This window comes from Gymnoscopelus microlampas (genome assembly GCF_963454915.1).
Source record: "Gymnoscopelus microlampas genome assembly, chromosome: 18".
Lineage (NCBI taxonomy): Eukaryota > Metazoa > Chordata > Actinopteri > Myctophiformes > Myctophidae > Gymnoscopelus > Gymnoscopelus microlampas.
Window position 1 is genome coordinate 44,093,514 of NC_139955.1, and position 72,089 is coordinate 44,165,602.

The 72,089-nt window shown below is 42.2% G+C and overlaps 5 protein-coding genes across 5 annotated transcripts; 3 read left to right on the forward strand and 2 right to left on the reverse strand.

Moving 5' to 3' along the window:
• Window positions 1-16,677: 16,677 nt before the first annotated feature.
• Window positions 16,678-18,099, reverse strand: LOC311034084 (citrate synthase, mitochondrial-like; the record flags this gene model as incomplete). Its single annotated transcript, XM_084041827.1, has 1 exon — window positions 16,678-18,099. One exon carries the CDS (start codon window positions 18,097-18,099, stop codon window positions 16,678-16,680), a length of 1,422 nt encoding a protein of 473 aa, XP_083897953.1.
• A 534-nt stretch (window positions 18,100-18,633) lies between these two features.
• Window positions 18,634-20,319, forward strand: LOC311034085 (nuclear pore complex protein Nup50-like; the record flags this gene model as incomplete). Its single annotated transcript, XM_084041828.1, has 1 exon — window positions 18,634-20,319. One exon carries the CDS (start codon window positions 18,634-18,636, stop codon window positions 20,317-20,319), a length of 1,686 nt encoding a protein of 561 aa, XP_083897954.1.
• A 3,231-nt stretch (window positions 20,320-23,550) lies between these two features.
• On the reverse strand, window positions 23,551-24,489 carry LOC311033508 (anamorsin-B-like; the record flags this gene model as incomplete). Its single annotated transcript, XM_084041028.1, has 1 exon — window positions 23,551-24,489. The coding sequence occupies one exon, from the start codon at window positions 24,487-24,489 to the stop codon at window positions 23,551-23,553; it is 939 nt and encodes a 312-aa protein (XP_083897154.1).
• A 526-nt stretch (window positions 24,490-25,015) lies between these two features.
• LOC311033505 (vesicle transport protein GOT1B-like) lies at window positions 25,016-25,432 on the forward strand (the record flags this gene model as incomplete). Its single annotated transcript, XM_084041023.1, has 1 exon — window positions 25,016-25,432. One exon carries the CDS (start codon window positions 25,016-25,018, stop codon window positions 25,430-25,432), a length of 417 nt encoding a protein of 138 aa, XP_083897149.1.
• A 9,795-nt stretch (window positions 25,433-35,227) lies between these two features.
• Window positions 35,228-40,927, forward strand: LOC311034086 (beta-1,3-galactosyltransferase 5-like; the record flags this gene model as incomplete). Its single annotated transcript, XM_084041829.1, has 2 exons — window positions 35,228-36,318; window positions 40,912-40,927. 2 exons carry the CDS (start codon window positions 35,228-35,230, stop codon window positions 40,925-40,927), a joined length of 1,107 nt encoding a protein of 368 aa, XP_083897955.1.
• Between the last annotated feature and the right edge of the window lie 31,162 nt (window positions 40,928-72,089).

Below are 72,089 nucleotides of genomic sequence, written 5' to 3' on the forward strand. Positions count from 1 at the left end.
ATGAGGGGTGTATTTGACCGCGGACCCCCATATCAAAATATGTTGTTCCAGGGACCCCCCCCCCCCCCCAGAAGCACAGATCGAAGTTAAAAATGTTCGTCTTAACACATATATTCAAAGATTTCCACAAACTTTCCACGATTAGAATAAAAATCACACCCTGTGTGAAGAGAGTGGTGCCTTTGATGAGCCCCGTATTGATGTTGTCATCAATGTTTGTTTATTGGACATACATACACCCGGACACACAGACAAAGTCAGATATAGGAGTGGTTGGCACCACTCAAAAATAGCAGATCTACGAGCTTGTATATCTGCTATTTTTTAATAGCCAAAGAAATCTAAAAATGACACACAGATGCGTTCCCGGTCTTAATGGGTTAAGACCTGCTGAGGCCAATTCAAAACTGAAAAAACTTGGCTGTTATCTGCTATTTTTGAATGGCCAAAGTAGCCTATACAATATGATTTTACCTGTAATAGCGAACATGTAAAATGACACAGATGCTTTTTCCGGTTTGAATGGCGTTTAAACATTTAATTGTAGTTTCCAATCTGTCCTAGCTTCACTTTAAAACGTCTTCGAGCTCGGAAACATCTGCGAGCTCAAAACGCGTCGCGTTTCGAGCTTGCAGAGCTGCTACTTTTGGTGCTTTTTGTTGTGACGCTGTAGTATGATCAAGTAGGGGCAGCAGATAAGAGGTTTCTGCCCATATAGCCAACGATTTACTCAATTCAAACGCATAATGCTGTGATACATACCGTCCGGCACCACATTGTTACAGCCGTCGTGCGTATCGCAGCAGTGGCCCGCTATGATTCCATTTCCTTGCCCCATGTTTGTGTGGAGATTCGTAAAGACCCTGTTGACTCCATTGTTTCCACACCGGGCCGGATTTATGCACACCTTTCGGACGATCCTGGGACCCACATTTGCTATACAGGAAAAAGAATAACAGCAACAATGTAATGATGTTAGGGGTGTGCCGAAATATATATATATATATCGTCCAGCGATATATCGATTTTGTCACGATACTTATCGGTTGAGGGTTTTTTTTCTTTCTTTTTTTGCAATAATAATAATAATGCAAAGACAGAAGCATTTGTTTGCATTTGCTTTTCTTCACCCCCATATATTTTCTTAAACTTTTTTCCCCCGCATACATTTTCATGATAACAAAGTGCCATATATCATATCGATAACGTGAGCCCAATATGGTGTATCGCGTGTCACAGGGGTCTTCAACAGGGGGTCCGGGACCCCTAGGGGGTCCTCAGAGTTACTACAGGGAGTCGGCCAAAATCTTTGTGTGATTTGATTCATGTATTTTTTACCTTAAAGGACGACTTCACCCATTTTCAACCTATCTTCATATAATAGGTCCTCACTAATGCTCATGATAAAATGATACAATTTTTTTCTACTTGGTCTGTGTCTCATAGGAGGGCTCTGGACAGTCCAGAAACCCGTCTACCAGTGACATCATCGTTAGGCAGGATTTCTTTTTTCCAAAAAAGATTTTCTTTTTTGTATTTATATTTTTATTAAGGCGAGAACAATGGGATCTATTATTGCATTGCAACTTTCCAGGAATACAAAGCCTGCAGTTTCTATTAGCTTGGATTCCCCGTCGATGATGTCACTAGTAGACAGGTTTCGGAACTATCTACAGCCCTCCTCTGAGACACAGACTGATTAGAAAAAAATGGTACCATTATAACATGAGCATTAGTGAGGACCCATTATATGAAGATAGGTTGAAAATGGGTGAAGTCGTCCTTTAACCACTTGAACCCTAGCATCCCTTTTCTGAGAACTTTAGCCATACTTTAGCCATAAATAGCCGATCTACAAGCTCACAACGCCTCGCGCTGCGAGGCGTTGTGAGCTTGTAGATCCACTATATATGGCAAAGAGGTATAGGTGTAGAGGGGGAAAAAAAGCAGATAAAGTAAACAAAAAAAGTTGAATCTAAAACACAATTTTATACAATATAGAGGGGGGGTCCCTGCTTCATCTCTCTCTCAGCTAGGGGGTCCTTGGCCTGAAAAAGTTGAAGACCACTGGTGTATCGTATCGTATCGTGAAATGAGTGTATCGGCACACCCCTAAATGATGTGGAAGGAAAAACAAACGGAACAAAAAACTCGTAGTGAGTGTGTATTGTGCACAGAAATGTTATTGTGAGCAAAATGATCAGAAATAGTAGAATATTTACACTCTAGACGAGCCACCAGGCAGACTTGACCTTCTTCGGTGCAGTTTTGCAGGGTCGAGACGGAGCACTGGACGTCGCTGTTATCGACACACGTCATACACGCGAGGGCGTCCGCTGTGTTAAGGGAAACATGAAGACATTCAGTAGATTTACTGACAGTGGTGTAAAGTAAGTACATTTACTCAAGTGCTGTACTTAACCCATTAAGACCTGGAACTGTGTCATTTTCAGATTTGAGCTAAAAAGCATTATTTTACACTTTGGGCTATTCAAAAATAGCAGATATACAAGCTCATAGCGCGGCACCGAGTGCTGCGCTATGAGCTTGTAGATCTGCTATTTTTTAAACTTTGCGAAAATGTGTGCAAAACTTTGAATATATATATTTTTAAAACGAACATTTTTAACTCAAATCTTTGCCTCTGGGGGGGTCCCTGGAACAAAATATTTTGATGGGGTCGGCGGCCAAATACATATCATTTTGGGGGTCCTTGACATGAAAAAGATTGAACACCACTGATACAGAAACATACGTTTTTCAGAAAACTGTTGAGATTTAGGAGACATGTAGAACCGGCTTCAGGTCTCAATGGGTTAAGTACATTTTGAGGTACTTTTACTTTACTGGAGTATTTCCAATTGTCTATACTTGTACTTCTACTCCACTACATGTCAAAGGCAAATATTGTACTTGTACTCCGCTGCAGTTGTTCGAAGATTTGAGTTACTAGTTACTTTGCAGATACACATTATTACATTATAAAACATAGCCTACATTAACCACTTTAGCCCTATCTTATACCTACTGTAGGCTATTTGAAAATAGCCGATGTACAACCTACTAGCCACAACGCATCGCAAAGCCACGCGTTGTGAGCTTGTAGGTTGGCTATTTTAAAACATTTGAGCACTTTTTCTTTTGGTACTTTACGTACTAGTAGTAGTATTTTGGTACCAATACTTTTGTACTTTTAGCTAAATCAATGTTGAATTCCGGACTTTCACTTGTAACAGAGTACTTCTACATTGCAGTATTGATACTTTTACTTAAAGGTAGAGTAAGTGATATTTTTTTGGTATTTTTGTGTTGTTAAAAAGTACTATATTCTGATAGTAATCATTGCTACAGAGCGTTTGTTCGGTCACATGGGTCTCTCCAGCTCTTTAGTAAACAGAATATAGTACATTTTCAGGTAGGTGACAATATTTAAGCCAATCAGGAGAGAGCACTGAAAATGCATTTTTCTGTTTAATAAAGCACAACTTCTCACACACAAACACTCGATAGCAATGAGTACTATCAGAATATAGAGCTATTTAACACTTATTCTAACCAAAGTAAATCACTTACCCTGATACCTGGAACGCATCTGTGTCACTTTAGATGTCTTTGGCTATTCAAAAATAGCAGATATACAAGCTCATAGCGCGGCACCGAGTGCCGCGCTACGAGCTTGTATATCTGCTATTTTTGAAAAATTGTGAAAAAATATTTTTTATATTTTTTTCATAAAACTGTTAGGATTTAGATTTTTTTTAAGAATCGCCTCAGGTCTTAATGGGTTAAGTAAAACAATTGAGTACTCTTTCCACAACTGTTTACAGACATGACATCCGACCTCTTCACAAACTTTGATCTTTCCCTTTCTCCGTGACAATCCACCGATGTTCCACTAGTAGGGATGTTCGATATTATCGGCCTCCCGATATTATCGGCCGATATTAGCATAAAAATCGATATCAAACAATATCGTTTTTTGGAGAAAAAAAAAATAAACGTTTTTTTTTTTTTTTAAATAAGTTCCAGGAGTTCTTACTGTATGGTGTGTGTGTGTGTGATATGAAATTTGAGCTTACCCTAATCACAGTAATCCCCGCACATATCGGCATCGGTTGATATCGGTATCGATAATTAAGAGTTGGACAATATCGGTACATCGGTTATCGGTAAAAAAGCCAATATCGGACAACCCTATCCACTGGTGTTGATTTTGTCGACTAAAACTATGACGAAAAATGTTGGTCGACTACCTTTTTTCACTGACGAAAACAAAATAAAAACAAAATGAAAACTAAGCTATGATGACTAAAACTATAAGACTAAATATATTGACATTTTGGTCAACAAATAAAAACTTGACTAAAATGTTAGTGAGGGATCTAGTGGAGAAGAGATCCAGTAGAACTAAAAGACAAGTCATTTTATGCTTGGTTGCGCTCGGGTGTTGTGCTCTGAAAATAGCAGATGTACAAGTGTCGCGCTGCGACACGTTGTGAGCTTGTAGATCGGCTATTTTCAGCATGCAACCAAGTGTAAAATCAGCCATTACGACGCCATCAAGGCACCGCCAACATACATTTTAGTCGGCTAAATCAACTGTTCATTTAGTCGACTAAAATCTTATGATATTTAGTCGTCTAAAACTAGACTACTTTTAATTTTAGAGTAGCCAAAAATGTTTCACCCCATTTTTATCCCCAATTTAGTTGTCATGCCAATTGATTCCTCCCCACATGCATGTATTTTTTTTTATATTGAAAATAGCTGAGCTTCAAAGAGGCAAAATTAAACAAATAAAAAACACACTTCTCGATGATTCAATTGATGATTCAAAAAAAAAGTTTTGATAAATGAATCGCCCTAGTTGAATTACCTGCACAAAAGAGGCTCCATGCCACACAGAAAGTCGCTATCAGCTTCATTGTGTTGAATAAATGCAAGGGTGTGTTGTGTGCAATGTCCTTATATAATGGGCCTGTTTTGAGGAAATGCTAACATGTTACGCAGTAGGGGAAAAAAGACTATTGATGTTTTCCAAAGACAACTACAGATGCACACAAATTGTCATTGAGGAACTGGAACATTTTTTATATACACAGGGCTTGAGTTCCTTGGCCTATTGTCTGTGGAGTCTCTCCAAAATCAACTTTAAAGGAATGCCCCTTCACAGCATTCTCCTGTTTTGTTGTTGTTTGAGCTCAGTAGTTCTTCCTTGCCTATTATAATATGTTTTGTTACACGTTCGTAGAAGGCTATGTTGCTCACAAATTCTCACAAAATGTTTCAAACTTTATTTATCCAGCGGAAAGCTCCCAGTCACAGTTACTCATTGTTATTGTCGGGTGACTACCTTTTTTCACTGAAGAAAAAATAAATAAAACCTAACAAAATGCCTCAAATCATGAACACAGCATGCGATTTCCGTGAAATTTTGCTCACACATTTCTTTCTCACTAGGCAGAGGAAAAAATGCCACTTAAAAACGTTCAAAGCAGCCTCATGGTGGTGCTATAACAGGCCGATTTTTTTACATAACTGCACCGATCTTTGTAAAACTTTGTATGCACACTCCCTAGAGGCCAAGGAAAAACCTTTGCCCTGCATTTTTCACATTTACCTTTTATAGCGCCACCAGGAGGCTGACTTATGTAAAACACATTTTTGGATATTACTCCTTCAGATTTTATCCAAATTTCACGCAAATCGGTACACATGATCTCTATAGTCATGTGATCAAGACAGATGTGATTGATTTTTCATATTCCATCCTTACAAGCTATCTTGATAGGTTATATTGATCTAAAGTTTGCAGGAGTCACCCGTTTTGAACAAAATTCTGCTAATCCTGAACGCAACGTCCGATTGCGGTGAAACCTTGTACGCACATTTGCACTACGTTGGAGAACAAATGCCACCCTTTCAACATTGCCCTATTATAGCGCCACCAGGAGGCCGATTTGTGCAATATTTTTTTTATTATTATTACTCCTACAACAAATGTTGTCCAAACATCACGCAAATCGGTATATTATCTCTTCAGTCAAGTGACCAAGACGGATCTGTCCGATTTTTCATATTCCATCCTGATTGGTGAATTCCGAACACCAATTGCTGGCCATCCTATAACCTACCTGACATGGCGGAGACCTGTGCTCCGAGGGGCACTGTTTTTAGTTTCATGCTTGGCTGTGTGCAGATGTCACACTCCGAAAATAGCCGATCTACAAGCTTGTAGATCGGCTATTTTCGACACACAGCTAATTATAAATTTGGCATTATGATGCCATCAAGGCCCGGCAAAAAAGGTTTTAGTCGACTAAATCAACTATAGACTGTAGTTGACTAAAATCTTATGATATTTATTTATCTAAAACTAGACTAAAACAAAAACATTTCAGATGACTAAAACTAAAACTAAAAACTAAAACTGTCAAAAATAACACTATGTATCTTCATATTTCACCTTATATATTTTATAAATGAATGCCCTATTTTACTTCATCATACAAGTATAGCCCAAAAATAGTGAAAATAGCCGTTCTACAAGCTTGTCGCGTGCTTGTAGAACGTGCTAAATGCTTGTAGAACATGCTAAATCTGCGGGGGATCCCCTGGAACCCCCTCAAGGACCCCTGGGGTTCCCGGGACAACCCCACTTTGAGAAACACTGCCGTAATAGACTTCGTAATAGATTTAGGGTAATAGATTTTAGGGAGGTAACGTGTCGTTACCTCCCTAAAATAATGACATAAGTCAATTCTTTCTTTCTTTTTTTTTGTCTAAATCATCTCGTCATGATACTGGCCTCCAAATTGCCAATATCCTTGTTGAAAAGAACACGTCGTTCCCACGATAATGGCCTATGTCAAGAGTGTGACGTAGGCCATTTTATTTTTGCTTAAGTCACAAGACAATGTGTATGTGACTTAGGCAAAATAAAATAATTGCCTATGTCAAGTTTACCGAAGTCAAAACCAAAACAAAGTCATCTAACCCTCTTATGTCACATAATTGACAGAGCATTATACTTGTATGTCAATAGTCATATACTGTATAGTCAATAGTTCATATACCCTAAGGCAGTGGTGGAAAGTAACTAAGTACATTTACTTAAGTACAAGTTTGAGGTCTACTCCACTACATCTCGGATCCAAATATTGTACTTTTACTGCACTACATGTATTTGAACATTTTAGTTACTATAGTTACTTTGTAGATTTTGATTATTATTACAAAACATACATTAACCACTTCAGCCCTATATACATTTCGGCCATTTGAAAATAGCCGATCTAAAAGCTCACAATGTGTCGCGATGCGACACATTGTGAGCTTGTAGATCTGCTATTTTCAAAATATTTGTATACATTTGAAAACTTGAAATGGGACATTCTGCATAATGAATACTTTTACTTTTGGTACTTTAAGTACATTTTGATGCCAACACTTTTGTACTTTTACTCAAGTAAATGTTGAATTCCGGACTTTTACTTGTAACAGAATATTTCTACTTTGCAGTATTGATACTTTAACTTAAGTAAAGCAATTGAGTACTTTTTGCACCACTGCCCTGGGGAAGACATACTCTGTTGAAACGTTGGTGTCTTAAATATTTAAAAAAAAGGAATTGGCTGTGCAACCTCCTTTCTTTGAAATAGTCATGTATTGTTATACACGTACTGTATTGGGTGAAATGTGATCATATAGTCTGTATTTGGTTCAGTTTTTTTTTTTTCTCACGGTGTGAGAGCTAATGGAATGTAAACTCTAACTTCAATTGTCAAAGCTGTGCAGAGAACACTGACTTCAGTGTGACCTGGCATAAAGACATCCCTTCATAGATGTCACATTAAACATTTGATTAATCACACCAGCATAAATAACACCGGCAACAGGATGCATGAGCTGTTAGAAAAAGATCTTTCCTCATTGATCTTCCGCCAAAAGCTTGACAGTCATGCTTTCTTTTCCTTTCCCCGATGAATGTCACGACCACTCTCTCACGCTCAAAAACCTTGCATTCACAGTTCCAAGCGTGAGCACTCCTAGCCAATCGGATTCTTCCGATTTGCAGTCAGCCAATCAGGCAACATGTCAGAAACACGAACAAATGAAACGTAACCTAAATTAACCCATTAAGACCTGGGACGCATCTGTGTCATTCTTTTTTATTTGAGCTAAAAAAGCATTATTTTACACTTTGGCTATTCAAAAAATAACAGATATACAAGCTCATAGCGCGGCACTGAGTGCCGCGCTACGAGCTTGTACATCTGTTATTTTTGAAAAATTGAGAAAATGTGTGCACATCAATATATTTATTAATTTAATAAATATATATATATATATATATATATTTTTTTTTTTTACTCAAACCTTTGTTCCTGGGGGGTCCCTGGAACAACATATTTTGAGATGGGGGTCGGCGGCCATGAAAAGGTTTGAGCACCACTGATATAGAAACATACGTTTTTCTTAAAACTGTTAAGGATTTAGAAGACATTTGTAGAATCGGCTTCAGGTCTTAAATGAGTTAACCACATGGACCCTATACTGTCCCTACTCTGGGCTTATGATAATAGGCTAACGTGATACACACACGCACGCACGCACGCACAGTTGCACGCATTGTGTTCTTCCTTGGCTTATGCCACTGCTGGGAAAAGCTCCCATGAAAGCGGATGAATTATAATAATAGGGTCCTCACAATGTTTCCAACCTTTCTTTATGTATCCAAGGGAAAGGTGACTGAACATAATAGATTCTTGTTCAACACCGCCAGAAACTAAATTCTATTAATTCTATTGCAATAACCGGTAATGTGTGGATCATAGCTATAGGCTAAAGGCCCTATATGGTAGCTTATTGGCACCCAGTAGCTTGTGACTGTTGTTTGCTGTGTGTGTGTGTGTGTGTGTGTGTGTGTGTGTGTGTGTGTGTGTGTGTGTGTGTGTGTGTGTGTGTGTGTGTGTGTGTGTGTGTGTGTGTGTGTGTGTGTGAGTCGTTTACAAGTCATTTTTGCACAAAGATATTCACAAACATGAAACGTGTAATCCTGAGGGGGGGGGGGAGGGGGGGGGGGGGCGCCATCGTCCAACCCGGTCCTGAACGGCCCTCCTCACTGGCCATGTCGCAAGCAGATCCTCACAGATCACAATCACACTTCATGTCATTAGGGTTTTTCGCAGGGGTGTAAAGTAACTACGTACATTTACTCAAGTACTGTACTTAAGTACAATGTTGAGGTATTTTTGAGTGGTGCCAACCACTCCTATATCTGACTTTGTCTGTGTGTCCGTCCGTCCGTCTGTCCGTCCGTCCGTCCTTGACCAATCAGCACGGCTGATTGTCTCCAATATTTTGAGATGGGGGTCCGTGGTCAAATACATCTCATTTTGGGTGGTCCTTGACATGAAAAAGTTTGAGAACCACTGATATTATGGCAACATAAGTTTTTTTTTTAAACTGACAATTGTAGAATCCCCCCATAATCAAAGATTTGAGTTACAAATGTTCGCTTTAAAAAAAAAATATATATATATATTTAAAGATTTGCACACATTTTCATGATTTTTCAAAGATAGCAGATCTACAAGCTCATAGCGCGGCACTCTTATCCTGAGTGAATGTTATCCTGGCTCAGAGAGAGAGAGAGAGTCTCAAAGTGGATAAATCGATGCTGAAGATGCCACTGCGTGAATGACAGGGAACGGGGAGGTATTCAATCATTTCTGCTCCGCCTGCCTCTATATAACGTCCTTGAAATTGAAATGCGTCATAGGAAAACAAACATGCAATTACAGTACCGTCTGAAGCACAGTATGACTCATTTCTACACGCATTTAACCCCTTCAGACCGGGAACGCATCTGTGTCATTTTTAGATTTCTTTGGCTATTAAAAAAGAAAAAAAGCAGATCTACAAGCTCATAGCGCAGCACCGAGTGCCGTGCTATGAGCTTGTAGATCTGCTATTTTTGAGGGGGAAAAAAATGTAAATGTTTGCAAATCTTTGAATATATATATTTTCATAGCGAACATTTGTAACTCAAATCTTTGCTTTTGGGAGGATTGTACAAATGTGTTTGAAATCCTAACAGTTTTCTGAAAAAAACCTTATGTTTCTATGTCTGTGCTCCTCAAACCTTTTCATTTCAAGGACCCCCAAAATGACATGTATTTGGCCGCGGACCCCCATCTCAAAATATTTTGTTCCAGGGACCCCCCCAGAAGCAAAGATTTGAGTTAAAAATTGTATATATTCAAAGATTTGCCCCAATTTTCACAAAAAAAAAAATAGCAGATCTACAAGCTTGTATATGTTATTTTTTAATAGCCAAAGAAAAAAAAATGACAGAGATGCGTTCCCCGGCTTTAATGGGTTAATTTACATACTATCGACCCGCTCATCTCTGCAGTGCAGTATATCGTTGCTATCAGGAAAGAAACCTCTTATCTCCTTATTCTATTTTTTTATGTTTTTTTCAATACAATTTAACACCCTACTTGATCATACTACAGCGTCACACAAAAGCATCAAACAGTAGCTCGAGACACGGCGCAAAGCGACGCATTTTGAGCTTTGAGATTTTAGAAAAATAGTGAAAATGTGCGAAAATCTTTCAATATCCTACTATAATTCTAGTAACCTCTGTCTGTTTGTCTCTCTGTAGTGGTAGGTGAAGCTACCCTGTTCTCCTCACTGGCTGGACCAATTGCTCTGATTTTGCACACAGCCATTGACCATTACCATCTGAACACAACTGTGAAGCCCGTTTTTCAATTTCATCAAATCTCAGCTTCTTATTAGCGTTTTTCTGTCAAACACTGTCGCCATGGTTACGGGGCTGCCCAGCTATGGGACGAACTGCCTCCCGGGTTGCCAGATCATGTGCGCATATCCCCCCCCGGCTGCGCTGTGCCGACCGGGTATGGTCTAGTATATATTAAAGCGAACATTTGTAAAATGTTTTGTTCCAGGGACATCCAGAAGCAAAGATTTGAGTTACAAATGTTCGCTTAAAAAAAAAAATATATATATATATATATATATATATATATATATATATATATATATATATATATATATATATATATATATATATAAACTGCTCAAAAAAAGTTCGGAAACTTAACTTCGGTCAATTATATCTCCACTTTAATAATACCAATTGGTATTGTGTTTTATATCATTTTTATCGTTGATTGGTCACCTTTACAACGAGGTACAGCTTGTAAGGATCGGGCATTCGTGGAATGAGCAACACAGCTAAACGTGTGGGTAGCGCCTCCAAAACATTTGCCAAAATCACCCAATATGCTTCTCTTGGTAATCGCTCTTGTTTTGAGCAACCTGCCAGCACACACCTGCTAAGTGGTGTGTGCCAGTAGTCACAGGTGTGTGACTGCCTCACAGGTGAGTGACTGGCACCTGAACATGGGTTCTGCAACTTTGTTGAGTTGGAGTGTGTATGCTCCAAGCAGCAACACTGCCCCCATGGAAAGATGCCATGTTTGTCCCTTCAGGATGAGGCCTGTGCAATAGGGCAAGTGAAGCTGGTGTTCGGTTATGCAGAGTGACAGCATTATTTGGTGTCAGCCCAGGTACCATTTGTAAACTTAGAACCAAATTTTGTGAGACTGGTGAAGTCAACAAGGAAGACAACAACCCAAGACCCCTTGCTTCACTGAGGAACCATAGATTTACAGGCCAGATTTGCACAACGGAACCGAAGACAGATGTCAAAGTTGCAGGGCCCATGCTCAGGTGCCAGTCACACCTGTGACGGCACACACCTCCCTGCAAATGGTACCAGGGCTGACATCAAATAATGCGTAATCTGTGTAACGGAACACCAACTTCACTTGCCCTATTGCACAGGCCTTATCCTGAAGGGACAAACGTGGCATCTTTCCATGGGGGCAGTGTTGCTGCTTGGAGCATACACACTCCAACTCAACAAAGTTGCAGAACCCATGTTCAGGTGCCAGTCACTCACCTGTGAGGGAGTCACACACCTGTGACTACTGGCACACACCTTTCAGCAGGTGTGTGCTGGCAGGTTGCTCGAAACAAGAGCGATTACCAACAGAAGCATATTGGGTGATTTTGGCAAATATTTTGGAGGCGCTACCCACACATTTAGCTGTGTTGCTCATTCTACGAATACCCGATCCTTACAAGCTGTACCTCGTTGGAAAGGTGACTAATCAACGATAAAAATGATATAAAACACAATACCAATTGGTATTATTAAAGTGGAGATATAATTGACCGAAGTTAAGTTTCCGAACTTTTTTTGAGCAGTTTATATATATATATATATAAAGATTTGCACAAATGTTCAAGATTTTATCAAAAATAGCAGATCTACAAGCTCGTAGCTCGGCACTCGGTGCCGCACTACGAGCTTGTAGATCTGCTATTTTTGAATAGCCCAAGTAAATCAAAAGAAATGACACAGATGCGTTCCCGGTCTTAATGGGTTAGTTAATGTAGCAGACAAAAGTGCCATGTTCCACCACATTGTGTGCACTATGTGTCTTTGAGATGAGTAGTGGAATCAGGAGGGAAAAAAACGAAGTTCTTACGCAAACACCAGACGTATAGAGGATGAAATCAAATAACCAGCACACCCCGTCTACAGTGACACAATAGGAACAACTTTTATTAACGTTTACCTGCAGGCATCTGGAGAGATGTCTGAAGACGTTTTTATTGACCGAAACGTTTGCCTCGAAGCCTTGATAAAAGTTGTTCTTATTGTACAAGTGTAGACGAAATGTAGTGGAGTGAAATGCTCAGGTAAAGTACAGATACTAAAATAATATGCTTAAAGGCATTGTAGGGAACATTAAGCCTAAATTTAAAAAATATTTATATATATATTTTTTGCCTTTTTTCCCCTCTATCAGCCACTATATAATGATGCTGGGGTGTTTTCCTGCATTGAAACACAGTACTCTTTCTGAAAACTGTATCTTCCCTGCATTGTTTATGTTTGTGCAGTTCGTTTCCCGGCCACCAGGGGGTGATGCCTCCATAGACTTCCATAGACTTCCTTACGTCCCGGACAAACATAACAACAACAACAACAATAGGGAAAATAGGGTTTTCAGAAAGAGGCCTGTGTTTCAATGCAGGAAAACACCCCAGCATCATTATATAGTGGCTGATAGAGGGGGAAAAATGCAAAAAATATATATATAAATATTTTTTTAAATTTAGGCTTAATGTCCCCTACAATGCCTTTAAAGGTAGGGTACGTGTTAAATAGAAAACAGACAGATGCAATTGAAAACATCTTATTCGTCATCTCTTGTCAGCCACGTCTTGTCATCTCTGAACAAAACACAACCTTCTCGGTTAAAATGTGATTCCTTCACATGAGAAAAGCAACAATTCAACTGCTCTGAGATAAGACTGATGGATTGTCCTTTCCGGTCTGATTACAGACAGATGCTCAACTGATTATCACTGCTAGCTTTTTTTTTTTTGTTAAAAGGTTAAAGCTCTATATTGTGATAGTACTCATTGCGAGTGCCGCGCTATGAGCTTGTATATCTGCTATTTTTTGAATAGCCCAAAGAAATCTAAAAAATTACACAGAGATGCGTTCCCGGTCTTAATGGGTTAAGTTAAGTTAATGAATTTTTTCATAACAACTTACCGTGGGTGCCAGCATTCTCCCCATTGACTGCGCTTTGCTGTTTAAAGTTTCCGCGTGCGTTACAAGCAAATCCACGCAAAAAAAAGCATCGATTCATGTTCTGCCATGAGCCTGGCTACAGCCTGAAACCATAACATTCCCCTCGCGGGTTACAACGGGGGGGGGGGGGGGGGATCGTGCATCGCGCATGACCGGTTTTCCCCACAGGAAACAGATTCGGAGATATAGGCGTTTCAAAGTAGGAAATAGACAGGAAGCGGATTGGGGGAAAGGAATTGTTTCCGGTGAGCGATCTGGCACTTCCTTCGCAGGATTGGGTGCTCCCAGAGCTGCTCTAGCCCCGCCCGCGCGGAGAAAAGCGAAAAAAACAAAAACACTGAAATCACGGTTCAGACCGTGTTCGGCACCGAAGCTTCGGAACCGCCACTATGTAAACACACGGTTCAGACCGTGTTTGCAAACACACATCGCATGGCACCCGATGTGTCAAGTGAAACATCAGTGAATTGTGCAAGCATTGCCACGAACAAAGGGGGGGATTTTTAAGTGTGAAATGGTGCCAGGTGTGAATTTGCCTCTTTTCACACGGGCCAAATCAGGCACAACAAAGGCTTTTCAGAAAAAGTGAAGATAAGTGTGACTAGGTCAGATGTCATGTTAGGTTTATGTGTGCATATGTAGGCTAGTTTTAGTTAGAAATATAGGCCTACTGTCTTTTGTTCAGTTTGTATTTAAAGTTTTAGTCTTGGGTAACTTTGTTCAAGGAATGCCTTGATTTATTGAGGCTAAGAAAGAAAGGTTGGATAGAATAGAATGCACGTCGACAGACAGGAAAAACAAAAACATGCAGTTCTTGTCTTAGTTTTTTTGGCATTATTCATTTGTCTGTGTCATCGCGACGCTGATCATGGCTTCTGAAGCGTGTTTGATCTTTCACTCAAAAAAACGGTTGTGAAACTAACTTTTCAGCAGTATTCTGTCATTGCAGCTGTCTATGTTCAGTTGTAATTATTCCCATGAATCCGACTAAAAGTCAGATTCTTGTCGTTTTTCCTAACAGCGAATAACAAAGTGTTTAAATTGTGGTGATTTACAAACGTAATTTGGTTTAATTTCATCCACGGTCCTTTTCCATTGCAGGAAGGGACATTGAGGGGAAAATGTAAAAGTTGAATCAATAGTAAATAGCCTAAAATGTATTGTATTGTATGTGCATTTGAGGTGACGGAGCACCTTCTACATTTCCCGGAGCACAGCAGGCAGGTGGAGAATTAGGCTATGGGGCATGACTCCATATGGTGGAGGCATGGTGGATAAATTAAATATATTTAACAAACACATTTTAACATTAACAGGCCCCTTTTTTCATGAATTGACTTCAAAAGCGTACTTGTATCTTTGGGTTTGGGAAGGACTCATGTGATGTCTGCTTGTGATACGTATTCCTTATCTCTAACCCCAGGGTTGGGCAACTCTGATGATATTGAGGGCCACTGTATTTCCTCACTCACTCCAGAGGGCCACACTGCATATTGCTGTTGTCGGGCAGAAACCTCTTATCTCCGTATTTTAACTTTTTTCATAAATGAATGTTGTACTTCTGTCATTCTGTCACACAAAAGTAGCAAAAAATAGCAGATCTACAAGCTCAAAACGCGCCGCAGCGCAACATGTTTTGAGCTTGTAGATCTGCTATTTTTGCTACTTTTGTGTGTGTTTATGTGTGTTTCTATAGCAAAATAGCAGATCTACAAGCACAAAACGCGTCGCAGCGTGACACATTTTGAGGTTGTAGATCTGCTATTTTTGCTACTTTTGAAATGGCGTCCTAAAAATTACGATTTTTAGTTCATTTCAAATGCATTTATATACTTCTGTTAACTTTATGAACTTAAATACAAATACATTGGACATAAAAAAAGACAATAGCATTTTAATACTAGTCATTAAGCTACTAATAGCTAATAATAATTGCATGTTTGGAATTGTAACAGCTGAAATCAATGATGTATCAGTATTCCGATATTAACCTGCAGGCCGCATTAAGTGAAGGTGGGGGGCCGCATGTGGCCCCCGGGCCGCTAGTTGCCCATAAATGCTCTAATCCAGTGGTTTTCAACCAGTGGTCCGGGGACCACCAGTGGTCCTTGAGGGGGTTCCAGTGGGTCCCTAGTCTCGCGTAGCCAGACCCAACTGAAAATGAAAAACAGCGACCTCTGCTGTTTGTTATGTCTTTTGGGTCTGGCAGGAAGCAAACGTAACACCAGTGCGCAAGGAAACCGGGGTTTGTGTCTGCCTTCAGCGCATCACTTCCGGTTGGTGCGACTATGTTTTCATTCCCACTAACAATATTTATACACGGAACACTAACACCACTTCTCCCAGAGAACATGGAGGGTTTTGGTTATAAGCCCTCTTGTTTCTATGATGAAAGAGTAAGTTAAAATGTGAATATATTTCCGTGGTTTTGTCTGCTCCGAGGACGCTATTGTTAAATTAGTTTCGGCTAGTTTCCAGGGGGGAAGGGTGGACGGACACGTGAATCCCGCCCACTACATTTGATTGGGTAAAGCACGGCCTGCTTCCTGATCTGAAGGCACACCCACTTGAAACCAATGCGCACGGGTTGTCAACACGGCTACCGACAGATTCCAACGCAGAGCAGGATCTGTTCTTGAGAGATTAGGGGGTCCCCAGCCAAATTAATAATTAAGAACCAAATGGACCCTTATGTGTCTGTAACTCTGAGAGTGTACAAATGGAACCAAATGGACCCTAACGGGTCCATTTGGTTCTATTTGTACACTCTCAGAGTTAAATGAACAATGATGATGATGATACAGTGTAGATTGGGACCCCCAAGAAATCAAAATGGTTGAGTCCCTGGCATATATTTTCAAATGGGGGGTCCCTGGGCTAATATGTGTCAATTTGGGGGTCCTTGACACGAAAAAGGTTGAAAACCACTGCTCTAACCCCACACACACCCCTAGCTGCCTGTTCCTTCAGCTTGACTTGGCGCCCACCAGGGACATCAGTCCGTCGGTGCTCATGGACTTAGGCCGCTCCAAGGGGAATCCCAGGGCTCGGCTCCACACCAACTGGGCGAGCACGCCCAGGGCTCGGGAGACGCCAAACAGCACGGTGTAGTAACTCATCTCCGTCATGCCGTAGTACCGCAGCAGCACTCCACTGTGGGCGTCCACGTTGGGCCAAGGGTTCTTGGCCTTGCCTTGCTCCAGCAGGACGTCCGGGGCAATCTTATACAGCTGAGCCACCAGCTTGAACATGGGGTCGTCGGGCAGGTGCTTCAGCGCAAACTCCCGCTGGCACGCGTAGCGCGGGTCCGTCCTCCTCAGGACGGCGTGGCCGTAGCCCGGCACGACCCGGCCGGACTTCAGCGTGTTCCAGATGTATTCCCGCATCCTCTCGTCGGACACCTCTCCGCCGAGCTCCTTCTGCAGGGCCTCCAGCCACACCAGCACCTCCTGATTGGCCAGGCCGTGCAGCGGGCCGGCCAGGCCGTTCAGGGCCGCGCTGAAGCACAGGTAGGGATCGGAGAGGGCGCTTCCCACCAGGTGGCTGGTGTGGGCGCTGACGTTGCCTCCCTCGTGGTCACAGTGGAGAGTGAGGTAGAGCCTCATGAGCTCGGTGAACTGGGCGTCCGCGTAGCCCAGCATGTTGGTGAAGTTGTGGGACCAGTCCAGGTTGGAGTCGATGGTTCCGATGCAGCCGCCATCGCGGTACAGGTTGCGGTAGATCTTGGCCGCGACGCAGGGCAACTTTGCGATCAAGTCCATGGAGTCCTCGTAGACAAACTCCCAGTACTTTGCCTTGCTGACGCCCTCGGAGTAGGCCCGGGCGAAGCTGCTCTCGCTGTTCAGAGCCGTGACGGCGGCGCTGAACTGAGACATGGGGTGCAGGTTCGTGGGGAAGTTATCCAGCATGGTGACGACGTGAGAGGGGAGCGCCGCTCGATTGGCCCATTCGTTGGACACCCACTTCACCTGCTCCTTGGTGGGCACCTGCCCCGTGACGAGCAACCAGAAGAGGCCCTCGGGCAGCGGCTCCTGACCCCCGGGCGCCTTGGGCAGCAACTCCTGGCATTCCGGAATGCTGTAGCCCCGGAAACGGATGCCCTCGTCGGGGTCCAGGACCGAGGTCTCGTACACCAGACCCGTCATTCCCCTCATCCCGCCGTAGACCATGTCGACGGTGATCTGTCCGATGACCTTCTTCCCGTGCTGCTGTTTGAAGTTCTTGATCCTGTTCTGTTCCTTTGGGATGAGGTCCGCCAGAACCTCCTTAAGATTTGTACTCGTCGTTGTTGACGCGCTGGCGTGTCTGGCAACCGCAATGACATCAGTGGCCTTCTTTGACTTGAGGAGTTTACTCGCTCGTCTGCTAAAATTGGACAGAATGGACATTGCATTAATGTCAAAGTACAATTACCAAGAAAGCGGCTCCACAGCCTTTTATACACTCTTGTTGTGATGTACAGTAGATGATGCATATTTGAATCGGAGGGCGTATAGAGAGCTCTGGTCTGATGTCATACACAACACAAACTGTTGCCATGACCATATGTTGACATGACAAGAGCCCAAGGTGTACAAAGTACTCAACACTAGTACTTGAGTCAAAGGATATATAGGCGTGTCTGGTGAAATATTAACTCAACTACAAGTGAACGTTTAGTAAAAGTACTGGAGTACTTTCTCTTAAAAAATACTTAAGTATTCAAAAGTGCATGCATTTTATTTGTATTGCTACATTAACATTTTCTAAATTTTCAAAAAATACATCAATAATTAGATATCATTTCGGTCATCTATGACATATCTATGATGTATGACTCTAAATGGGCAAGCTTTCAGCCCAATCAGTGCCCCAGTGACTTCCAGACGCGGACACGGACACAGATATAGCAACAGACCCTCTTCCAGACCACTACAGTCCTGATGGCAAAGAGGATCGCTGACAAAAACCTGACTGACAAGAACTGGAACCAGGAGGATGAGGTAGAGGAGGCAGGGGCTTACCCCATTGCCAGCGAGTCTGTGTTGAAAAGCCGCGCAATTAAGAAGGCCGTACGTCGAAATGCCGGAGGAGAGGGTGAGAGTCCCAGAGGTTTCAAAGGGCTCGAAGGAGTCCCCGCAACGTTGACAACAAGCGCCGCCAGTGGTGCAGCAGCAGCACCACCAGTATTCTTTGGTTTCGGCAACGGCACCATTGCATTTAGCGGCTTGAGCAGCCTGGCCAATGGAAACGGCACCACTCCTTTATTCGGCAGTTTCTCTTCCCCCACCCACGTAACGGCTAACGCTACACCTGGCCCAACATTGAAAAACCCCGCCTCCTCCTCCAAGCCCACAGCTGACATAGCTTCCAAACAGACCGCTGGTTCCACCCCTAGCCTGACGCTAAGCGCCAACAGCAGCAGCAGCAGCAGTATCTTCAACAGCAGTGGCATTAGCGGCAGCAGCAGCTGCACTAGAAGCAGCAATAAGGACTATAAACAAGAGCTCGCCGCACTCAACTGCTCGGTGCGGGACTGGATCACCAAGCACGTTGACGTCAACCCTCTGTTAGACCTCAGCCCCGTCTTCAGGGATTATGAGCAGCATCTGGCCAACATCGACGAGAAGTACGCGGGGGCGGCGGCGGCTGAAGAAGAAGCAGCCGCGACGGCTGAATCCGCCACGGCGCTCGAAGGACTCGCGGACCGCGAAGTGTCAGGAGAGAGGCAGTGGGCGCTCCTGCCGACAACCAGTACGGCCACGTCACTCTCCTCGTCCTCCTCCAGCGGCAGCACTCCATCATTTTCCTTTGTCAAGGATAAGGACGGCTCGTCTCCGGAGAAAAGCAGCTTCGCTCCCCTCGGCCTGGCTGTCAAAAAGCATAACTTTGGCCAGAAGGCGGACACCTCGGCGATGGCGACCTTGGGGTCAGCCGGCGGACACCTGCCAACAACCATTACCCCCACATCACTGGCATTATCCAGCAGCAGCAGCAGCACTCTGTTTCCGTTTAACAAGAATAAGGACGCATTCTCCAGCAGCACCATTCCGTTTACCTTTGACAAGGACAAGTACCTGCCGCTCGGCTTTTCCTTCTCCAGCCCCTTTGGTCAAGCCTCCCGGTTCCGATCACCCCAGGCTTCCTCCTCCTCTGAGTCCGTAGCCCCCTTCCCCTCCGGTTGGCCTGGAGGGGAAGGGGCCGAGACCGTCCAGCCTGCATATGAGAGCGCGGATACGGAGTCGGACGAGCCCCCCAAACCCGAAGTCGTAGAGGTCAAGGAGACGGACGCTTTTTACTCCAAAAAGTGTAAGCTGTTTTACAAGAAGGACTCGGAGTTCAAGGAGAAGGGCGTCGGAACGCTGCACTTGAAGCACACGCCCGAGGGAAAGACCCAGCTCATAGTCCGTGCCGACACCAACCTGGGGAACATCTTGCTGAACATCATCCTGCAGGCCTCCATGCCCTGCTCCAGGATGGGGAAGAACAATGTGCTGGTGGTGTGTGTACCCAACCCATCTGTGGACGACAATAACCCCACCAGCCCCCTGCCGCTGCTCATCAGAGTCAAAACGACTGAAGATGCCGACGAACTTCACAAACGTCTCGAAGGGAAGAAAGTGTTGTAAACCTAGCCTGGTTCCAGACCATAGACCCCGCCCACTCTCTGAGTGGACAGCCACTCTTGGTCTGGTGTTGTAATGTAACCTAGGATTTACTCGGTACAAAAAGTACCGTCAAATGAGAGTCGGAGGTGGGGATCACTTGTGATTGGTTTAGGGAAATTCTAATCCCCTCCCCCTTGTAATCGCCTACACTGGAGCCAACGTCAGACTGAAGCTCCACGCAGCTTCAGTCTGATAATCGGGCTATTGTAAACCCACAGACTTCACAAAACCCCACCACGGTCACTCTTTCTTTTTCCTGGCATGCCAGAACTGTGGACAAATTGTTTTTTTACTCTATGCTCTAGGTTTTGTTTTGAGCGCCGTTAGTTTAATACCCCAAAATAAAACAAAATAAACAAAGAATGAACGTCCAACCTTGGATTTCTGACTCCAGTGTGTTTTGTGTTTCAACAGGACACATTTGGGTGAATCTTCTCGCACACTGGTCACAGCAGCAGGGCTTCTCTCCAGTAGCCTATGGATGAGTTATTGAACCTTTGACCACTTGGGCCCTATTGTATACTTAGTCGAGGGACGATGTTGTGCGGTGAAAATGTATTAATTACATTTGTTTTAATCGCCTTTGTTTTCTTAAGATTGTTGAGGATATTTCACCTGTGGTGACATGCACAGGGTGGGGACGCCAGGTTGAACGTTGTTAAAGGTGGATTAAGTGATATGTTTTTGTTGGGGGGGAGGGGTGTCGGCTCATTTTCTTGTTTGATCACATCCAATTGCATTTGTTTATCCTGTATGCTGTACGGATACAGCATACATTGTTTTCTCTGTAGCCACGTCATTTTATTCGTACAACCTTGCCTAACTTTGTTTATGCAAGAAGTATACTGTCCACTTAATAGTTATTTCACGGAGGCATAGATGACTAGAGGTTACTTCTTTTCAACCTCTTTGCCCAGATACTCTTGTGAGTGTACTGAATGTTGAGGCGTTCACGCTCAAGCTATTTATTGTAGAGGAAAACTACATTATAAGTTGACTTGATTTGTATTGTTGGTTATGAAAAATAAAATGAGCAAAGAGGCAAAGTAAAAATACCTCAAAATGTTACTTAAGTACAGTACTTGAGTACATATAGTTACTTAACACCACTGCACACACACACACGCACACGCACACTCTGACATGCCCCTATACCCTTCTGCCAACAGGAAGTAGTTCACATGCTTACAGGAAGCTATGGACGAAACCGAACCCAACGTTCCACTGGCTCTGTGTAAGTTGGCAGTGATCTCACGACTTGCTCCAAAACGTTTTCATCCTTTAAGCTATGGCTTTCTTTTTTGGGGTTATTTTGTCGAGGCGCCCACATTATTATGGTCTGCCTGTGTGAAAACATGCGGTGGGCCCTGGGATATTCTCTGCATGTTGTGTGCAGCGGCCGCTCTTCCTACGCCATATTTGTTTTCCGTGGCGCTGGGAAAATATGCCACGTGCTGGATACTCACAGGAGGACCAAAGTCACGTTTTCCACACCGAGTACAGTATGTACTGTACAGGGCTTTACGCGGTGTTGGACAAAGTACTCAGTACTTCAGTCAAAGTACTGATGCTCCTGGTCAAATATTACTCCACTACAAGTGAAAGATGCTCCGTCAAAGTTTTACTTGGGTTAAAGTACAAGATGAATTGCTTTTAAAAATATCGTATTTAAAAGTAGGCCTACTGTAAGTTATTTTAAAAACAGTATTCAAGAGCTCAAGTTCAAGTACTGGTACATGTTCTTTTTGATACCAATGCACTGCAGTATTGATATCTTGGATATATTTTCCCCCAAAAATGCAAAGATTTTCCAGAATAAACGCGTTGCATCACGCCGCGTTGTGAGCTTGAAGATCAGCTTTTTTTTTTAAATGCATGTATTTTTCCCCTTCCTTAATGTAGTGAAGTCAAAAGTACAATATGTAATATTAGTATAAAATGCTAATCCTCGAGTACCCTATACAGATACTCAAAAGATGTACAGTACTCATGGTGTGTGTGTGTGTGTGTGTGTGTGTGTGTGTGTGTGTGTGTGTGTGTGTGTGTGTGTGTGTGTGTGTGTGTGGAGCTAATCTCACAAACTCCTTTCACATTATGTTTTATACTTTTTTGAAATATTTAACGTTAATTCATAATTGTTGTCAGTAGGAGTCTGATCAGACTGAAACCTTGCTCTACAGCAGTGGTTCTCAACATGTGGGTCGGGACCCACAGGGGGGTCCCCATATGACAGTGAAGTGACAATTTAATGACTTTAAAAAAAAACTAAAAAATTTGATTACATTTACCAGTTCTTGTTTTTTGATTGATTGAAATTTGTATTAGGCAAAATAATGTAAAACAACACAGTTACATTTATAATGCTTTTGTCTAAAAGGTCCGGCCAAAAAAGTCCTTGCGGGCTTGTTTCCGTTGGGGTCCTTGAATTAATTTCATAGACATATATAGTAGCAACCTAACAGTTCAAAAATCAACATAAGAATACAGAGGAAAAAATATATGCCATTATGTACAAAAAAGGCATGAGAAAATTAAAAATGATATACAAAAAAAGCATTAGAAAATAATTTAAAAAATATATATATATGTACCAAAAAAAAGGGGAGGGGGGGGGGGGGGGTCGTCTGTCTAGGGAAACTGGTACTAGCTCCTCTTTAGGCCCCCAGAAAGATGAGTTTTTAGGGCTGTTTTGAATGAGCCCAGCGAACTGCATTTTTTGAGGGATGGGGTTAGACTATTCCATACCTTGGTGGCTGTGCTATAGAAGGAGAATTTGACATGGAGAATTTGACAAGGAGAATTGTCCACTGTGTTAGCAATGGAGAGTGCTAGCATCACGGTTGCGGTGGAGGTTTCCATTTCATTTGGGCTTTGCATAAGTTATGTCCATGCAGGTGCAGGGCGGGTGCGGATCTGTATCGGAGAAATGATTCACTTGGGTGGATGGATGTAGGCTACACGCGGATGCGGGTGACGTTAGACCTGATCCCTCATCTCTAGCGCTGACTACTCACAACGCGTCGCGATGTGACACGTTTTGAGCTTGTAGATCGGCTATTTTCAAATAAAATTTTGCGGGGAAATTATAATAAGCCGATCTGGCAACCCTGCCTACCATGCGCTGGGCTATCCGCAACGCCATTCAGAGAGATTTTGACCGGTTGTATTGTATTGGGGAATCGAGGATAGTTCTTAGGCGTCATTGAGGGCCTTATTGTCCAACATAATCTTCTCTCCAGGTTTAAACGCTGGCATGCCCACATATGGGCAGCTGGCACATCGGAAAGCATCGCCCAGGTAACAACTTCCACAGGAAGACTTTGCTAGGGGGGTCGTCTGGGCTCCGGTATTCTTCTCGTCTAACTCCTCGGCTAGACCACAAGAGCAGTTCTTACAGGCTTTCTTCTGCTTGGACCCGGGTCCACAAACCGGTGTTGCTCTCAGAGAGGCCGGGTCAGGCTTCTTCAGGTCATCGCCGTCCAGCAGAGCGTCTGAGTCTAGCAGATCCACATCATCATCATCGTTCATGTCACATGCTGATAGGGTCCACAACTTGGCGGCGTTGGGATCAAGAGTCGGTTTGGGTTTCGCTTTCCCGAACGACAGCTTGAGCTGAGAGGATGATCCCGTCTCATAGGAGGGCTTGGAAGAGGACACACGGACCCTGGTCAGCGAGTTGTCTTGGTAACCTATGGCACCCGAGAGGGAGCTCACTACTTCCGGGGACAGTGTTTCTTTACTAACCTCCACGATAGATATCAAACCGGATAACGTCAGAGCCGATGTCAATTTGTCAGCCGTCCTAACAACACTCTGGCTGTCACTCTCCGTGACCGGCTCCTCCAGGACTAGCTTTCCACCAGGTTTGAGAATCCTAGCCATCTCCGCTAGAGTCTCTGAGCTGTGGATCGAGTAACTGTCGGGAAGAAGGCACGACAGAACCCAATCGAAAGTGGACGTAGTGTGGGAGGACATCAATATTCTCTCTACGTTCTCCACCGACACACTGACCTGTCCTCCAACAAGACTACTGAAAATTTCTGCCAGCTCATTTAAGGCAACCGGTGAAGAGGGCTGGGTCCACACAAACATCACCCTGTCTCCTGCTTTGATGCCTAGGTCTTCTGCCATGGTGTCCTGCTGACTCCCCGTCGGCATGTAAATCAACTAGACATCATGCGCCGTCAGTAGAGATATTACTGATACTGATCCGAGTATGTGTAGGCCAGTCTGACATCATGGACCTCCATATTTGGGCAAGACTGCCATTTGCCTCCATTTTTTGGGCATGGCAGACATCAAAGTGACATCAAAGTGATGTCACAAAACGTGGGTTTATGAGCTCAAAACAGGACCGCCCAGTGGCTGCTAGTTCTTACTCCATTGGCAGCTGTCACGATTAACTAGAGGGTTTGTGGCAACATTTATATTCAATAGGTTTGGCTATTGAATTGTTTGACTCTGAGGAAGACGCAAGTTGAAACGTCAGTCGCAGGGAAGTCCCTTTTGAAATGCGAAGGTATTCTTTCTCTTTCTTCAATTTGTCCCACTGTTGAGCCCAGAGCCCTTCTACCCACAACTGTCTGAAACGTGTCGGACTCATCTTCGTGAGTCAATATTGATATTCTGTCGTGAGCTGTCGAAGCATCGCTAAAAGATGATTTCCCTATCAGACTCCCAGAAGATCGGGATGGGACTAACGGGCTTCGGCGTGTTTTTCCTCTTCTTCGGAATGATCATGTTCTTCGACAAAGCCCTCATGGCCATGGGAAACATCTTGTTCATAGCTGGGCTGGCTTTCGTCATCGGGCTGGAGAAGACCTTCCGTTTCTTCGTCCAGAAGCAAAAGATGAAGGCCACCGCGTTCTTCCTGGGCGGGGTGCTCGTGGTGCTGATAGGCTGGCCCCTCATCGGCGTTGTGCTGGAAATCTACGGCTTGTACCTGCTGTTCGGGGGTTTCGTCCCAGTGGCAGTGGGCTTCGTCAGAAGGATACCCGTCCTCGGCTCCGTTCTAAACATGCCGTTCATCAGTGGATTCATGGACAGGTTGAGCGGGAGCAATAACATGGTGTGATTAGAGCCTATAGGTCTGAGGAAGAGCCTCCCGGCTCGAAACGTTACCAATAAAACGTAACCAATAAATAAAGACACGACGGGAGCAGCATTCTGGTGTGTGGATTTTATTGTTGTTTTGTGATTAGAGCCTGAACCATGACACATTACTGAGTCCGATGCCGAGTCCTAGACCACAGATTATCGAAGGTTTGACCGATATTTGGAAAGTTATTCTATTTTATTTAACCACTTAAGCAGTATGTAAAATAAATAAAAGAATCAAGAATAGGTCAAACAAAAGCTTGTAATGTGTCACATCACCTAGCGCCCAGATGTGGGTGAACTGCTGTTCCGCACTCATGTGTTCTGGGCCGGCTGTGAACGGAAACCGTTCAATCACTTGAGCTCCAGCATCCATATTCTGGGGGGAACATTAGCCAAAAACAGCAGATCTACAAGCAACGCAATGCTTTACAGAACTGCATCTCAAGAGTTACAGACCTGTACATCACGCCATCTGTGTTGCCCCCAGGACCGGGAAGGCTTTTTTTGAAGCTCAAAGGTTTCCCAGTGTGTGGCCAACTCTGGTACTGCAGGTTTGACCTCAGCAGTTCATGGGGCTCGACCAGTGGTCATAGTTTGTGAAGTAGACGCATAAAGGACCCTATAAGCGCATGCGTTATGACCTCAGTGACACGGTGACAAATACCCGGGAGGAGAGTGTATGCCCCTAGGGACGTATGCACCGGGTGAGCAACTTTCTTTGAGAGGCTGTGTCCACAGAGAACGCCTTTTGAGCTGGCAGTGCCAGTCTGCCATATATTTCAATGGAAAAGACGCGCTGGTGCAGCTCCGAGAGCACTGCTCTTTTGATCCTCCTGGCTGTGTCTGTGAACCAGATAAGTTTCGACCCGACATTGGATTGTTATCAGAGCCATAAGAAGCCCTTTTTGATGTTAAGAAAATGTTGAATAATTTAGAACTTTTTTTTTACACAAATCTTCTCTGAGGGTCCCTGCCTTGGCACAACACCTTTTCAGATGGGGATCCGTGGCCAAATACATATCAATTTGGGGGTCCTTGATTTGAAAAGGTTTGAGAACCAAGTGCTGTATAATGCTTCAGCAAGATGTAGAAGCCCTTCTGAAGGCGGAAAAAGTTGTTGTTCGCTTGGACTACATAGCCTCCTTTACAGTATATGTTCTCCTCAATATGTGTATACCTTACTGCACATTCTACCAACCAGATCCTGAATCACTCCCCCTCCATATTCTGCGCATTTCCCTGTGCTAGTGTTCCACACGTGCTATGCCAACCAAATTTTGTTTTATTTTTTCACCTGTGCTTTCATGCTTCTTTTATTTGTCAATGGCGTTTTTTATTACATCCAGTATTGTCATTAGAACTATATTTTCACGTTGTAACACAAACACGCACGTACACACACATGCACGCACACTTAATCTGTACATTGAAGCTATAGAAACTATTGGATACCAGATGAACAATGTATACAGCTGTATACATTTCGGCCATTAACAGCTCTACAAGCTCACAATGCCATGCCTTCTGAGCTTGTAGATCTGCTATTTTCATACATTTATATTCACCTGTTTCCTAGGCTGTGTGTTTTCCACTTCCTGTCGATTTGATCCAATGAAATCCAGTGAAACTGGTCAGATGACCAATGATATCCAATGAGATTAGAGATTCAGAGGTTAGGTTTAGGGGTTATAATTAGAGTTAGACATGATATGTAGTTGCGTGCCAAGTGTCATGCAATGCAAAATGCTACAATGCCATTCATAAGATTGCCGTCCTAAATTGTCAATGTCCTCACAATCACAGTAGACCACACCTGTGTGTGTGTGTGTGTGTGTGTGTGTGTGTGTGTGTGTGTGTGTGTGTGTGTGTGTGTGTGTGTGTGTGTGTGTGTGTGTGTGTGTGTGTGTGTGTGTGTGTGTGTGTGTGTTGAGATGAAGCAAAGACAAAATGTTGGTGCCCCACTGTGCACCCCCTCAGTCTACACATACACGCAGGCACGCACACACACACACACACACACACACACACACACACACACACACACACACACACACACACACACACACACACACACACACACACACACACAGAGCAGCCATTAGGTTCTTGTGGTGACACTCAGCAGGAGGGTCTTTAACTGTCACAATGTTTCAGGCGGAAATTGTCCTCCTTCCGTCAGGACTGTGACTTCCTGTCAACCGCACCTCCTCTGATGCGTCTCAACGCCACTTATTCCCCCTTTCATTATCTGTCTCCTCCTCTCCATCTCCCCCTCCGTCTCCCTTCCATCTCCCTCTTCCCCTCCGTCTCCCTCCCTCCCTCCCAGTGTTGCCAGATTGTGTGAGAGAAATAAGCAACCAGGTCTATGAAAACAAGCCCAAACGAAGCGACTATTTAGGCTACATGAGCACTTTAAACCTATATACATCAGTTATTTGAAAATAGCCGATCTACAAGCTCTCAACGCGATGCGGCTGCTCTTTTCAGAGGGGGTTACGCAGACAAACACATAGGCCTATTAACCCATTGAGACCTGAAGCCGATTCTACGTGTCTCCTAAATCTCAACAGTTTTCTGAAAAACGTATGTTTCTATATCAGTGGTGTTCAATCTTTTTCATGTCAAGGACCCCCAAAATTATATGTTTTTGGCCGCGGACCCCCATCAAAATATCTCGTTCCAGGGACCCCCCAGAAGCAAAGATTTGAGTTAAAAATGTTCGCTTTAAAAATATATATATTCAGAAGATTTGCACAAATTTTCACGATTTTTCAAAAATAGCAGATCTACAAGCTCGTAGCGCGGCACTCGGTGCCGCGCTATGAGCTTGTATATCTGCTATTTTTGAATAGCCCAAAGTGTAAAATAATGCTTTTTAGCTCAAATCTAAAAATGACACAGATCCAGGTCTCAATGGGTTAATGTGGAGGTCCTTTGGTCCATGAAAATGTTTGAGAACCACTGGTTTGAACGACATTTAGGAAACAAGTCTTTCATTTATTCCTCTGTTACCCAGAATTCCATTTGTTTTCACCGGAAGACGGAAGCGTTTAAAGAAGTGTTCTTTTTTTGGCGAAAGGGCCTACTCTGTGTGGAGTTTGCATGTTCTCCCCGTGTCTCTCAGGGTAGTTGATGTATACCCTCACAAAAACATGCAGTAATCCTGGTCGCTATACCGCCTCCCCCCTGTCAGGTGACAAGAAGGTCAGTTGGCTCTCATGCATTGAAGGAGGCATGAGCTCGGCCCTGGCCTCTCTAGGCTGGTGAGAGGAGTCTAGTGCCCAGGATCACTTAGAACATTGGCACCGGGTGAAAAATAAGGGTTACAAAATCGTGGGATAAAAATTATGTAAAAAAAAATGAAAGAAAAAAAAAAGTTTTTTTTTTTGTTTTATACGATCTGTGGATCGTTTCTCTTAGCCAGTGGAGCTTTAGTTACAGTGAGCTGTGTTGTCTTTTTCTGTTGTTTTTCGATCTTCAAATCATACAATCTCTTACAAACAGCGTGAGTTTCCTTTTTGTTATTAGCGCGGTAGTTCCTGGCCAAACAGGAAACCGGTGCGGTAGTTCCTGGCCAAACAGGAAACCGGTGCATTTCCGCTTCCGTTGTCCGGCCAGATGACGTCATTTTCGCGGTAAAGTCCCCCCCGACACCGTTCAATAGAAAATATATAAATAAAAGGCTTTCGGGGGTGAAATTCATGGAGTGGGTGTTGTGAAACATTTGCCACTCACAAAAGATATACAATTTAACGTTAGTTTTATTGAAAAACTTACCTAGTATTACTTTAAGTAAAACATTTGAGCACGTTTTTCCACCACTGACTGCCAGACTTATTTCTGGCCGTGTGTGCAGCCACTGCCAGGGATTTTTTTTCCGATGTTCTTACCTTTTTTAAGTATAGTCACAGAATGTGTATCTCATATAATGCTTTTAGAGCAGTTACTTCTCACTCCTCCCACTCCCGGCCAGGGACCGAGAGTAGAGTACTGGCAGCTTTTCATTCTAGCTGCTGAATGCGGGGCTCACGTAGGCCTGGGGGACACAGTGGGGGGGGGATGCGATTAACCCTTTAAGACCGGGAAAGCTTCTCTGTCATTTTAGATGTCTTTGGCTATTAAAAAAGAACAGATAGCCGTGCTATGAGCTTGTAGATATGCTATTTGTAGATCTGCTATTTTTATATATATATATATATATGTTTTAAAGCAGGGGTCTTCAACGTTTTCAGACCAAGGACCCCTTAGCTGAGAGAGAGATGAAGCAGGGACCCCCTTTATAATGTATGAAATTGTGTTTCAGAAAAACTTTTGCTGCTCTTTTTTCCCTCCACACCTACAGTATAACTCTTTGAGTTAGGCGCGAGGCATTGTGAGCTTGTAGATTTGCTATTTTTGGCTAAAGTTCTCCTCAGAAAAGGGATGCTATAAGGTTCAAGTGGTTAATGTAAAAAAAATAATAATCCTATCACACAAAGATTTGGCGGACCCCCTGTAGTAACTCTGAGGACCCCCTAGGGGTCCCGGAACCCCCTGTTGAAGACCCCTGTTTTAAAGTGAGCATTTTTAACTCCGATATGTGCTTCTGGGGGTCCCTGGAACATGTTTTGAGACGGGGGTCTGCGGCCAAATACATATCATTTAGGGTGGTCCTTGACATGGAAAAGTTGGAGCACCTCTGATGTAGCAACATATACTGTTAGGATTTAGAAAACATATTTAGATTATGTATTTGACATACATAATCTAAAAAAATATGGGGGGGGCACGGACCCCCCCATCTCAAAATGTTTTGTTCCAGGGACCCCCACCAGAAGCAACGATTTGAGTTAAAAAATGTTCGCTTAAAAAAAAAAAAATGTATTCAAAGATTTTTCAAACAAAACATAGCAGATTTACAAGCTCGAGTGCCGCGCTATGAGCTTGTAGATCTGCTATTTTTGAATAGCCAAAAGTATGAAATAATGGTCATGTCTCAAAATCTAAAAAAAAAAAGACACAGAATGTGTTCCCCGTATTGAAGGGGTTAAGCAGATGGTGGAGCAGACAGCAGAGCGGCAGTATACTGAGGACTGACAATAAACTGTGTCCATCGTCCACTGAGAGACGGATAAGCAGATGGATAGAACTGTGAGTGCATGCGGTAGGAGGAGTGTGACTTTGAAAAAAAAAAAAAAAAAAAAACGATTAAATGCTAAAACATTAACAAAAGTGGTAAAACGTTTTAGAGGAAATCTCTAGCCGCTTTCAAAACAGGAACCAAAGGTATAGTCTCTCTGGGCGTGACAACGTACGTGGGCCATATCGTTGCTGTCGGGGACCGAAAACCTCTTATCTCCATAAATCAAAGACGGTTATGTAACTTTGTGATGGCACCGGAGCGACGGCAAAAAAATAATAATTTAAAGAGGTGGTGCCATGTTTTTGCACTTTTTCTGTTTTTCATTTGTCTATGAGGTTGATAGAACTTCATTAAGCCCCCCCAGTGGTGGTTTTATGGTGTTGTATGTCTTCTCTGACTATTTTGAGTTTCTTCCTGGAGGCTGAAACCTTGAGGGTCAAACGTGCCAATAGAAAAACAGCGCTTTAGTGACAAAGTAAAAATGTACCCTCCCCCTCGTTATCATAACACAACGGGTGTGGGCATGAGGAGGAGGAGGGACTAGGACAGGTGGGTGGTGCTAAGGTGGTGGAGGAGGTGCTAAGGTGAGAACCAGGTATACTTAATGAACTGGAGGCGTGTCCACATAAAAACATAATTTTAACAATTTCTGTACACTTTTTTGAAAAAAATCTTCCTCCTAGTATAACCATAATACCTGATGATTATGTTTCAGGGGGGGGGGGGGGTCACTGAAAGTCACGGCACCCCATCTTTAAATATTTTAAACAACCCGACAGACGTGGTTGAGCGATGCTTTGGCGGCGAGGCCATATCAGTTCAAGCTCGACTACCTCACGGCAAACACTCAATATGAGTTTTCACTTTTGATGAAAGTGTGACAGAAAAACTTTGGCAAGAAACGTGTGACGAGGTTGATCGTCAAAGATGATTGTGATGGATGTGCAGCCAGTGATATAAAGTAACTAAGTACTCTACATATAATATAATATAATAAACTTTATTTATATAGCACTTTTAAAAAACAGGTTTACAAAGTGCTTAACAATACAAATACAATACATACAGTACACATGAAATATAAAGGAAATTCAATGATGGACAATTTAAAAACAAAGGAACCATACAAAAAAAAATAAGACCAAAAATAAGAGTGAAAGCAGACTATGGCCATTCTAAAGTAACGAGTTGTTAAAAGGTTTTTAAAAGTGGACACCGAAGTGGCCTGTCTAATTTGCAGGGGGAGTTGGTTCCACAGAAATGGATCCCTAGCAGCGAATGCCCTGTCACCTTCCGTCACAAGGTTTGTCTGGGGGGGGGTCAAGTAAAAGTTTGTGTACTGATCTAAGATTACGGGTGGGTTTGTGGGGAGACAGGAGGTCAAAAATATGAATATGAGCAAGTCCGTTATGTGCTTTAAAAACAAACAATGTCATTTTAAATTCTGAACGCCACTGGTAGCCAGTGCAGTGAATAAGTGGTGTTCACTCTCCATTCCGACATCTCACCACTCCGACTAGTGGCTTCCGCGTGCGGTTAGGGTTAGGGTTAGGGTTAGGTATAGGGTTCGTCAACGTCGGAAAGGCGACATGTCGGAAAGGAGAAATGCACCCTGAATAAGTACATAAGTACAATTTTTACTTGACTATATCCATTTTTCAGCTCTTTTACTTCTACTCCACTACATCTCGGATCCAAATATTGTACTGTTACTCCACTACATGTATTTGAAAACGTTATTTACTTTGTAGATTTTGATTATTATTACAAAACATAACAGAGATTAGTGTAGGAGAGGCAGACGGTGGTTAAGATGATAGGGGAACATTTCTGTTTTTGCCTTGTTTCTCTTTTGTTTTGTTATATCATTGATATGAATATTGATGTGAAAAAGAAATTGCACTGTGACGACGAGACTGAAAATGAGGGCAGCCTCAATGTCCTTTGAGAATGAATAAAGGTTTGGAATGAAATGAATTGAAGACAGTGTGGAAGCTCAGAGGGAGACGGTGTATGCAGAGACGCTAGCAAAACTGTGTGTGGAGGTGTTAGTTTCTGTAGAAAAACAACACATATATGAGCCAATCGTTAAGCCCCGGTCAGCCTTCACAATGGCCCAGGGCTCTCCATTCAACAAACCAGGGTAACGTTGGGATATTATCTTGTTTGATTTGATCGCATCTGTGTCACTTTAGATTCCTTTGGCTATTCAAAAATAGCAGATCTACAAGCTCGTAGCGCGGCACCAAGTGCCGCACTACGAGCTTGTAGATCTGCTATTTTTGAAAAATCATGAAAAAATATATATATATTTTTTTTTTCAAAAAACTATTAGGATTTAGATGTTCTTAAAGAATCGCCTCATGTCTTAATGGGTTAAAATAATGAATGAATGAATGAACAAACTACTGTCATTACTAGCAAACTATTCATTTGCCATGTATACATGTTACAATAAAGCACAACACACGACCATGCTTCTCAGAAGGCAAGTGGCAGCAATTCCAGCTACCTGTAATAGTTGCAACATGTCTAATCTTTCTTTCTAAATAAACTGTATGCTAGTTTTAGTTTATTGTCTCCGCCAGGCCGAAAGGCATGGCGAGAGAGTATGTTTTCCACCCCGTCCGTTCGTCCGTGTGTCCGTGTGTCCGTCCGTCTGTCACCAGCTAATCTCTGCCACCGTTGGCTTGACCACAGCGCCACTGTGCACACACACTCCCTGGATGCCAATTCAGAACCTTTGCCCCAAATTTTTCTCATGGGCGTTTTATAGCGCCACCAGGAGGCCGATTTGTGCAAAACATATCTTTTGACAGTACTCCTACAGATTTTGTCCAAAAATCACTCAAATCGGTACACAGTATCTCTATAGTCATTGAACGAAACTGGTCTTTCAGATTTCTCCTATTCCATCCTGATTGGCTAAAAATGTCTTCCAAAGTTTGCAGGAGTTCTCCGTATTGAACAAAATGCCTGAAATCATGAACACAGCATGCAATTTCCGTGAAATTTTGCACACCCATTCTAATTAGGCCGAGGAAGAACTACCATTTGAACATTTTAAAATCAGCCTCATGGTGGCGCTATAACAGGCCGATTCGTGTTTTTACCTATAATTGCACCGATCTGTGTAAAACTTTGTATGCACACTCCCTAGAGGTCAAGGAAAAACCTTTGCCCTGCATTTTTCACATCTGCCTTTTATAGCGCCACCAGGAGGCCGACTTGTAAAACACATTATTTAATACTACTCCTTCCAATTTTATCCAAATTTCACACAAATCGGTACACATGATCTCTATAGTCATGTGTTCACGACGGATGTGTTTGATCTAAAGTTTGCGTTATTGGCTTGTTTTGAACAAAAATCCGCAAATCATGAACGCACCGTCCAATTGCGCTCAAATGCCACCCTTTTAACATTGGCCTGTTATAGCGCCACCAACAGGTCTAATTTAGCAAAACACATGTTTTTATTTTTTTTGTGTTTTTCCCACTTCGTTTCGACTTTTTGTTTTCAATTTCAGTCTAGATTTATTTAGTTTTCAAAGCATGTCTGCCAGTTTATCCATTTGTGTGGAAAACAGAGAAACGGGTAGATCAGCAGTTCCCCACCTTTTCTGGATTGTTATATTTGAGTGGTGCCGAAGGCAACCACTCCTATACGTGGCTTTGTCTGTGTGTCCGTATGTATGTATGTATGTCTGTATGTCCGTGTGTCCACCAAGCTAACATTGGTCAAGCATCACGTGACACGTGACAATATGTTGAAAGGGTGTGCTTTGATTGGCTAGCGAGACGCATGACGAAATAGAGCCCTATAAATAGGTGTGTCACTTTGAAACATTCTTTACATGTTTCAAAGTGACATCAGTGCCATCAGCCAAGCTAACATTGAACATGTTAGCCAAGCTAAGCAAGGCACCACTCACTTCACACAGGGTGTGATTTTTAGCGGCGCTAGCCGCTCTATACCTGACTTTGTCTGTGTGCGTCAACGTTCTGATTGGTCAGGTGCGTCAACAAAGTGATTGGTCAAGCTTCACGTGACACATGGCTATAAACACATTATAAACACATATCGATGACAAAATGTATCAAAGGCGCCGTTACCTTCACACAGGGTGTGATTTTTTATGTTACTGGAGTATTTCAAATTTTCATTACTTTTACTTCTACTCCACTACATCTCAGATACAAATATTGTACTTTTACTCCACTACAATTATATGAAAACTTTAGTTGCTAGTCACTTTGTAGATTTAGAGTATTACTACACTTACACTACACTACTACAATAAAACAAGGTCATAATAAATACGTATTTGCATGCATAAAGTAATAAATAAAGTAATAAATATTTGCATGGATAAAGTAATTGCCACAAACGTAATCGATTGTTACGGCCCTTACATGGTCGACTCAAGGTGACGTCATGACGACAACACACCCTCGTCAAGAGAGACTCTTTATAAAGACCCGTGAGTGTTTTCTGAGCTTATAGATTCTACAGTCTCCAGCTGCATCCTATTAGAGAAACTGTCCCCTACATCCGTACCTCAAGCTAAAGCCGCGTGAGATCAGGCCAGGTCCCGTTGAACTGAACGTTTCAACAACGCCAGGAGCCTTGCCATCGGAGTTGCGATGCGCTGCTGGAGAGGAAAACACAGACGAGCGCACATCATCATCACCGTGCTCCTGGGTCTCCTGTCGCTCCTGGGAATCATTTCCTTCTTGGGCTATCATCCCAGGAACCGCAGAGAAGAGTATAGCGGAGACAGCGGAGACACCAACAGCGGAGACAGCGGAGACACCAATATAAGCGACTGGATCGAGAAAGCCGGTCTGGAGGACGACTCGTCTCTGGCAGCGGCTAGTGATGCCGGCCAAAGCTGGCCGAACGGCACGCTGCCCGCCGGCCCCTTCCGCTACATCATTAACCAGGCCAACATATGCCCAGAGGGCGAGGCTCCACCGTTCCTGGTGCTGCTCATAACAGTGGAGGCTCATCAGGTGGAGCGCCGCGACGCCATACGGCGCACGTGGGGCCAGGAGGGGAGCCCGGGGGGTCCGCGGGTCGTGCGGCTATTCCTGCTGGGGGCGAATAAGGAGGAGGAGGAGGGCGAGCCGTGGGGGCGACGCCTCCAGAGGACCTTGGAGTCTGAGAGCCTGAGACACGGCGATATCCTCCAGCAGGACTTTATGGATACCTATCGCAACCTGACCCTGAAGACTCTGATGGGCCTGAACTGGGTGGCCAGGCATTGCCCGCGGGCCAGCTACGTCATGAAGACCGACAGCGACGTTTTCGTCAACACCGAGTACCTCGTCCACGAGCTGCTCAGACCCGAAGTGAAGCCCAGGAAGAAGTTCTTCACGGGTCACGGCGGGCGGGGGCTACTCCGATCTGGGCCGATCCGGGACAAAGACAACAAGTACTACGTATCCGAAGAGGAGTACCCGAGCGAGACGTACCCGGACTACTGCTCCGGGACGGGTTACGTGTTCTCCGGAGACTTGGCGACGGAGATCTACGGAGCCTCTCTGAGCGTCCCTCGCCTCAGCATGGAGGACGTTTACGTGGGCATGTGCCTGGACAAGCTGGGGATCCGGATCACGCCGCCGCCAAACGAGTTCCTGTTCTATAACCATGGATTGAAGCCCTTCGACAGGGACAGGTACAGCCGTCTGGTCACCTCTCACCACGTCACGCCCACCGAGATGCTGGACTACTGGCACCGCCTGCACCCTGACACCCGCCCGCTGCCAGCCACGGCCAGAGCCTTTCAGATATTAAACCACTTTAAACCAGTGGTTCTCAACCAGTGGTCCGGGGACCACCAGTGGTCCTTGAGGGGGTTCCAGGGGGTCCCCAGCTGAATTAATAGTTAGGAACCAAAGTGATCCTTACAGTATGTGTCTGTAACTCTGAGAGCGTACAAATGGAACCAAATGGACCCGTTACAGTGTACATTGGGACCCCTAGGAAATCTAAATGGTTGAGTCCCTGGCATATCTTTCAAAATGGGGGTCCGTGGGCTAATATGTGTCAATTTGGAGTTCCTTGACGCAGAAAAGGTTGAAAACCACTGCTTTAAACCAATAGGACCGGGAACACATCGGTGTCATTTTGGCTATTCAAAAATGGGATATATACAAGCTTGTAGATCTGCTATTTTAGATTTTTTTTTGGTTGTTGAAAGATCAAGGACATTTTGTGCAAGTCTTTTCTGATCTGTGCTTCTGGGGGTCCCTGGAACAACATCTTTTGAGATATTTAGCGTGACACTCTGTGCCGTGCTATGAGCTTGTAGATCTGGTATTTTTTGAATGGCCAAAGAAATCTTAAAATGGCACAGATGCGTTCCCGGTCTTAATGGGTTAACCATTATTTTATACTTTGGCTATTCAAAAAATAGCGTGCCACGCAATGAGCTTGTAGATATGCTATTTTTAGCGGTGCTAGCCGCTCTATACCTGACTTTGTCCGTGTGCGTCAACGGAGTAGAAGTAGTTTCACCCTGTATAGGCCACTTGATTGCCCTGTGAAGTGTCTGGTTTGACCAGCACAACTCAAGGGTTAAATAGCCAGGTTGAGAGTGTTCTTGTTCAGTGTGTAAACAACATCTGAAGAGAATTGAGCTCCTGACCCCTGGGTAGTTGAGTATAGTATCATTTTTTGTTATTTAGCAAGCTGCTAGTAGTTGTACACTAAGTGTGTACGAACTCTTGTTTTAGTTTTGTATTGTTTTATTGGATCTTGTTTAGTCGATACACTTATTTGTCTGAGCTCGTGCTCATTTGATTTTGCTATTTTGTCTCATCTGTTTAAGAAAGTAGGTAGCTGATATATTGCACTTTTACCTTAGCGCTAGGTATGCTCTTGGTTGCTTGTTTTTTGCAGGAAATGCACTTAAGACTTCTGGTGATTAGTAGTTTTCGTTCCCTACCTATGTTGAATACACTTATTGTAAGTCGCTTTGGATAAAAGCGTCTGCTAAATGACTGTAATGTAATGTAATGTTCTGATTGGTCAGGTGCGTCAACAAAGTGATTGGTCAAGCTTCACGTGACACATGGCTATAAACACATTATAAACACATATCGATGACAAAATGTATCAAAGGCGCCACTACCTTCACACAGGGTGTGATTTTTTGTATTAGTTTTAGTTATTTAGTTATTATTGTAATATAGATTAGTCAGTCAATGCATTGTGAGCTAGTAGATCTACTATTTTCAGGTGAAGAGATTTAGTTTAGAGAGAAAAAAGGAGCAGATCAAGAAGTATAAAGCCTTTGGGGGATTCAACCAAGTTTCAAGCATCTACTAGTTAATTTTAACATTGTACTGTAATGAAAAGGAAAATATCTTGAAGACCTACCAAACCATTGTGTGCTTTGGAAAATAGTCGACAGTCACGTGTACGGTGAGTCATAAACAATAAGCTAAACATGCCAGGAATGGTCCTTTAAATGACCATGAGTTATTTCACTAATATGATCTAATAGTAGGGGCTGCTAAGTGAAAAATCGTTACGCGACGGATAAAAGCATGACATTTGCTACAGATGTCCCTTGGGTCATTCCAAAACATCCTAGAAGGGGTGCCCAAAAAAATCTTAAACAGGAAGTGAGTTATGGACAAAATCCAAAATGGCCAACTAAATTGTTGACCGTTGACTCAAAAGACACCAAAAGAATCTTTACATCTAAAGTTTGCAGGAGTGGCCCGTTTTGAACAAAATGCCGCAAATCATGAACGCAGCGTCCGATTGCAGTGAAACTTTGCTTGCACATTCGCACTACGTTGAGGAACAAATAACACCATTTTAACATTGCCCTATTATAGCGCCACCTTGAGGCCAATTTTTGCAACAGTTTTCTTTTTTATATTACTCCTACAAATCGTGTCCAAACATCATGCAAATCGGTACCCATTATCTCTATAGTCAAGTGGTCAAGATGGTTCCGTCCGATTTTTCATGTTACATCCTGATTGCCGAATTCCGAACATTGCTGCCCCACAATAACCTACCTGACCTGGCGGAGACCTGTGCTCCGAGGAGCACTTTTTCTAGTTTTTTTTTTTTTTTTAGAGAAAAACATAGTTTTAGGTAACCTGACTCTGCCAGATGGGGGCTTTCGGATCTGGCTGTGTCAGGTTAAGTTTTAGGTAGTCAGGGGCAAGATTCTAAAGAAAAAAAGTGCTGATCTACAAGCTCACGACCCGTCACAACACGATATTTGAGTTGTACTATAACTCAAATAGCGTTACTGAACAACTCTTAACTGTTAGCCAGGTAAACAGCATGGACTAGACTAGAGGACACCTTTCAGATTGTCTGATTGTCTTTCACAGTTCATTCATTCTGTTTCGTCTCTCTCTCTCTCTCTCTCTCTCTCTCTCTCTCTCTCTCTCTCTCTCTCTCTCTCTCTGTTCATCTGTCTGTCCTTGTATCATACTGTCTTCTATTGGCGGCTGACTCATAAGGTACACAAACCACTCACCACCTTCAAGTTCACGGTCAAGATGTTCTATTTAAGTTTTATTTATTTATTTTGAAGACTGCTTGTTTCGTAACGACCTTTCGTAACGAAAGTCAATACTTTCGCTTTCCTAAACACAGTGCAAGCGTACAAACATTACAAGCAAAGCATAACAAACATACTGTAATACAACACAGCATTTGTCATGTTTCAATGCTAGTATTCAGAGCCATGTTGTGTGGATTCTAAACCTGTAGTATTATGGTACCAGGGCTATAGACTGCAGGGACACACATTTAATGCCTTGACCGCTCCTCTCACATTAAGAGAAAAGAAGACACTGACCCGCCTGAGGTTATTTCCATCCTTTGAGCTCGGCACATAGCCTGAAGTCTAACATATCTCCCCCGCGTCCGCAAATGTCACTATAGCAGTCTGGGCTCTAGCTAACTCTAGACTGCTTTCTTTTTTTGGCTTTGAGTGTTCGTGCACACATCCTGGCAGAGGAACTTATAGAGAGAACATTCACTCCAACTGTTAAGTAGGCAACTAGTAGCCAAGACTTTGACAGTTGGCCCCCTGGCCCCTGGCCCTCACTTTGAAAACCACTGGCCGAGTTTAGATCAGTACATTCCTCAGTCCGTTCTCCCTCTCCAACCAAGGACAAACACAAAAAGAAAGGCACGCACACGCGTGCACGCGCACACGCACACACACACACACACACACACACACACACACACACACACACACACACAGACACAGACACAGACACGCACACGCACACGTTTGTATCGCTATACTTGTGAGGACATCTAAATTAAAGGACGGCATCGAAAATAGCAAAAAAAATATGAAAATAGCTGAAAAGTAGCCTTAAGCCAATTCATGGCATCACATTACGTCTCAAATATTTGCATAGTGAAATCCTGCATCTGTATTTTTAAGATGTATCATATTCTCTCTTGCAGTGGTTGGAGGCAAGCAGATGCCTCTGACAGGACCAGATATAATGGCCCGACTGATCAATTCACTTGTTTTGCCAGTTTGCATATTATCCAGCCTAGAGAGAATCAGTGGATACGCATATCTCCTATATTGTGATAGATCCTTTTGGATCATTATTATATGTATAACATTGTACACCTACTGTATATTTGTGTGTCACCATGCTTTAGTACTTATGTTTTTTGCTGTCATTTTTTTTAGGTTTCTTAGGAAGGCCACCCGATTAACCTGGGTTTTTCTTTTGCCTCTCCGGCACATTATCTTTATTATTTATTATTGCACCCTACTACTTTCATGAATTTGTCTTATCTTCTCTTTGTGTGTGTTCTTAAAGGAGTAAAAAAAAAGACTTATTTCCTATCAATTTCACACCCCATGAAGCATTGAAATCAACAGAGATTTTTTTTGTTTTTGTCAATAATTGAGCCAATAATTTGATGACCGGCGGACACTCCCGTAGGGGACTCAAAGGAGACTTACATTAGCATCTTTCCGCCGGTCATCACATTATTGACTTACGACAAAAACAAAACAATCTCCATGGATTCAATACTTCACGGGGTGTGTGATTTATAGAAAACAAATCATGTTCTTGGTGAACTGCTCCTTCAACTATGTGCAAATAGACTAAACTAAACAAAAAATTGTGTGCAGGTATGCGTGTGTGAAAATAATAATAAATAATAAATCATGAATAAATAATGACGTTTTGGTAGCAGGCGGCCTCTGGGTTGAATGGCTCTTGTCATTAGAGCTAGAATGAAAACCATCAGGCTTCTCACCGGTGCCTTGTGGTTCTGTGTTCATGTGTTCGTGTGTTCCCTAATTCAGGGACGTGCACATATAGACTCTAGGTGGTGCTAGAGCACCTGCCCTTTGCCCTCTTGACCAGAAGTGCCCTTTTGAAAAAAAGAAAAAAAAATGTTCCTCTTCAGTTTACAGCAGGGGTCTTCAACAGGGGGTCCTCAGAGTTACTACAGGGGGTCCGCCAAATCTTTATGTGATATGATCTTTCTTTTTCTTTCTTCACAATCACATTCTCACTGCTAGGAGTAGGAGCACAAGGCACAATGACAAACAAGTTAAATGTTATTTTGAAAACCTCCCAAAAAATATTTCGGGGGCCTTTTGAGGAAGCGTTCTGGGCCGCAGCCCAAGAAGCTGTCCACTTGCCTCCCCCCCCCCCCCCCCCCCCCCCCGGACAACCGCAATCAATGCTGTCCGGCCGATTAACACATTCAGACCGGCAACGCATCTGTGTCAGTTTTAGATATCTTTTTTGGGCTATTAAAAAATAGCAGATATACAAGCTCATAGTGCGTCACCGAGTGCCGCGCTAGATCTGCTATGTTTTAGGGAAAAATCTTTAAAATGTGTGCAAACCTGAATATTATATATATATATATATATATATATATATATATATATATATATATATATATATATATGCGAAATGTTGTACTCGTCCACGACCAAATACATATCATTTTGGGGGTCCTTGACATGACAATGTTTGAGAACTACTGATATTATAGCAACGTAAGTTTAAAACAAAAAAAAGGGTTAGGATTCAGAAGACATTTGTAGAATCCCCAGAAGCAAAGATTTGAGTTACAAATGTTTGCTTTAAAAATATATATATAAGATTTGCACACATTTTCACGATTTAAAACAAACAAATAGCAGACCTACAAGATCATAGCGTGGCACTCTATGAGCTTGTATATCTGCAATGTTTTTGTAATAGCCAAAGAAATCTTATAACGACACAGCCGCGTTCCCGGTCTCAATGGGTTAATACAGTTTTTGCATTGATTGCTGAGGCACAGACAAGGTGACTGGGGGACGTTGTGTACTGTTTGCTGTCTGCAGGCTGACAAGTGACTGATAGTTTTACAATCACTACGGACATGAAGATAAAACATTTATTTATTTTGAGTAAAAAAAGCGAAGTCATCGGATAATGTTGCATTCTTTATTTAACCTTAAAAGGGTTCCAAGAGACTCTTTACTTGGATGCTTTAGCCCAGTGGTTTTTAACCCTTTTCATGTCTAGGACCCCCAAATTGACACTTATTAGCCTGCGGACCACCCATTTGAAAAGATATACCAGGGACCCCCAGAAGAGAAGATTTTTACGGCTCTAGCAGTGATTCTCAACCATTTTCATTTCAAGGACCCCCCAGTTTGACATGCATTAGTGCTACGGACCCCCATTTAATGGCATTTCCAACTCTCTGAGTTAATTTAACTCAGAGAGTGTACAAATGGAACCAAATGGACCCGTTAGGGTCCATTTGGTTCCATGCGTACACTCTCTGAGTTACAGGCACATAAGACCCTTATGATAAGGGTCCATTTGGTTCCTAAATATCTATAATTTAGCTGGGGACCCCCTGGAACCCCCTCAAGGACCACTGGTGGTCCCCGGACCACTGGTTGAGAACCCCTGCTTTAGCCCAATGGGTTCCCAAACTTTTCAGGCCACGTACCCCCCAAAATAGTCATTTTGTGAACTGGGGACTCCCACCCGAGTATGAACTATAGGCATTGTATTTAGTTTGCCACTGCGAGGCGTTGTGAGCTTGTAGATCGTCTATTTTCACAATGTTTGCCTCTTTCTTAATTGACAATTTGGCCAATTTGATATTAAAAAAGGTCTAACAAGTCATGGTTGTTTTGGCATAGTCTTTTAGGGTTTAGGCATAATATAACCTCGCCCACCTGGGTGAAACACCAAAGAAAGAGGGTGTCCCATCCTAAAAGAGTTACACAGAGATGCAGTGCTGGTTTGTAGTGTGGGTGATGTCATTTGGGGCGTACCACCTTGCTGGGGAGCTTGTGTTTGACTGTAAACTGTTTATTGTTAATACGAAGACATGTGTGATTTAAAACATGAATACTACTTACCTTGTGGATGATGATAAAAAAGATTTGTACGGTTTTGGCGTTGTCTTCTGTGCTTGTTTCCACTTGAGTGGTAGGTGAAGTTGAAGGTGGATCCTGTGCTGAGGACAGGTGGTTTGAGCCAATAAGGAGAGGCCCAGCTTAGAGTATTTAAGTCAGTCTGGTCTGAGACATGGCAGTGTGAACATGTGGCTCAAGGCTTGCTGGGGAGCTCTGCCCCAAAAAAACTGTCTGATACAAGCAGGATTACGTTGTTATGCATGACTTTATGCATGTAAGGTTATTGTCTTATCTTTTTTAAATGTCAGTGGGTTTTTTTAAACATTAATTTTGAACACACACTTACTTGCAGGCAGAAAATAAACTTTGCATAATTGCAACCTTTGGTGTGTCTGTTCTGTTCACTTACAGCCTTCATCTAGAAACAGCTCTTTTTACACGACCCATCCATCTGAACCGACCTCAGACCTGGCAACACATTCCCTCTGGTCCTCTCTGCGATACACAGTTATTGAGGTACGCAAAGGGCGCACACACACACACACACACACACACACACACACACACACACACACACACACACACACACACACACACACACACACACACACACAGATTTGCATAATTTACAGTTTGCTTGTATGGTGACACACAGCTCGCTTGTGGTTAAAGTGTCATATCCAGGAGGTGTACTTTTACATGACGCCACCTCACGCTACAGAAACAGGGGAGTTCACATGGCTCGGCAAGGCTTATGTTACTTACTTGTATAGACAGGTTTCCTGTTAGTAAACATGAGAGGATATGACCGCGCGGAGGAGGGGGAAGCCTATAGAGGGTGCCATTACCCGCAGCAGCTCTGGTCAAATGTCCATTCATAAAAGAAATGATCTTCACCGGGTTTAATGAAAGTAGATTAAATTATGCAGTTTGTAATACCTTGTTTACTCAATAAAAATTATTTGTCGGAAGTTGGATCTGTTTGTATATAATAGCAGCATTATGCCTATTATGCCTATAATAGCAGAATTATGGCTATCTAACTCCCGAACACAACAACAGAGTGAACGGCGCAACAATTCGTTTCCCCCGAGCATGTGCAGATTGCGCATTCTGCTCTGTGATGACGTCGCGCGGAAATCCGTCTATGGTGACAGTTGCCCCCCGCCCCCTGTCTGTCTGTCTCTCTCTCTCTCTCTCTCTCTCTCTCTCTCTCTCTCTCTCTCTCTCTCTCTCTCTCTCTCTCTCTCGTCTTCATCCAGATGCCACTCCCCTTTGTTGTCTCCCAGTCACACATCTTATAGTATATGGTCTTTTAATTAGCAGCAGTGGCGATAGCATCTCCCTCCCTACGAAATGGTTACTGTGCTCTGAGGCATGGAGCCATTGGGGGGACGGGTGGGTGTGTGTGTGTGTGTGTGTGTGTGTGTGTGTGTGTGTGTGTGTGTGTGTGTGTGTGTGTGTGTGTGTGTGTGTGTGTGTGTGTGTGTGTGTGTGTGTGTGTGTGTGTGTGTGTGTGTGTGTGTGTGTGTGTGTGTGTGTGTGTGTGCGTGCGTGCGTGCGTGCGTGCGTGCGTGCGTGCGTGCGCACAGTATACAGTATATGTGCCGGCCTGCAGTTATCAGTAAGCGCGTCGTAACACTGATGTCGCGATTACGCTAATGGTGCAAGTCTCTATAAACACTATTTACTTAAAGAGCGAGAGAGAGAGAGAAGAGGAAGCGGGCAAGAGAGAGATGAGAGGGGAAGGACATACTGTAGAGAAAGGGAAGGGGCTTCAAAGACTGGGAGTAGAAAGGGAAAGGGTGGGGTAAGTATAGAGGGGTGATAGAAGCAGAATAACAGCAGTGGTGTAAAGTAACTAAGTACATTTACTCTATGCACTGTACTTACAAATGTTGAGTTTGTCCATTTTGCAATACTTCATACTCCACTACAACTCAGAGACAAATATTGCACTTTTTTTTACTCCACCACATTTATTTGACTAACTTTAGTCACAAGTTTCTTTGTAGATTTAGATGATTATTACAACAAGGCATATACATTAACCACTGGTTACTGTAAACTATTTGAAAATAGCCGATCCTGTTGTCTTTATTTTTATATACATTTTGAACATTTTGACTTTTAACAGTAGCATTTCTACATTGTGGTATTGATACTCTTGCTTAAAGGGATAGCTCAAGATTTTTTCCTGTAGATCAGTCACCCCATGGAGACTTGAATTCATAGATATATATATATTTTTTTGTCACATTCCTAAGCCAATAGTTTTATGACCAGCGGACCGGTAAGCAGCAGCGGTTCTTCGTGTTGTACCGGAACCGGTGCCGGTCATCAAATTATTGGCTTAGTTAGTAGTCAGTCTTTGAATGGGCTGATTGCCCCGTATGCTTTTCTGATTGGCTGTCAGATCTGGGGAGGGTGGTCGTGTCCAATCAGGGAATAATTGCCAGTTGAAGGTGCTTATCTCCCCCCCCCCCCCCCCCCCCCCCCCACCATGGCCTTCTAATTAACTTGGCTCCTGGATCTATGGATGTCTCAGCTCTCACTCCGCTCTTATCTCCGTCTGTTATTTGTCACACTGAACCCTGATAAGGCTCTATCTCTCCGGGGAGAGCCATACGTCATTTAGAAATGAGATGGATGGATGGGGCGGGGGGGGGTATTATTCATCTCATTCTGCTGTCTGTCTGCCTGTCTGCCTGTCTGTCTGTCTGTTGGCCTCGAGGCTAACAGCCTCACTTTGTCACCCAGTGTCCCTACAGCAGTGTGAAGGGAGGAATCACAATCATCTTGTCACATCACAGGGTTTTTTTGTACAGGTGTAAAACAACAGTGGGTGATTTTTTTTTGTCGTTTCCAGAAAGAGAAAGAGAAAAGAAATGATGTTCAATGATGCCAAGATTACAAAAGGCATACCACGACATAAGAGTAACTAGAAAATGTGCTCCTCGGAGCACAGGTCTCCGCCAGCGGACCCGTGCTATTTTAACCAAAGGAAATCACTTACCCTATCTTTAACCATAGTTTTCTAGAAATGTTCTGATTCTTAGATTAGAACATCAAAGGATTAGAACATGTTAGCTTGGCTAACATGTTCAATCAGCCAAGCTAACATGTCCAATGTTAGCTTGGCTGATGGCACTGATGTCACTTCAAAACATGTAAACAATGTTTTGAAGTGACACACCTATTTATAGGGCTCTATTTCATCATGCGTCTCGCTAGCCAATCAAAGCACACCCTTTCAACATATCTTCACGTGTCACGTGTCACGTGAAGCTTGACCAATGTTAGCTCGGTCGACACACGGAAGGACGAGAACGAAAACAATAGTCTCCTGGCGGAGACAATAATGTTGAAATAAGAACACGATAGAACAGGATGTGTACTTTTTTTATCCCATGATTTTTGTAACCCATTTTTTCACCCAGTGCCAATTGCCTAAGCTGTAATCCTGGGCGCTACTCTCCCTCTGCCAGCCTGCGGAGAGTCCCGAACTGAGCTCATTCTTCCTTCAATGCATGGGGGAGGGGTTGGGGGTCTCCCTGGTTAGGACGTAGCGAGTGGAAGGAACACATTATTCCATCCAGTTCCTGACCAGGTGGAGGCAGTATAGTGACCGGGAATACTGCATGTTTTTAGTGAGAGTAACGCAGGACGAAGAAGAAATAGCAGATCTACAAGCTCATAGCGCGGCACTCGGTGCCGCGCTATGAGCTTGTAGATCTGCTATTTTTAAATATCCCCCAAAAAACACAAAAAAAAATACACAGATACTATCCCGGATTGAATTGAAGGGTGGTAGCAGCAGCATGTCTATAAATGATGTCCCCATAGTCTAAGACTGAGAGTAGAGCAGCCTCTATATTATACTCTTTCTGCAAAACAAGGGGAACAAAATGTTCCTATAAAGTAGACCTAGTTTTGTCCTAAAACATTTTCACCAGGTTTTCCATATGGAACTTGAAGGAGAATTTATCATCAATCCTTATGCCCAAATATTTATAGAGTTGGACTCTTTCAAGTGGTGTACCAGATAAAGTTCTATAATTTGGAAATTTGTAAAATCCGGTAGACTAGAAAAAAAAAAACATGCACTTTGTTCCATTTTTACATTTTACATTTTATTTGTTTTTTATTTTATTTATTTTATTATTGTTTATTTATTTTATTTGTTCCATTTTTACATTTTACATTTTATTTGTTTTTAGTTTTTAAATCCGGTAGACTAGAAAAAAAAAACATGCACTTTGTTTTGTCTGCATTTAGAATATGTTTAGGTTTAATACGTGTTCCTTGTAAAACAATAAAAGTTTTAAGTTGTACATTATTAAAAGCCAGTGGCATAGTCAGCCCAACAGTATACAATAGTGTCATCAGCAGATACATGTATATTGCAATTTCTTAGATCCTTAGCAATGTCATTTATATAAATAGAAAAGAAAAGATTGAACATCCTTGGTTATACGTAGAAGTGCAGGATTTAGAGAGCTCAACTGGCTCCCAGTAGAATCCATTCTAGGGTAACAATGGGCAGATTGACCATGGTTCATAAGATAATATATGGCGAGGTCCCCATATTTTTAAAGACACGTTTTACTCAAAGAAACAAAGTAAACTATATTTTCACTGGAGCCAGTGTAGCAGATGTGAGCCATCCTGCCTTTAAAAGTAAAGTGGGAAAGGGTTAATTTACTTACATAGGAGCCACACAGATTGGTTGTCAGTTTGACACTGGTTGCGATGCGAGATCATCATACGATTATAGTCGACTAAATGTACAGTTGATTTAGTCGACTAGTATGTTGGCGGTGCCTTGATGGCGTCTTAATGGCTGATTGTCTCCGCCAGGCCGAAGGCATGGCGAGAGAGTATGTTTTACCCTCCGTCCGTCCGTCCGTGTGTGCGTCCGTCCGTCCTTCTGTCTGTTACCAGCTAATCTCCGCCACCGTTGCCCCAGTCGCTGTGAAACTGCACACACACACTCCCTCGATGCCACAGCAGAACCTCTGCCCCAAATTTTTCACATGGGCCTGTTATAGCGCCACCAGGAGGCCGATTTGTGCAAAACACATTTTTGGATATTACTCCTACAGATTTTATCCAAATATCACGCAAATCGGTACACAGTATCTCTATAGTCATGTGATCAAGACGGATCTGTCCGATATTTCATATTACATCCTGATTGGCTAAGGTTGGCTTCCAAAGTTGGCAGGATTGGTCCGTTTTGAACAGAATGTCTCAAATCATGAACGCAGCGTGTGATTTCCGTGAAAATTTGCACACACATTCCCACTAGGCCAAGGACGCAATGACCCCCTTTTCACATTGCCCTGTTATAGCGCCACCAGCAGGTCTAATTTAGCAAAACACATTTTTGCAACAAAATGCCTCAAATCATGAATGCACGTTCATTCCCACTAGGCAGAGGAAGAAATGCCACCCTTTTCACATTGTCCTATTATAGCGCCACCAGGAGGCCACAATAACGACGTGACCTGGCGGAGACCTCTGCTCCGAGGAGCACTTTTTCTAGTTTTACAGTTGGTTGCATGCTGAAAATAGTAGATCTACAAGCTCACAACGCGTCGCGCTGCGACGCGTTGTGAGCTTGTAGATCTACTATTGTGCAACACCCAGGCGCAACCAAACATAAAATGACTTGTCTTTTAGTTCTACTGGATCTCTTTTCCTATAGTCCCTCACTAACATTTTAGTCTAGTTTTTATTTTTTGACGGAATTGTCAATATATTTAGTTTTAGTCATCATAGCTTAGTTTTTATGTAGTTTTTTATGTAGTTTTCGTCAGTGAATAAAGGTAGTCGACCAACATTTTTTGTCGAAAAAATCAACACTGGGGTGCAGGCTCCCCATGCCGCCCGGAGTGAGATCTGGCAAGGAAAGGATACATCAACTAGAAAAAGTGCTCCTCGGAGCACAGGTCTCCGCCAGGTCAGGTAGGTTATTGTGGCCTCCTGGTGGCGCTATAAAAGGCAAATGTAAAAAATGCAGGGCAAAGGTTTTTCCTTGACCGCATACAAAGTTTTAAACAGATCAGTGCAGTTATAGCTAAAAACACAAATCGGCCTGTTATAGCGCCACCATGAGGCTGATTTGAAAATTTTCAAGTGGCATTTCTTCCTCGGCATAGTGGAAATATGCGTGCAAAATTTCACGGAAATTGCATGCCGTGTTCATGATTTGAGGCATTTTGTTGAAAACAAAGCACTCCCGCAAACTTTGGAAGCCATTTTTAGCCAATCAGGATGGAATATGAAAAATCTGAAAGACCTGTTTCGTTAAATGACTATAGAGATACTGTGTACCGATTTGCGAGATTTTTGGACAAAATTTGTAGGAGTAATGTCAAAAAATATGTTTTGCACAAATCGGCCTCCTGGTGGCGCTATAAAAGGCCCATGTGAAAAATTTGGGGCAGAAGTCCGGAATTGGCATCCAGGGAGTCTGTGTGCACAGTTTCGCTGCGATCAAGCCAACGGTGGCGGAGATTAGCTGGTCACAGACGGACGGACGGACGGACGGACGGACGGACACACGGACGGACGGACGGGGTGGAAAACATACTCTCTCGCCATGCCTTTCGGCCTGGCGGAGACAATTATCCTTTGAGGAAGTTTTTTTGTGACAGGAGTGACTGAAGAATTAATCATCCGTTTAGTTATTGGATATACTGCAGCCGACGTCTCCTCGGGCTATGGGATGTTAACTACGCTGTCTGGGAGATGGGATCGATGTTTCGGGGCCTTTTCGATATGCCAATATTTTACTAATGAATGCACACGTAACATGCATGTGTGTCAGCTGCCTGAGAGTGAAAGACGCATCTGTGTCACTTTTTCATTTGAGCTAAAAAAGCACCGAGTGCCGCGCTATGAGCTTGTAGATCTGCTATTTTTGAAAAATCTTGAAAAGGTGTGCAAATTAATATATTTATATTTTTTTAAGCGAACATTTGTAACTCAAATCTTTGCTTCTGGGCGTCCCTGGAACAACATATTTTGAGATGGGGGTCGGCGGCCAAATGCATATCATTTTGGGTGTCCTTGACATGAAAAAGTTTGAGGACCACTGACATAGAAAAAAATGTTTTTCAGAATACTGTTGGGATTTAGAAGACGCTTTGTAGAATGGGCTTCAGGTCTTAATGGGTTGATGGTTTGAACTGGAAGAGAGAGCCCAGTGAAATGCTATATCTCTGAATATAGAGATATAGCGTCAAGTCGCACCAACTATTGCAGGTTTGTTGTAGTTTGTTGTAGTTTGTTCATGTCTTATATTTTTATGAATAAAACATAGCCTAGAGAGAAAGAAGACCGGTATTATTTGCTCATTATCGATCAATCACCTAAAATGTAGACATAAATATACACAGTACAGACGGATGACAGACTGACAGATAGATGGATAGGATCTGCACCATTTACCTCTAATGTACTGTCAAACCTCCAGGAGTTTATTCTGTCAATTAACCCCATCCAATCCGGGGACGCATCTGTTGTCATTTTAGATGTATTTGGCTATTCAACAATAGCAAATATACAAGCTCATAGAGCGTCACCGAGTGCCGCTCTATGAGCTTGTAGATATGCATTTTTTTTTTCGTCACTTAAAAAAGAATATATATATTCAAAGATTTGCACAGATTTTCGCAATAAAAAAAAAAAATAGCAAAGTATAAAGCCCAAAGTATAAATGAATGGTTATAGCTAAAAATCTAAAATGACACAGCTATGTGTTCCCGGATTGAATGTGTTAAAAAAAAAACACACCCAGTGTGAAGTGGGCGGTGTGTGGTCATCACAACATGACTCACTTTAAAAAAAGGATAATTTACTTTTTTTAAAGTCCATACTGCTATTCATAGGGCTGCGCATGTGTCATGTGTTTCGCTAGCCAATCACAGTCCTGAATTTGCAAAGTCAGCCAATCACATTACAGTTAGTGGTGATGACACTAGCTGTAATGTGATTGGCTGACTTTGCAAAAGTATCGATTTGCATTAACAATGGAAGGGTTAGGGGGTATACAAATCTTTTGGTCGGTGTCCAAAACTCACTTATAGGGGGCGGCTACACCGCCCCAAAAAACTACTTGAAAGAAAGAAAGAAAGAAAGAAAGTAAGAGAGTAAAAAGGAAAGCAACACTATAAAGCTTGTTAGGAGGAACACCGTGGCTGATGTCTCTCCTCACTTCATCTTCGTCAAGGCTAAACGACCCCCCGCGTACCGCGGCGCTCCTTTTGAGCACATTAACACATTGAGACCTAAAGCCGATTCTACATGTCTCCTAAATCTCAACAGTATTCTGAAAAACGTATGTTTCTATATCAGTGGTGCTCAATCTTTTTCATGTCAAGGACCCCCAAAATGATATGTATTTGGCCGCGGACCCCCATCAAAATATTTTGTTCCAGGGACCCCCCAGAAGCAAAGATTTGAGTTAAAAAATGTTCGCTTTAAAAGTATTTATATTCAAAGATTTGCACACATTTTCACGATTTTTCAAAAATAGTCGATCTACAAGCTCGTAGCGCGGCACTCGGTGCCGCGCTATGAGCTTGTATATCTGCTATTTTTGAATAGCCCAAAGTGTAAAATAATGCTTTTTAGCTCAAATCTAAAAATGATACTGTTCCAGGTCTTAATGGGTTAACTCTGCATGATGACAACAGCCTCAGTCTCAGCACCTCAAATGACATCAGCTCTCTCTCTCTCTCTCTCTCTCTCTCTCTCTCTCTCTCTCTCTCTCTCTCTCTCTCTCTCTCTCTCTCTCTCTGTCTCTCTCTCTCTCTCTCACTCTCTCTCCCCCCCCCTTCCATTATGTTCTCATAGTACACACATCCTCTCCCTTCTCATTTTAATAAGCACTACAACAGCCTGTACTCACAGCCTGTACTCATCTCAGAGAACAGAGCTATCACACTTTAAACACGTTAAGACCTGGAACGCATCTGGGTCACGTTTATCATTTGAACTAAAAAAGCATTATTTTACACTTTGACTATTCAAAAATAGCAGATCTACAAGCTCATAGCGCGGCACCGAGTGCCGCGCTACGAGCTTGCAGATCTGCTATTTTTGAAAAATCGTGAAAATGTGTGCAAATCTTTGAATATATATATATATTCTTTTAAAGCAAATATTAACTCAAATCTTTGCTTCTGGGGGGTCCCTGGAACAAAATATTTTGAGATGGGGGTCAAATTCATATTATTTTGGGGGGGTCCTTGACATGAAAAAGTTTGAGCACCACTGATATAGAAGCATATACGTTTTTCAGAAAACCGTTTAGGATTTAGAAGACATTTTGCAGAATCAGAAGCTCATCAGGCCTCAATGGGTTAAAAGACGTCAGAAGTGTAAGGCGGTCCATGAAAATGCCTTCTCATTGTAATGAAACCGGTGGCCCGATCTATAAGCGCCTTTTCCGCTGAATATTCATCCGTTTTTCAGAATCCACTTCATCGTCACATCACCGGTTTAAAAGGTGCGAAACAGTGGGTGAAATTTGTTTTTGTGCAAGCTCATTGGTTTTGGGTTATTTCCATAAAAGAGAAAGGGAGGCAGACGTATTCACTGGTGGAGAGAGAGAGAGAGAGAGAGAGAGAGATCAATACAAAAACAGCAATGTGTCTACATATGTACACATAGTATCTATCCGGTGCGGTAGGCCTATGTGCAGTTCCCAGAGCACACAACTTAATTTGCATACTGTATGTATGTATGCTGGTTACATTACGCTACACCAGTGGTGGAAAGTAATAAGTACATGTACTCAAGTACTGTACTTTAGTACCTTATTCAGTACTTTTACTACTCCACTACATCTCAGAGTCAGAGGCAAAAACATACATTACCCACTTCAGCCCTGTATATATTTCGGCCATTTGAAAATAGCAGATCTACAAGCTCACAATGTGTCGCACCGCGACGCATTGTCAGCTTGTAGATCTGCTGTTTTCGAATGATTTTTATGAATTGTATACATTTGAAACTGTGACATTCTGCGTAACGAGTACTTTTACTATTGATACTTTAAAGACGCACTGCAGTGACATTTTTGGTCATTTTATTTTGAAGGTTTAGTCTGAAACGTCGGCTCAACCGACTCTAAACCAATCAGAAGGTCCCATCCCTTCAGCCTATGGGACGTTTGATCTCAATCACTTCAGCCGTGCGCAACACGGCTAGTTTGTTTACAAGTGAGAGAGAGACGGCCAGTGAAGCACGTTTGCTACTACCTGGCTTATTTCTAACCTATAATGTTTTCAGATACATATTTTAGTGTGCAGGTGAAGTTTAAAATGAGTAATACACTCATCTTCAATGAGATTAAAAACGCAGTAGCTCTGTAATTAAAATCAGCTGTGTTTGAAGAACGTGCAGCTATGGGAATCAAACAGGTGCATGTAATCAAGATTCATTTATATTCATGAAGGCTGCGTTATGTCATCACGCAGCACGTTTTCGTTTACAGGAAGTAATTAAGATTGGCTTTTTAGGGACTGTAGATATAAAAATACACAAAAATGTTTTTTTTTCATTTTTTTTGGCATCTATTGTTAGGTATGCCCATATGATGACCACGGCTATGCTCTAAAAGTGTGAAAAACATATTTTTCACTACACCTTTAAGTACATTTTGATACCAATACTTTTGTACTTTTCAATACCAGACTTGTACTTTTAACAGAGTAGTTCTACATTGCGGTATTGATACTTTTGCTTTAATAAACAATTTGAGTACTTTTTTCCACCACTGTGCTAAACTGCCATTTGAACAAAACACATTATTTATTGGACTGTACATGTAATAGCAGTACCTTCAGTGCATGGATGTGGAAAATGTGTGTTTTTGTTTTGTTCACAGCGCAGATGAGTGGCTTATAATTGGCTAAACGTCCTATAAAAGACTTCTGATATTTCATTGTAGTTTTAACCCAACAGTTTCGAGCTTGTAGATTGGCTATTTTTAGCTACTTTTGTGTGACTAGAAGTAGCGGCATTAATTACGGAAAAAAAAGTTAAAATACGGATATTAGAGGTGTCTGCCCCACAGTATACTGTATGCAATGCATGGCCCTCTGGAGTGATACATATAGTGGCCCTCTCCATCATCAAAGTTGCATCACCCCTGCCCTAACCCATTGAGACCTGAAGCCGATTCTACACGTCTCCTAAATCCCAACAGTTTTCTGAAAAAACGTATGTTTCTATATCAGTGGTGCTCAATCTTTTTCATGTCAAGGACCCCCAAAATTATATGAATTTGGCCGCGGACCCCCATCAAAATATTTTGTTCCAGGGACCCCCGGAAGCAAAGATTTGAGTTAAAAATGTTCGCTTTAGAAATATATATATTCAGAAGATTTGCACACATTTTCACGATTTTTCAAAAATAGCAGATCTACAAGCTCATAGCGCGGCACTCTGTGCCGCGCTATGAGCTTGTATATCTGCTATTTTTGAATAGCCCAAAGGGTAAAATAATGCTTTTTAGCTCAAATCTAAAAATGACACAGTTCCAGGTCTTAATGCCCTAAGGATACAGTATGACTGTATCATATTCATATTTTCAAAACTTTGAAGAAAACAAAACAAAACAGCCCTAAGTCTTAGCGGCTCATCGGCAGAAAATCAACTTGTGAAGGAGATATGCAGTTCTATTACAGAAACAAGTTCTCCTCTGAACTCTATCCAAGCTGCAGGACACTGTTTGGGTGCTGTATGCTCTGGTACTTGAATGGATGCTGCATTGCATTCCTTCATTGAGATTCATGAGTGCCATTGAAACTATCATCTAAAAATCACCCACTCAAACACTGCTGGTTAATGGAGAGTAGCTGGGTTTGCTGACGCAGTTCCATCTGTCACCTGCAGGGGTAGAGAATTATGCAGCACGCACGCGCGTGCACGCGCACACACACACACCCCAGTATTTACTCAAGTGCTAGTGCAATGTTTGGTACTTTTCCTTGGTTGAGTATTTCCATTTGTTCAATACTTTATACTTCCACTCCACTATGTCTCTGAGGCAAATATTGTACGTTTTACTCCACTGCGAATATTTAGAGAGCACTTTACTTCGGCTACAAGTTAGTATGCAGATTAAACTCTTCAGCCCCATTACTTTGGCTATTCGAAAATAGCAGATCTACAAGCTCACAACCCGTTGCGACATGGTATGAGACTGCACTGCATCTTTAAGGGATAATTCAAGGGGTGGGCGAAGAGCGCCCTCTAGTGTAACATGATTTGTGTTTTAATTGACGTAGATCTGCGTCAATGGCAGGGAATGTGTTAACTCTTTCAGTGCCAGAGTATTTTCATAAAGTACTCCCCCAGTGCCAGCAATTTCCGTTTTTTTTTTTGTTTTGTTATTTTGTCATTTAATTTTCAAATAGCTTGTCTATATGCAGTCTTAAACTCATAGGAGAGTTCTACCAGTAGAGAGCGACAAATCGAGACATTGATCACCTCGTTGACTTGCTCGCCCCCTCCCAGCTGACACGCGACGTCAGTACAACGTTGTCCCAACGTTGTACTCCAACGTTGGATGACCGTTGGATTTTGGTTGTAAATGAAAGTTTGTCTGACGTCATAACCCAACGTTGGTTAGACGTCATAACCCAACGTTGTTTAGACGTCATAACCTGACGTTGGTTTGACATCCTAAACTAACATTGATGTAACGTCAATCTCTGATGTTATGTAGACGTTGATTAAAGGTTGGACTCCCAACGTTGGATACCAGTTGTATTTTTGTTGTAAATGAAAGTTTGTCTGACGTCATAACCTGACGTTGGTTTAACGTCAATCTCTGATGTTATGTAGACGTTGATTAAAGGTTAGACTCCCAACGTTGGATACAAGTTGTATTTTAGTTGTAAATGAAAGTTTGTCTGACGTCATAACCTAACGTTTGTCTGACGTCATAAACTGACGTTGGTTTGACATCTTAAACTAACGTTGATTTAACGTCAATCTCTGATGTTATGTAGACGTTGATTAAAGGTTAGACTCCCAACGTTGGATACAAGTTGTATTTTAGTTGCAAATGAAAGTTTGTCTGACGTCATAACCTAACGTTTGTCTGACGTCATAAACTGACGTTGGTTTGACATCTTAAACTAACGTTGATTTAACGTCAATCTCTGATGTTATGTAGACGTTGATTAAAGGTTAGACTCCCAACGTTGGATACAAGTTGTATTTTAGTTGTAAATGAAAGTTTGTCTGACGTCATAACCTAACGTTTGTCTGACGTCATAAACTGACAAGTTGTATTTTAGCTGAAAATTTATATCGGGTTGACGTCATAGTACAACATTGGCTCAACGTTAGAGTACAATCAAAATATGACATATATCTAACGTTGTAATCACGTTGTATTTTAGTTGAGAATAAAATGTCAATCCAACATTAGCAGGACGTCAACCTCCAGAGTTACCTTGTCACGTAGATATCTTGTCACAACAAGATATCAACGTTAAAATAACGTCTCCTGTGCCCACTGAGTGGGCGGTGGGAACAGGACATCTTCCAGACGTCATTTTGACGTCGATATCTCATCATCACGACGTCAGACAAACAACAACAAATTACATCTTGTTTCAGTGTCAAGTTTTACCAAGGTGAAAATACAATATCAGACAATATTTTTTGACAAAGTTTAATAAAACAACATTATTATATATTTTTTAAACTTGTAATTGGCACATTTGAATAGGTAGTATAAACAAACAGAAATTACAAGTCATATTGTTGTCCAAACAGTTACAGGTTTGGTGAATAGGTTCAGAGCCCAAAGTGCCTTTGTAGGAAAATGATTCCATTTGTGAAACTTTAAAATAACTAAACAGTACAAATCAATAAAAACAATGAAGTGCATTCTTTGAGGCATGTCTATAACATATGCACCAAGGGCAAAAACGTTAAAAAGAGAGAGAAATAACACTGAGCTCCCGTAAATCACTTGGAGAGTCTTCTCTGCATCATTCTGTTTAATTTGTTGAGGGTTGCATTCTTCTTTAGTTCCCCTAAAGATAAATGACAGGAATAAGCTATTTTAATAACTCTAACTTGATTTTTACATTATGAAACATCTTTATTGACTGACAGATATCTGTTCAAAAGTTTGGAATCAGTGAGAAATTATGATTTTGAAATTAACTGAGTTTGCAGATATGAGTACTGTCTCTGATGGAAGGGCCATCACAATTGCTTGATCTAAATCCTATGTTGGGAACAGCTATACCGTAAGGTTCATGAGAAGTTTTATACAAACCAGTCTCAAAGTACGGCAAATTCTACTGAAAATATGGGGTGAAATTTGACCTGGATATCTAGAGAATATGACATCTAGAATGCCTAAGGTCTTTAAAGATATTGCTGCACTTGGTGGATTATTTAATGAACAGAAATGTTGAAGAATATAAGTTATTATTATTATTATTATTACCCTTATTATTATTACTATTACCATTATTATTATTATTATTATTATTATTATTATTATTATTATTATTATTACCCTTATTATTATTATTATTATTATTATTATTATTATTATTACATTTATCATTATCATCAGTGTCTTGGCTGTACTTACTTAATTTTCACAGTGATTCCAAACTCTTGAACTTAGGCATAACTGCCAACGTATATAAAAATAATCAACATTTTGTAGCACTCCTTTTTGAATTTGAAAGATAACGGAAAGGTCAAGTTACATCGGGCAATTAAAATGTTTAACTTACCATATGCAACGTCAAAAAGACACAGGCCCCGGGGACTTATTCTTGCCATGATGTCAACAAAGGTTGTACTGGAGTGTCAATTCATGTGACATGAGGAACGGCATCATTCTTCTGGGTGCATCATCCAATGAATTACCTCCTGTGTCTCCAACCATGACAACCTGAGAGTATGGTAAAAGTCACAGGAAGGAAAATGCCATATTAAGTGGACAGCTAAGATATTATTCTATCGTTACACCTCTTAAGGTCTTTAAACACCAGGGACATGACGAATAAATTATACAAATACTTCTTTAGAATATATTGATGCTATCGCATCAAAACTATTCATATACTGTATATGATGCCTCATTTTTATAGCCGTTAACCTGATGCCTTTAATAGCGGTGAAAAATCAAACTTGCTTTAAATCAAAATTATGTTGCTTTATTGTCAAATAATAGTGAAGTTCAGTGTGGAGGTACTTACCCGATGTATTCTACTTGAGAGGACCTTCCACCTCTTGATGTACCACATCTAGCATGAAAATAAGAAATACACAACACATTATGAATGAAAAATATACTTGACGCAAGATAGAGACTTCTCACAATGGCCTCATGCCGTGGCACAACTACTTCAGAGAAAACCCAAGAAGAAATTGTATTGTGAACCCAGTATGGTGAATTATATCGAATCGTTGGTTGAGTGAAACTTCACATCCCTACCCTTTCAATATTAACGCTATAAGACTGCTTTTACATTACACTGCTGACTGTAGACTAATGTTTACTAGTTTATCTGTGCCTGTTATGTTTAACTGTGTCAAAAAACTATCATCAGGGTGCCCAAAGCCCTGTGGGAATTTATAACTCAATTCAAAATGTTCCAGGAAAGTCACTACCGTGGGAAACCTGAATCATCTAATTCAATATATATTTTTAAATTACAACCAATTTAAAGCATATTACCCCTCAAATTAACGCCCTGATATTATACTTACTTCGGACTTGGTGGGGGCTCACCAAGTCTTGATCACAGGTGTTTGGAAGCTGAAGTAGCACACGCACACGCACACGCACACGCACACGCACACACACACACACACACACACACACACACACACACACACACACACACACACACACACACACACACACACAAAAACAGATTAGATAGGCTACCTCTGCCTTCCGAAACATCTGTGGACATTTAAATTCAATATGGGCTGGAACAGCGTCGAAAACGACAGCTATCAAACCTACAGTACACCTACTTCATTATCAGCTACTGTATATCAAGTATCGGTTATGGCAAAATACTAACTGTTCTTCACTCTGTTTGGGCCATTCAACTGTACAGGACTTACTTCAATATTTCAACTTAAGATGGCTTACCAATAGATCTTCAATATAGTGTTTACATTCCTCAGAAATGAAAAAAACTTTGAGAAAACGTTGTATTATAGTTGCTTAACAGCACAAATTAAAACCAACAAAATATCAACGTCTAATGGCGTTAGAATTTAACGTTGTGTAGACGTTAACGTCATAACGTTAAGAAGACATTGGGCTTTGGTCTCAATACCCGACAACAGAATGTCGGTATTCTTTGTCAATTTGACGTTAGCATGATACGTTGAACAGATGTTGGGCATTGGTTACTTACCAACACAACTTAAAACCAACAAAAATCAACATTTAATGATGTTAGAACTTAACATTGTGTGGACGTTAGCATAACGACGTTAAGCAGATGTTGGGTTTTGGTTACAATACCCGACAACAGCATGTCAGTATTCTATGTTAATATGACGTTAGCATGATATGTTGAACAGACGTTGGGTATTGGTTACTTACCAACACAACTTAAATCCAACAAAAAAACAACGCTTAATGATGTTAGAATTTGACATTGTGTGAACGTCAGCATAATGACGTTAAGCAGACGTTGGTTTTTGGTTGCAATACCTGACAACAGCATGTCAGTATTCTATGTCAATATGACGTCAGCATGATACAGTACATTGAACAGACGTTGGGGATTGGTTACTTACCAATCAATCTTCAACATAGTGTTTACATTCCTCTATTATGTGGGCTTTACTGTTAGGCTTGGCCAATATTAGACTGAAAATAATGTCTTACAAGCTAATATAATCAAAACTATGATAAAGGCTACACAAGGCTATTCAAATGCAACCAACCCTTATGCCTGATTTTTAGTTACACAGCACTGTCTCACACAAAAATCAGGCTGTGAGGCATGTGAGCTTTTACCCTTCAATAACACACATTCCCAACTGAAAACATGAATCATGCATGAACAACAGAACTTCACCTAAAATAAGACATTAGCTTTAAAAGCTGCAATTCAAATGTTTAACTCAGCAGCACCAAGCCACCAACACAAAGCAATGGGGATCAGTCCATCTAGTTAATGCAGTATAGCCTCTTTCTAGTTCCCACTGTTTTGCCACAAAAGGCAGGTACTGTAACCATTTTGGGCAAAGGATTTACTCAAACAATGCTGCCAGTTTCAAAAACATGCAAAGAAAAGGAAAAGAAAAAGAAAACAACAAAGCATGACTGATTTGCAATATGAAGAAATCACCTCACTCGGTCATAAACAGAATGTAGAACTTTATTTTAAAAACAAACAGTCAAATATTTCATTTCAAGTTAGAAGGAAATTAATTATGAACTCACCTGTGCAAAAGATTGTGATTCTAGCAGTCCTGGGATGGTCTAAAAAACATCTCCATGCACAAACAAGTATCTCTTCCTGTCTTCTCTCCGTCCAAATTCAAACTGCAGGCTCCTGCAGCAGTTACTGTTGCCCCGCCCAGTCTGGTGTTATACAACTGTGGTCCCACCCACAAGTCCAATGATTCGTCCAATGAAAGAGCAGAACGTTGCTATACTGCTCAGTGATTTGAGGAGACATTTGACAATCCAGTTTGAAATGTATTATTATGACAACATCCATACAACGTTGCAGTCTAACATCATTAGACGTAGATATTTGGTTGGTTTTAGGTTGTGTTGGTAACTAATCAATAACCAACGTCTGTTCAACGTATTATCCCAACGTCAGGTTGACGTCAAATACTGACATGCTGTTGTCGGATATTTGACCAAACCTCAATGTCTGCCCAATGTTATTATGTTAAATGTCAGTTTACATTGTATGTGTCATATGGCATTATGCTGTAGGCCTAATGCAAAAAGTGAAATATTTCCCTCAATCATTTATTTGATTAGCAATTAATATAATGCAAAAATAAAGAACTGCAACAGCTATGAAACATGAACAATGGTGAAAATCAGTACATTTACTCAAGTACTGTACTTAGCATTGTATTTTTTAAATTCACTTGTGTGTTTCTATCTTTTGATACTTTATTATTTTACTCCACTACATATCAGGGCAAACAATTATTTTACTTTTTGTGATTGATTGATTACTTTATTAGTCAGAAATGTAAACAGCATGAGGTACAGTCATGCATTTAGGCTGAAAGGGTAACAAAAAAAGTGTCTGTCTGTCTGTCTGTCTGTCTGTCTGTCTGTCTGTCTGTCTGTCTGTCTGTCTGTCTGTCTGTCTGTCCATCTGTCCGCCCTTCCGTCCACCCAGTAGTACATACATAGTGGTGTGGATGATAAACGGTGTCACAGTCACACACTCTTGCTCCATATGTCACAACTAAGGAAGACCCTGGTTTTGAGGTAGGCCGGTGTCTATGCATTGTAATGTATTGATGCATTTCTTTTCATATGGGTTTATTATTTAGGGCAGCATAGGTTACTGGTTAGATAATCAGAAGGTCCCCGGTTTGCCTCAAAGGCCCTGGACGGGGCGAAGTGTCCTGAGCAAGACACTGTAGGGGTGGACCCTACAGTCCACCCACCCCAAGCGCTCAACATAAAACATTTGAGCAGCCATAAGCTGAAACTGAATTTGCCCTCTGGAACTAAGGAAGGTCTCCTGAAGCAAACTAAGGGCAAATTATTGACGATAAAGAGTTGACATGGCTGTCTACCTACCTCACTGTCGGTCGCATTCCTTTAAGATGCAGCTGGCTGATCACCGACAACTAACATCTGCTAAAGCGGAAGGGAAAAGGTATAACTGGCCTTAACCATGTTGCCTTGGCTCTAAATCCACACTGGCAAAGAAACCTGTAGCTAATCAGTCTCATATACAGCCACAGGTTCACTATAGGTGGGATGCTGGCATGTGCCCCAGGAGCAACTTGATGGTATTTGTCTGAAAGTCAAATTCAGTTATCTGGAAAAGGCTGAGGGTTATAGAACTGCACAAACACCTTTCTGGGCCATGGGGTGGCCCTGTAGCTCATCTGGAAGAATATAGTTGAACCACAGATGAAACAGCTACCAATTGCTCTGGTTGGACTATTGCAGGTTAAACAGATGCTAGATCATTACTCTATGTCAGAACCTTCAGTACTTATTGTCCATATTCTACAGCCAGACTATGTTGGATTTTGTTTAAGTAACAGCCACATTAACCCAGCAAAATATCTACATCTAATGAGGTTTGAATGTTGAGGAGATCTTTTCATTATGAAGTTTAGCAGACATTGGGTTTTGGTCACAATACCCAACAATAGCATGTCAGTATTCTACGTATTCTACATTATGCCAACACGATGTTGGCATAATACGTTGAATAGACGTTGATTATTGGTCAGTTACCAACACAACCTAAAACCAACCAAATATCAACGTCTAATGATGTTAGACTGCAACGTTGTGTGGACGTTGTCATAATAACGTTGGGCAGACACTGAGGTTTGGTCAAAAATCTGACAAAAGCATGTCAGTATTCGACGTCAACCTGACGTTGGGATAATACGTTGAACAAACGTTAGTTAATGGTTAGTTACCAACACAACCTAAAACCAACCAAATATCTACGTCTGATGATGTTAGACTGCAACGTTGTGTGGATGTTATCATAATAACATTGGGCAGACATTGAGGTTTGGTCAAATATCCGACAACAGCATGTCAGTATTCAACGTCAAACTGACGTTGAGATAATACGTTGGACAGACGTTGGTTATTGGTTAGTTACCAACACAACCTAAAACCAACCAAATATCAACGTCTGATGATGTTAGACTGCAACGTTGTGTGGACGTTCTCATAATAACGTTGGGCAGACATTTAGGTTTGGTCAAGAATCCGACAACAGCATGTCAGTATTCGACGTCAACATGACGTTGGGATAATACGTTGAACAGACGTTGGTTATTGGTTAGTTACCAACACAACCTAAAAGCAACCAAATATCAACGTCTGATGATGTTAGACTGCAACATTGTGTGGACGTTGTCATAATAACGTTGGGCAGACATTGAGGTTTGGTCAAGAATCCGACAACAGCATGTCAGTATTCGACGTCAACATGACGTTGGGATATTACGTTGAATAGACGTTGGTTATTGGTCAGTTACCAACACAACCTAAAACCAACCAAATATCAACGTCTGATGATGTTAGACTGCAACGTTGTGTGGACGTTTGTCATAATAACGTTGGGCAGACATTGAGGTTTGGTCAAGAATCCGACAACAGCATGTCAGTATTCGACGTCAACATGACGTTGTGATATTACGTTGAAAAGACGTTGGTTATTGGTCAGTTACCAACACAACCTAAAACCAACCAAATATCAACGTCTAATGATGTTAGACTGCAACGTTGTGTGGACGTTGTCATAAAAACGTTGGGCAGACATTGAGGTTTGGTCAAGAATCCGACAACAGCATGTCAGTATTCGACGTCAACATGACGTTGGGATATTACGTTGAATAGACGTTGGTTATTGGTCAGTTACCAACACAACCTAAAACCAACCAAATATCAACGTCTAATGATGTTAGACTGCAACGTTGTGTGGACGTTGTCATAATAACGTTGGGCAGACTTTGAGGTTTGGTCAAGAATCCGACAACAGCATGTCAGTATTCGACGTCAACATGACGTTGGGATATTACGTTGAATAGACGTTGGTTATTGGTCAGTTACCAACACAACCTAAAACCAACCAAATATCAACGTCAATTGACGTCAAATTAATACGTTGATACAACGTTGGAAGTTGACGTTGGTCCAACGTTGGATTTTGGTTAGCTGACGTCACAACCTAAATCCAACCAAAAATCAACGTCAACGGACGTCGCGTGCCAGCTGGGCTCCCAAACAGGCCAGCGTCACATCCGGTCATAAACGGATGTGACGTTTTCGACAATTTCTGATCGGGTTAAAATACGATGTTATACACGACTACGATGACTGATCGTCACCCAGACCAAAGAGAGTAGCAGTAGACCTCTCCGTTCGTTTTGTATACCGTGTGAAAAACCGTGACTTTCCCTATTCTGGCCGAAAATGACCGCAGGAAAAAAATGAGAACCGGAAACGGAATCTGCGTCATGAAACCGGAACCCAGTGACTCTGAAGGAGTCAGGAAGCGAAAGTGATCATGAAAAATAAACAAAATAGCGCGACCACAGTAAAAAGTAAAAACTCTGGATTTCTCGTTCTGGCAGCGAGGGTACTCGGGGAAAACTCAGGGTATCTCGGGGCATGGCACTGAGAGAGTTAAGGTCAACCACGCAGATCTTATAATGTTTGTGCTTTTAGTTTGATAAAGAGTTGGTCAGTTGGTTCTCTGTATATATTCACAATTCCGTGGCGTATTTGCTCATGCACTATGTATGCTGTTCATTTGCTCGCCCTCCTCCATGCCCCCTCTGATTCTACACTGGCCGTCACAGTCTCCTGGACTTGAACTCCATTGAATATTCATTGAGCTGAGAAACTCAATATTGTGCATCGAAGAGAAAATGTCGGTAACATTATATCTTTTTTTCATATAAAATAGATGTTAATACATTAACCCATTAAGACCTGGAACTGTGTCATTTTTTGATTTGAGCTAAAAAGCATTATTTTACACTGAGGGCTATTCAAAAATAGCAGATCTACAAGCTCATACAGAGCTTGAAAAATCGTGAAAATGTGTGCAAATCTTTGAATATATATATTTTTAAAGCGAATATTTTTAACTAAAATCTTTGCTTCTGGGGGGTCCCTGGAACACAATATTTTAACGGGGGTCCGCGGCCAAATACATATAATTTTGGGGGTCCTTGACATGAAAAAGATTGAGCACCACTGATATAGAAACATACGTTTTTCAGAAAACTGTTGAGATTTAGGAGACATGTAGAATCGGCTTCAGGTCTCAATGGGTTAAGACTACTAGCCTTTGTATGGATGTATGCGCATATACATTGAGCCTGTCAGAAATTGAAAAAGTAAATCTATGATAATGTCTCACTAGTGGTGTTTTTTTTTTGGAACATATTGTAGCGGTAGATCTCTGCTTACTCTTCAGAATAAAAAAAAGTGCTCATGCGCTTGGAAAAAAGGATAGTTGGCACCGCCATAGAACATCTCTGGTGCGGTTTGAAGAGGGCGGTTTTTGCAAAACAAGACCCAAGAATATTTAGTGAACTGGAGGCCGTACCGGCCATGATGGAAGGAGATGAAGATTCCTCAGGAAGGGCTGCCAGAAAGCTGGTGTCTGGCTATGCATCATGTTTACAGCGGGTCAGAACGACAAAAGGGTACGTTGTGACGTGTCGTGAGCGCGTAGATTGGCTATTTTTGCCGAAGAGATATATATTTTTTTGCTTTTAATCCCTATTTCTTCCCAATTTAGTCGTTAACTGCCAGATTCAAGCAGAGCACCTGCTTTAAGTATACACCAGGGGGGTCTTCAACGTTTTTCAGACCAAGGACCCCTTAGCTGATAGACCGATGAAGCAGGGACCCCCACACCACTACATATTGTATACAATTGTGTGTTGCAGATTAAACCTTTTCATAGATTTCATAGATAGCTTCATAAACTTGTTTGACAAAACTGTTGTCGCGTAAATTAATGTTGTTTTGCATGTGTGTTTACACATTATCTTTTCTATTAATATGTTGGATTCCCCCCCCCCCCCCCCCCCCCCCGCCCAGAATAGAATTGCTGATAGGGAGTTCCAATCACACAGAGGTTGTATAGTAAGTCTTGTAGAACCATAGAGGGTTTAGGTGGTTAACTAACAATAGGCGACATCTGAAGCAGATCACACAGTGCAATGGTTATTCTGTCTTTCAAATGCCATCCGCTCTCGCTCTCTCTCTCTCTCTCTCTCTCTCTCTCTCTCTCTCTCTCTCTCTCTCTCTGTCGCTTCTGTCTAACCCAGTCCTTTGATTTGATGCCTGTCTTCTGGTTCTTTACTGAACATCATTTGTGCGTGTGTGCGTGCGTGCGCAAAAGTCCAGCTATTAGAGTTTTGACGAAAAGCCTCAATATTGTTCAACACAGTGCCCACCATCTATACAAAAAAAGTAGACAGGGAGAGAGAGAGAGAGAGAGAGAGAGAGAGAGAGAGGGAGAGGGAGATATGAAAAGGTTGAGCGACAGAGCAAAACACACGAGAGAAAGAGAGAGAAAGCAAGAGAACAAGTGAAGAAGGAATATTACAGATAAAGAAAGCCATAGAGAGACGCACACATACACACACAGGCAGGCAGGCAGGCGCAGACACACACACACACACACACACACACACACACACACACACACACACACACACACACACACACACACACACACACACACACACACACAGTGGGTGAGGCGAGGCGATACCATCTTTATTTGTGTGCAGAGGTATTGCAGGGGTTCTTATCTCCAATATGAGGCTGAATGATTGTGTGTACTTGGAGCCTTTCTCCACAATACTTTTAGCCGCTGGACAATATTGTTTTCTCCCCCGCCTGTCCGTCCGTCCTGTCCGTCCGTCCCTCCCGTCGGCCCAACGGAGCGAATGCCAGCTGGCTCTGTCTGAAATATAATACTCCTTCTCCTGCCTGAGTGCTCACAGTGGTGGAACAAAAGTACTCAAATGTTTTACTTAAGTAAAAGTATCAATACTGCAATGTAGAAATGCTAATGTTACAAGTAAAAGTCCGGAATAAAAACATTTACTTGAGTAAAAGCACAAAAGTATTGGCATCAAAATGTACTTAAAGTACCAAAAGTAAAAGTACTCATTATGCAGACATCTTCCATTTCATGTTTTCAAAATGTATACAAATCTTTTGAAAATAGCAGATCTACAAGCTCACAACGCGTCGCATCGTGAGCTTGTACATCTGCTATTTTCAAATAGCCGAAGTCTATATAGGACTGAAGTGGTTAATGTGTGTTTTGTAATGATATTTAAAATCTACAAAGTAGTAACTAAAGTTGTCCAATAATTCTAGTGGAGTAAAAGTACAATATTTGCCTCTGATACGTCACGGCCGTACAAGTAAAAGTATTGAACATTGGAAATACTCCAGTAAAGAAAAATAATACCTCGACATTACCTCAATACCTCGAAAGGTACTTGAGTACATGTACTTAGTTACTTTTACACCAGTGCCTGTGCCGTCCTGTCCATTCCATCGGCCCAACGGAGCAAATGCCAGCCGGGTCTGTCTGATGGGCTTCAAATATAATACTTCTCCTCCGGGCCTGAGTGCTCAGCTGAATGGTGAACCGCATCTCCCTTTCATCTGTCAATGCTGTGTTTTATCTGTCTCTCTGTCTCCCTGTGAAGCAACAATCAAGACGGTTTTATTTGTCTTTTACCTTTTTATTGTTCCTATCCTTTCCATTACACAAGCTACAACAATGTGTTGCTATTTTACTTTATTTTTTTTTATCCCTCGATTTTGTAACCCTTTTTCACCCGGTGCCAATTATCTAAGTGATCCTGGGCGCTACACTCCCCCCCGCCAGCCTAGGGAGCCCAGAGCCGAGCTCATGCCTCCTTAAACACATTCCCTGCCAGAGGTCTTTTTTTTTTTTACTTCCCCCACTGCCAATGTTAAAAAAAAAAACACACAGAAGCCGAGATACAGGATTTTAAAGTAATAAGTTAACCAAGGAGTGAATGGAGCTAGAAATCTTTGGATGGCTATATCTCTGGTTCTGTGTGGATAAATTGAAAATTGAAAAGAAAAGAAAAATCACACTTATACTCGTGACTGGCAGATAACGGGGTATTTTTTCAATAACGGTTATACTCGTGATTGGCAGGTAATGTGTTAATGCATGAGAGCCAACTGAGCTTCTTGTCACCTGACAGGGGGGGGAGTTTCCCCGGTAGGACGTACTGTAGCGTGTGGAAGGAACACGTTATTCCAACCAGTTCCTTTCCCCTCCATCAGGCGACCTGGCTGTCATGGGGGAGGCGGTATATCGACCAGGATTACTGCATGTTTTTGTGAGGGTATTAACTACCCTAGGAGACACAGGGAGAACATGCAAACTCCACACAGAGTAGGCCCTTTCGGCAACCCCACCTAGGGTATGAGTGTTGCTATTTAAAAAATATATGAGAGAGGAGGAAAGTGAGAAGCGACATTGTGTGTGTGTGTGTGTGTGTGTGTGTGTGTGTGTGTGTGTGTGTGTTACTAGTGAGGAGCAAATATCCCGACATGTATAGTAGAATGTGAGAAATGTACGTTGTGAGGAACTAATTTCCTGGTCCTCACAAAAACAAATATTGTTTTATGGTTGAAAAAAAATCTTTAGAGATATGTTTACAATTATAAAAAAACATTCAGGCTGGGTTTATGGTTAGGATTAGACATTTAGAGGTTAGATTCAGGGGTCGGAATTAGAGTTAAACGTGATTTATTTGCTCATAGTTGTGTGCCAGTGTCACACAACGAAGAATAGTCGACTTGTTATATAAGATTGTAGATCGGCAATTTTTTGCCTTAAACGGTAAAAAAAAAAACTGTAAAAAAAATCCCCAAAAAATAGATTAATAGAATCCAAAAATGCGTATGCCCTCACAAGTAAAGTTATACAGTGTGTGTGTGTGTGTGTGTGTGTGTGTGTGTGTGTGTGTGTGTGTGTGTGTGTGTGTGTGTGTGTGTGTGTGTGTGTGTGTGTGTGTGTGTGTGTGTGTGTGTGTGTGTGTGTGTGTGTGCGTGCGTGCGTGCGTGCGTGCGCGCGCTGCAGATAACGATAGAGAGTGAGAGAGAGAGAACAGAGGAGAGGAGGGTCTCTCTGGGGACGTGCACATCGTGCGGAGATGAAAGTCGTGTGCCACAGGGGGTCACAGTGAATGTTTTAACTACAGTCTATGTATAGTAACCAACCATGCAATATTCATTTTATTATTCATAGTATTATTTGTAACAGTGTATTTCTACATTGTGGTATTTGTACTTTTACTCAAGTAATCCATCCATCACTGCAAGCATGCATTGATGTGCACGTGAACACAAACGTGTGCACACACACACGCACGCACGCACGCACGCACGCACGCACGCACGCACGCACGCACGCACGCACGCACGCACGCACGCACGCACGCACGCACGCACGCACGCACGCACGCACGCACACACACACACACACACACACACACACACACACACACACACACACACGCACACTTCACTAGGTGCATTGCATACGTTATTGTGCGGAATTTGAAAACAGCAAAGATCTCAAAGACATGAAGAGCGCCGTCCCCCCCCCAATCAACAAATACACACACTACTTTGTTTGCATGTTGCGGTCAGGTTTCGCTTTCGATGTGCGTGTCTAGACGGGAGCCCCCGCGCAGCGGCTAGACGGGAGGGGCCGTGCAGCGGCCCGAACCTCTAGTACTATACTATACAATACATCATCAATACAATACAATACAAGCAGGGACGTGCACAGATAGACTCTAGGTGGTGCTAGAGCACCTGCCCTTTGCCCTCTTGACCAGAAGTGCCCTTTTGAAAAAAATACAGGCTTTTCAACAGGGGGTCCGGGACCCCTAGGGGGTCCTCAGAGTTACTACAGGGGGTCCGCCAAATCTTTATGTGATATGATTTTTCTTTTTACCATAACCACTCGAAACCTAGCATCCCTTTTCTGAGGAGAACTTTAGCCAAAAATACTGTAGCAGATCTAGAAGCCCACAACGCCTCGCAGCGCGAGGCGTTGTGGGCTTGTAGATCGGCTATTTTTGGCAAAGAGGTATAGGTGTAGAGGGAAAAAAGAACAGACCAAGTAAACAAAAAAAAGTATAATTTACTTGAGCACCTGCCCCTCAAAATGTCTGTGCACACCACTGAATACAAGTATGTTTACCGAGTGCCGTGCTATGAGCTTGTAGAGCTGCTACTTTTTGAATAGCCACAGAAATCCTAAAATGACCGAGATGCGTTCCCTGTCCCTTAATGGATTAATGCGGTGGACGGGAGTCACACATTTTGACGGCTGTTTTTTTAGGGCATTCCAAAGTTTTGTCTCATAACAGTAAGAATTAATTCAAACCCATGTTTTGTGCCGAATCTGGGGGGAATGAGCTCAGTGGAGCTCACGCTGGTGTTGTTGCCCTTGGGCGTTTTTTTTTCCTCCTCACTCTTCTGAAGTATAGTTTGACAGGTACTTGTTCCATATTCACTCTGAAAATGTTTCAAAAAAGTTGCAAAGAAAATTGCTTATCTACCTCGTAGAGGTAGAGGCGTTGTTGTGCAGCTTGCATAGGGTGACACTGTCATACAGTAAACCCTTAACACTAACATCCGCACATCTGCCAAAAACCTTGGCGTAATCCTTGACAGCCACTTTCAAGTTCGATAAACAAATCAGCTCTGTTGTCAAGACCAGCTTTTTTTTCCAACTCCGCCATCCTCGCCAAGGTCAAGCAATGTACTGTACTTTCGTATAATTATGAGGTATTTTTGGGCGGTGCAACCGCCCCTATATGTGAGGTTTGGACCCCCCCAACCCTGCGCTGTGATTGGCCACCATTGTACCCCCCTAACCCTGCACCGTGATTGGCCACCATGACTCTAATCAGGACTGTGATTGGCTAGAAACACATGACACATGTGCATAGCCCTATAAATAGGACTATGCACTTTAAAAAAAACAATTAACATTTTTTTTAAGTGAATCACTTCCATCACTGTGATGACCACTGTGACCACACCGCCCACTTCACACTGGGTGTGATTTTTGAGTGGTGCCAACCACTCCTACATTTGACTTTGTCCGTGTCCGTATGTCCGTCGGTCCGTCCGTGTGTCCGTATATCCGTCCGTCCGTCCGTATGTCCGTCCGTATGTTTGAGCACGGCTGATTGGTCAAGCTTCACGTGACACGTGACAATATGTTGTCACTTGTCACGTGACAACATATTGTTGCTGATTGCAACACAAGGATGCAACCAGTTACACTTTCAAAGGCACCACTCTCTTCACACTGGGTGTGATTTTTTTACTTAGCTCGAGTATTTCCAATTTTCAGTACTTTTACTTCTACTCCACTACATCTCAGAGGCAAATATTATACTTTTACTCTGCTACTACTAATAATTTGAAAACTTAAAAATTTGTAGATCTTGATTATTATAAAACATACATTAACCGCTTCAGTCCTATATATATATTCCGGCCATTTGAAGATAGCATATCTACAAGCTCACAATGTGTCGCATTGTGAGCTTGTAGATCTGCTATTTTCTTTAGACATTTTAGACTTTTGAAAAATTGAAATGGGACATTCTGCATAATCAGTACTTTCTACTTTTGGTACATTAACTCTTTTAATGCCATCGACGCGTTTTCGAGTCAAATGCTACTTATTCCACCCACGCCACCCACGCCCACGTTAGACACGCTGATAGCTTTTTCATTGTTTAATCATTGGTGATCGTGCTGTTCTGTGCGTCTTCCACCATTCGTCTCTCGTTTTGTTCACTTCACACTCACCCGGATGCAGATTCATGACGCAGATTCCGGTTCTCGGAAGCTTGAAAAGTGTGATTTTTAGGCCAAAATAGGGAAAAACACGGTTTTCCACACGGTATAAAAAACGAAGGGAGAGCTCCGGTTCTATTTTCTTTCGTCTGGATGACGAACAGATATCGTCGTTATGCAGTGGTGGAAAAAGTACTCACATGTTTTACTTAAGTAAAAGTATCAATACTGCAATGCAGAAAGTAAAAATCCGGAATTCACAATTTACTTGAGTAAAAAGTACAAAAGGATTGGTATGAAAATACCAAAAGTAAAAGTACTAAAATGTTTGAAAATAGCAGATCTACAAGCTCACAACGCGTTGCGATGCGACGCGTTGTGAGCTTGTAGATCGGCTATTTTCAAATAGCCTATGTATAAAACAGAGCTAAAGTGGTTCATGTATGTTTCATAATATCATCATTTATATCTA